General features: G+C 34.4%; 6 protein-coding genes and 1 non-coding gene across 13 annotated transcripts; 4 read left to right on the top strand and 3 right to left on the bottom strand.

Annotated features, from left to right (window-relative positions):
* Positions 1 to 7,138: 7,138 nt before the first annotated feature.
* Positions 7,139 to 11,137, top strand: LOC133312496 (uncharacterized). 3 transcript variants are annotated; one of them, XM_061513713.1, is made up of 5 exons: positions 7,139 to 7,274; positions 7,959 to 8,401; positions 8,471 to 9,479; positions 9,560 to 10,442; positions 10,788 to 11,137. In XM_061513713.1, the coding sequence occupies exons 2-5, from the start codon at positions 7,959 to 7,961 to the stop codon at positions 11,042 to 11,044; spliced, it is 2,592 nt and encodes an 863-aa protein (XP_061369697.1). In that variant the 5' UTR covers positions 7,139 to 7,274; the 3' UTR covers positions 11,045 to 11,137. The 3 variants fall into 3 exon arrangements, with proteins under 3 accessions (XP_061369697.1, XP_061369705.1, XP_061369688.1); XM_061513721.1 differs by having other exon boundaries at positions 7,959 to 9,479; positions 10,788 to 10,870; positions 10,980 to 11,122; XM_061513704.1 differs by having other exon boundaries at positions 7,959 to 9,479.
* A 1,521-nt stretch (positions 11,138 to 12,658) lies between these two features.
* Positions 12,659 to 15,430, bottom strand: LOC133312515 (protein DEHYDRATION-INDUCED 19 homolog 3-like). Of its 2 annotated transcripts, XM_061513730.1 has the most exons (5): positions 15,257 to 15,430; positions 14,404 to 14,546; positions 14,057 to 14,134; positions 13,572 to 13,828; positions 12,659 to 12,990 (listed from the first exon to the last, which is right to left on the bottom strand). In XM_061513730.1, exons 1-5 carry the CDS (start codon positions 15,333 to 15,335, stop codon positions 12,882 to 12,884), a joined length of 666 nt encoding a protein of 221 aa, XP_061369714.1. In that variant the 5' UTR covers positions 15,336 to 15,430; the 3' UTR covers positions 12,659 to 12,881. The 2 variants fall into 2 exon arrangements, with proteins under 2 accessions (XP_061369714.1, XP_061369720.1); XM_061513736.1 differs by lacking the exon at positions 14,057 to 14,134 and having other exon boundaries at positions 13,572 to 13,822.
* A 2,446-nt stretch (positions 15,431 to 17,876) lies between these two features.
* Positions 17,877 to 23,429, top strand: LOC133312561 (syntaxin-43-like). Of its 3 annotated transcripts, none has more exons than XM_061513785.1 (8): positions 17,877 to 18,073; positions 18,456 to 18,738; positions 20,144 to 20,233; positions 20,707 to 20,784; positions 21,002 to 21,079; positions 21,179 to 21,244; positions 22,522 to 22,602; positions 22,714 to 23,429. In XM_061513785.1, exons 1-8 carry the CDS (start codon positions 17,877 to 17,879, stop codon positions 22,819 to 22,821), a joined length of 981 nt encoding a protein of 326 aa, XP_061369769.1. In that variant the 3' UTR covers positions 22,822 to 23,429. The 3 variants fall into 3 exon arrangements, with proteins under 3 accessions (XP_061369769.1, XP_061369776.1, XP_061369782.1); XM_061513792.1 differs by having other exon boundaries at positions 17,877 to 18,077; positions 18,460 to 18,738; XM_061513798.1 differs by having other exon boundaries at positions 18,009 to 18,063.
* A 1,889-nt stretch (positions 23,430 to 25,318) lies between these two features.
* Positions 25,319 to 25,392, top strand: TRNAT-AGU (transfer RNA threonine (anticodon AGU)). Its single transcript has one exon. It is a non-coding gene; the product is annotated as a tRNA-Thr (tRNA).
* A 130-nt stretch (positions 25,393 to 25,522) lies between these two features.
* Positions 25,523 to 29,050, bottom strand: LOC133312412 (exonuclease DPD1, chloroplastic/mitochondrial-like). The gene is made up of 4 exons (XM_061513594.1): positions 28,930 to 29,050; positions 27,098 to 27,754; positions 25,814 to 26,019; positions 25,523 to 25,722 (listed from the first exon to the last, which is right to left on the bottom strand). The coding sequence occupies exons 2-4, from the start codon at positions 27,682 to 27,684 to the stop codon at positions 25,523 to 25,525; spliced, it is 993 nt and encodes a 330-aa protein (XP_061369578.1). The 5' UTR covers positions 27,685 to 27,754; positions 28,930 to 29,050.
* Positions 29,051 to 30,580: 1,530 nt separating this feature from the next.
* Positions 30,581 to 35,420, bottom strand: LOC133312420 (importin subunit alpha-2-like). Its single transcript, XM_061513607.1, has 11 exons — positions 35,025 to 35,420; positions 34,700 to 34,796; positions 34,523 to 34,614; positions 34,314 to 34,445; positions 33,900 to 34,085; positions 33,094 to 33,257; positions 32,919 to 32,997; positions 32,069 to 32,197; positions 31,842 to 31,969; positions 31,366 to 31,742; positions 30,581 to 31,206 (listed from the first exon to the last, which is right to left on the bottom strand). Exons 1-10 carry the CDS (start codon positions 35,238 to 35,240, stop codon positions 31,367 to 31,369), a joined length of 1,599 nt encoding a protein of 532 aa, XP_061369591.1. The 5' UTR covers positions 35,241 to 35,420; the 3' UTR covers positions 30,581 to 31,206; position 31,366.
* Positions 35,421 to 45,121: 9,701 nt separating this feature from the next.
* Positions 45,122 to 51,177, top strand: LOC133312614 (uncharacterized). 2 transcript variants are annotated; one of them, XM_061513852.1, is made up of 11 exons: positions 45,122 to 45,173; positions 45,394 to 45,543; positions 46,345 to 47,026; positions 47,178 to 47,262; positions 48,824 to 48,911; positions 49,232 to 49,416; positions 49,598 to 49,730; positions 49,979 to 50,115; positions 50,252 to 50,326; positions 50,707 to 50,802; positions 51,044 to 51,177. In XM_061513852.1, the coding sequence occupies exons 2-11, from the start codon at positions 45,396 to 45,398 to the stop codon at positions 51,125 to 51,127; spliced, it is 1,713 nt and encodes a 570-aa protein (XP_061369836.1). In that variant the 5' UTR covers positions 45,122 to 45,173; positions 45,394 to 45,395; the 3' UTR covers positions 51,128 to 51,177. The 2 variants fall into 2 exon arrangements, with proteins under 2 accessions (XP_061369836.1, XP_061369829.1); XM_061513845.1 differs by lacking the exon at positions 45,122 to 45,173 and adding an exon at positions 45,273 to 45,320.
* Positions 51,178 to 55,661: the final 4,484 nt, after the last annotated feature.

The following is a 55,661-nucleotide window of genomic DNA, read 5'->3' as shown; positions in this document are numbered from 1 at the left end:
ATGACCCAAAAAGGCAACCTTCTGCCCATCCAAAACTCACATTTTGAGAGTTTTGCATACCATTTATTCTCTCTTAGAATATCCAATACAATCCTCAGATGTTGCTCATGATCTTCCATCGTCATGGAATACACCAAAATATAATATAATAAGACCACCACGAATTGATCTAAGTATTGCTTGAAGGTTCTATTCATCTGATCCAGTCCTCAAATCTATCTTTGAGAACATACCTGCTCCTTTCAATTGATCAAACAAGTCTTCAATCCTTGGCAATGGGTATTTGTTCTTTATGGTCACCATGTTCAGATCCCTATAATCAATACACAACCTCATACTCCCATCTTTCTTTCGCACAAACAAAACTGGAGCTCCCCACGGCGAAACACTCGGCCTTATGTACCCCTTGTTTAACAGTTCTTCAAGTTGGGTTTTTAACTCCTTCAATTCTGCCGGAGCCATCCTATATGGCGCTTTTGATATCGGAGCAGTACCGGGCATAAGATCGACAGCAAACTCTACTTCTCTAATAGGTGGCATACCAGGAATCTCTTCGGGAAAAACATCTGCATACTCCTTGACCACGGGTATTTGTTCAATCTTCTCCTCGAGAGTTAAGTCGCGTACGTTGCACAAATAAACTGGGTGTCCCTTTATAAGTAAACTCTTAATAGTCATAGCAGAGACTATTTGAATGGAAGGTTTGGGTACAACACCTTTATAAGAGAGGTACTTCCCCTTTGGTCCCTTAAAAGATATCTTTTGCTCCCTACAATCTAGCTTAGCCCTATACTTGCTAAGCCAATCCATTCCCAAAATAACATCGAAATCCGCCAAGTCAAACTGGACTAGATCAGCTGGTAGCTCAGAACCAGCTATACTAATCGGAATATTTTCATAAACACTGGAGCAAGAGACAACAGCTCCAGAGGGTAAAGTAATATTGGTTGAGAAGGTAGAAGATGGTACCATTCTCGTTTTCTCCACAAAAGAGGATGAAATAAAGGAGAGCGATGCACCAGTGTCAAACAATATATAAGCAGGTACAGACTGCAGTAAGAAAGTACCTGTAATAACATCTGGGTTTGCCGCAGCCTCAGTGTGATTCATGACATAGATCCTTCCTTGACTCCCTGTGGTTTGATTAATAGCAGCATTCTGACCTGTTGCTCGATCTGCTCCAGCTCCATTGTTGGGATTTCCAATAGTGGCATGTTGCCGATTTCCTCCATTTCCATTTTGAAAGTTCTGCTAGTAGCGGGGCTGATTGTCATTGTTCCTACCCCCTTGGTTGTTGTTCCCATTTCGTCCTCCATCTGGTTTTGGTTGTCCTCCTTGAGAGCCTGATTGCTGATTGAATCCCCTGGCAGTACACTGGTGAGCCTTGTGCCCCTTGCCACCACACTGAAAACAAGTTATAAGTTCTCCATTGCACCTCTTCCCAGGGTGTGCCTGCTTGCCGCATCCTTTACAAGAGTATGGTTTTGTTCCTTGAACTTGGATCTTGAGTTGATTCTCGCCATAATTACCTCTGTCAGCATACCTCTGTCCCTGTGGTTGTTTGTCACTCCAATTATTGCCCTTGTTATCATAACGAAGCTTCTTATCACCACTAACTTGCTGAGGACCACTGCCAAATTGCTTTCTCTTGTTCCTCTCCATGACTTCCTCTTCAGTTTGTAAGATATCAAAAATGTTCAAAGCTCGTTCATAAGCTTCCTGTAAGGTCTGTGATGGTATACCTCCCAAGGACTTCTGAATTTTGAATGTCAGCCCTTTTTCATACTTACGTGCCCTGTCCCTCTCCGTAGGAATAAGATTTGAAGCAAAACGCGAGAGCTCAATGAACTTGTCAGTGTACTCCTGCACTGTCATCTTTCCTGCCATCCTGAACCTTGCAAACTCTTCATGTTTCTTCCACTTAACTGCGTCGGGGTAGAATCTATTGCGGACTCGTTCCTTGAAAATCTCCCAGTTAAATCCTTCTTCAGCTATGTAGCCCGTCTTCACCGTGGACCATCAACTATCCGCCTCCTCTTTCAGATAAAATGAGCCAATGCTAATCTTCATGTTCTCGGGACAATTTGTCACTTCATACAGCTTTTCCATGTCGCGAATCCAATTTTCAAGAGCAACTGGATCGATAGTCCCTTTGTAAGTGGGTGGATGATGAGATGCCACTCTCTTAAAAATGGTATTCTCGGCATTAGCCTGATGGGCGTTTTGTTGTCCAAGTGCTAATGCAAGATCTTCAATAGCCCTCAGACGTCGGTCCATTTCTTCAGCAACAGCGTTGTTTGCAGCCATTCTAGTGTTACGACGGGTATAATACCTGATCGTATGTTTTTTTTTTTTTTTTTTAAATTCTAAGTGTTTGAATTTGTTCTCATAGTCAACTCTAACTATCACTTTCCTCATCTCATATATTTGTATTATGTATCAGATAATGCAATTTAAATTCAAACAATAAACCAATTTATTTAAATAAATAAATAATAAGAATTTCATTATTCATCATTACTCAAAGAAAGAAAAAAAAAATTACATCTAGAAGAAACCCTTTTAGCCTATAGAAAATTCTATTCATTTGCTAAAATAAAATTTACTAGTCAATAAATCACATAACAAGTCACAAAATAATTTCAAACATGCAATTATTAGAATTTCAAATAAATCTTATTTAAAGGACAAGAAAATAACCCTTCACTACCCATCTCTCACGTTTAATTTTTTTATTTTATTTCAATTTATTTTATTATTTATGTTCTTTTTTATTTATTTAACTGTGGGATCTTTGATCCCTTGAGTTAGTATCAAATGTGAACCCAAGTTAAACTCAGGGCTCTGATACCATTTTGTAACACCCCAAATTCTAACAATTGATAATAGCATAAATAATTTCAATAATTTTTGTAAATAACAGCGGAAGTTCAAAATAATCAAATTTGGAAAGTGTTACCGCCGCACTTGTACTATGGACAGGTGCAAGGCTAAATTTATTACATTAAAAATAAAACCAAAGACTAAAGTTTAAATAAAGGAAATATGTCTTATACATTTATTTAAATCTCATAAAATTTCTAAACTTAGAAACTAGCTAGAAATATCATATCCGAGTCGTGATCCTCGCTGCCCACAGCTAGCCCCATCCTTTGCAACATGCTTCACTGAAAATCTGCTCCCCCGTGAAGGATCATTGCAGTTAAACAAACACAAAAGTTAGCAAAGCTGGTAATCCAAATCCGATATACAAATAAATAAATAAATAAATAAATAAATAAACAAAAAGAATGTAACTCATGATAATCCAATAAAATAATATAACTCAAAAAATTCGAATCAAATGTCAACTTGTTATTAATTATATTAATATTTATTTAATCCATTTAGTCTATTTAGTGGGAAGAGAACCATGGTAGACCCGGGGAACCCTGCCAGTCTACCCTGTGACCCGGGAAACCCTGCCAGTCACAAACAAATCACTTTGGCCATAATCAATTCACATCTTCCTAGTGTGCACACCTCTTCCCAAAGTTGCTACTAGTATCCCGGGGAACCCTGCCAGACACCACTTTGGGAAGAACGGATATAATCATTTTCACATCAGTTTCACATCGGAGGCATAAAGCCCAAAAGTTGTGTTCATCACTTTGGGAGGTACCATCCCAAAGCTATCCTCCCACTATTAATTTTTTTTTATACAAACATAACAAAATTCCTCAATTTATTTCAAATATATGTAATATCTATTTTCTGCAACTAACAATTAATTTCTAATTTATCAAAACATATATATATTTTAGTGCCTCAATTTATAAAATAAAGCACGGGATTCAAAAGAAACAATTGTAACTAACAACATATACTGAAAGCATGTATTTGAAATAGGTTGATCACGTAAACCGAGAAAAATATCATTGCAAATATATGCATATAAGCAAAAGTGAAGGACATATTAATTTGCAAATTGAAAGAAACCAATCAGGCATCTAATTTAATGGAAAGTGACGCACAAAAATCGAGAAGGAGAGTTTTGTTTTGTGAACAATGTTTACATATATAAAAGCAACGACAATTTGAATTCAATTTAAAGAATTGCACAGAAACTGAAGGAAATTTGCAGCGAGGTGTATACATGCAGTTCCGAGTTCGACAGAAGCAAATTGAGAAAACATCTAGCAGATAGTAATTATTAACAAAATCGAATTTATAAGGAACGTAATTATATATACAGGTCAACACAATTATCTGGGATTAGGATTACATGCAATATATTTCATATAAGATAGCCCTATGATATATTTAGGATCATAATTATCCTATCAAAATTCATATAAAATTAACATAACACTTCTAAGGATTAGGATTACACATACCAAATTTGACATAAAATATAATCTAAAAATACCTAGGGATTAGGATTACCTGGTCTCCGTTTTCGCTAACTTTTAGAAGAAAAGAGTAATTTGGGGCAGAGAACCGGTTGATAAAAAAATATAAAGATTGGAAATAATTAAAATAAACTTTTTGGAGTGAGAAGAGAAAGAGAGTAGTAGAGGAGAGTGAATTTGTTTGGTTAGGCTAGGTCTCTATTTATAGTTGAAGTTTAGGGCTTATACATTACTGACTCAATGCTGACTCATCATATCTAAACAATTTATGTTTGTTGAGTCATCATATCTAAACAATTTATGTTTGTTAAGTCATCATATCTAAACAATTTATATTTGTTGACTCATCCTAATCCAATCAAACATTACCAATCAAATAATCAAACATTAAAGCATAATGATCAATCAAATAATAACAATTTATCACCCATTATTATTATTACTAATTTATAATTTATTACTATTATTAATTTATTGTATTATAAATTACTATTATTTTTCTGAGATATTACACCTTTCGACTCAAAATAATAGAGCTTTGTGAGCTGATTCGCAGTTTCATCTGTGCATGAGTTCAGAATAAGAAATAACATTTTTTAAAGGGGTTTTTTTTTTTTTCGGTCATTGTAAATAAGTTATCTATACTTAGCTAAAAATGACATCATTTTGGTGCGAAAATTCAAGATATTTTTAGAATTATAATTTATTTTAAGGTTATAATAAACTCTCTCATTATAATTTTTTAACCTTTCGACTCAAAATGATATTATTTTTGGAGTAAATATAGATAACATACGTTATGTATATTAACTGTGGAAACATTAAAAAAAATTAAAAAAGAAATGAAAAAGAAAAGCCTGAGATTCACATTGTAGCGGTGAAAATAACAGTGGTAAAATACAATATCTATTTTGTACGTAAGGACGTGATGCCTAAACGCAAGGTTAGCTTGTAGGTGGTTTCATAGAGTGGAAGCTAGTGCAATCGCTAACGCTGGAGCTCTTTGTTTCCGCAAAATAGTGGGTGGTGTAATAAAGCTATTATTGTTGTTAACGAAACAGCCATTTGATTCTTTACTCTTTCCCTTATCTACCCTACACGTGTTCTTCATCTTCAAACCCAACGCGTTTCTCCCTCTTTCAACCGAAACGCTGCCGTCCCCTAGTATTTGCCTCTCACTCTGTATCTCTGATTCGACGAAAAACGTTGACACGTGTACGGTGATAAGATATGCACAGAGTCTTCAATTGTTTTCCAAGTCAGATGCAGTTGAACTGCTCTCTACCAGGGTATTATCGTCAATAGGAAAAAGCTTTTACTCTTTTTTTTGGTAGGCGGAAAAATGCTTTTAATTAAGGATTCATTTAATTTTATGTCGCATAAGAGATCTTATTTCATGTTGTAGACAGTATATGTGATGGGATCTGCCATTTAAAGAAAAAAAAAATGTCATGATTTTCGATGAATTTGTAGGAGATAAACTACTCTTATGTTGCATAAGAATAATTTTTTCCTTTAAGGGTTATATTTATCTCATTCAACATGAGATAAACCAAATTCCTACACACACATAACAAAGGTGGGTCCCACCTCTATTTTTTTTTCCCTTCAATTATTTGTGAGTCTCTCTTATAATTTTGTTTCACTAACATTAGATATCTATCTCCAACGACATAAGAAAAACATTTCCCTTATTATAAACTCAAACTTAATTATAATTTGAATTATTCTATATGAGTGATTTAATAATAAACTTTAAATTTTGTTTTTATTGCAGAAAATATTTATCTGCCACACTCAAATTAATTAAGTGACCCTCATTAATTTTTTTCTCTTTAATTTTTGGAATGGAACTCACTTACTTTTATGTGAGCATCGCAAAAAAATGCTTTCCGCTTTCTAATTTATTTATCAGAAAAATATTTATGCATTTACTGCATATAAATTATTTGTATTATTTTTAAAACCGTTATTTTGGAATTGAAATATTAAAAAATTATAATTATAAAGACTATAATAACCTTAAAATAAATTAAAATTACAAAAATACCATAATTTTTGCCCCAAAACGACGTCGTATTAGACTTACGGTAGATAATTTATCTGCAAAAACAAACCCTTTATTTATTATACAAGTTTTTCTTTATCCTAATAATTTAAATTATTTTTTCAGTAGTCATTTTAAAAATATTATTAGTGTTTTATTCAAATTAACATTTCTTTATATCTGTTGAAATTATATTCCTATAAATTGTTCACTGGGAATAAGAGGATCAGAAGAAAATTATTAAATTCCTCTTTTGTTTTCTCTCCTAGGGTCTCTTCCAATCTTGTTGCTTAATTTTCTTCTCCCTTCTAAGTACTATTGCAACATCATGCAGGTATCGTGAGGTTAATTTTATCTCCTTTTTCTTTTATTCGTTACATTGTCTGATTAATTGATACTATCAGGTTATTAAGTTTTGAGTAACTTAAATTTCCTCTGCAACTTAGCAAAGTGATTAAAAGAAAAAAAGACATATTCTATACATGAAAAGGTAGAAAGAAAGAAAGTATTAATGATGACGTAAAATGAAGTTACAGTTTTAACGTCCATAGAGAGTTTGTGATGGTATTTTGGTAATTCTAAGCGTAACCTTCAGCAGGTCGCAGAGATGCGGACGCCATTTGAACGTTCTTACAAATGAAAAAATACTGTGTTTCAATTCAATGCACAAATAAATAAATAAAAAGAGAGAGAGAAAGAAAGTATATAAACAATTAAAAAAGAAAAAAAAAAAGAAAAAAGCAAAGAAACAAAAACCTCAGTTGCCGAAAGAAGCATAATCTGAAATTTGGAAAGCGAATTAATCGTTTGAGGTTGCTTGGTTCCTCCTCTCGCAGGTAACTCAATCCTTATCTTCTCCGTTCCTTTATCTCTCTCTCTCTCTCTATTGGTCCCTGGTTTTCTCTCTTTAGAAGATTCCCACTTCAACTATGTATTATCTCGTGTTTTAATTTCAATAAATATATAATTCTAAACTGGGTCTTTTTTTTTTTCCTTTTTTATTGTTGTCTGGTTTTGATTCATGTGATTTTCTTTTCCTTTTATCTCTTTTTTTTTTTTTTCCTTTTTTGTGTGGAAGGTCCTTTCTCAGCTGAAATTCGTGGTAAATGATTCCTAATTATTGATTATTTTTCCATGCTCGGATTGATCGGTATTGTTTTGCTTAGCTGGCACAATCCCACTTAATTTATGGTGAAACAAATTATGGGATCTCTGTAGTTAATTTCTTTGATATTATGTTTATGCTAATTGGTAATTGGTAAATCAGATCCGTGATAACGGTAATTTGTGAATGCTGCTACTACTTTATTAGATAGCAATAAATTTAATACCCCATTTGAGTTGAGCTTAAAAAGGGAAAATCGGGTTCAAGAATCCTGAGATTTATGATCATATATATGATTTGATTTGATATGTTTTTTTGTTGTTTGCGAAGGTTTTAATGTTTTAGCTCTTGACTTGAATGGGGTTCTGATATATTAGCGTGTTTTTTTTTTGGCTCTGTTTGTGTGTGAGAACAGATGGTAAGGGGAGGAAAGGTTAGTGGCAAACGCACTTTTAGAAAAAAGGTTCGGTCAAAGGAGGGCGGTTCTGATGATTCGGATGAGGACTATGTGGTTTCAGATGAAGATAGAGATGTATCTGACTATTATTGCTCCTCGTTAGATGGATGTGCATCAGAGGAGAGTTTTGAAAATTTTATGGAGGAGGAGGAGGATGAAGAGGAGGAGGAGGAGGAGGAATTTCAAGGAGTGAGTAATTTCAATAGATCCAAGGTGAAAAATGACATTTGTGGTCGGCGGAGAAATGCAAGTAAAAACTCAAGAAAGGGGGGAAGGATTACGTATGCAGAACAAGAAGAAGGGGAGGAGAAAAAGGAAGACAAAGAAGCCAGGGGGGAGGAGGAGGAGGAGGAAGAGGAGGAGGAGGAGGAAGAAATTCATGGAGTGAGAAATTTCAATAGGTCAAAGGCCAAAAATGGTGTTTGGGGTAAGCAAAAAAATGCAAGTAAAACCACACGAAAGAGGGGAAGGATAACACATGCAGAACAACTAGAAGAAGAGGAGGAGGAGGAGGAGGAGGAGGAGATGGAAGAGGAGGAGGAGGTGAAGGAGCAGGAAGAGAAGGTGGAGAGAGATGGAGAATGGGAAGGGGAGGAAGAGCAGGGAGATGGAGATGAAGAGGATGAGGATGAGGATTTTGACTTTGACGACGAGGATGATGAATTTACGCCAGAGGAAGAAGATTATTCAGATGAGGAAGAAGAATTGAGGGGGAGAAAGAAGAAAAATAATGGCATGAAAATGGGCAAGAAGGTTTTACAGAAAAGGGCCTCTGTGGCTTCTACCAGAGGTCGAAAAAGGCGGAGTTCTAGAGCATCAAAGAAACCCTTGAAAAACAAAAAAAGAAAGAATGGAGGGTTAAGGAGGAAAGTAAGATATGACAATGAAGATGGTTTTATAGATAGTTGCCCAGCCATCAAGACAACGAGTAGGAAAAAAGATGCCCCGAAGAGGAGAAGGCTGCTTCTCGCGGATTCAGATTCAGAATTTGTGTCTTCTGGATCATCAGATTTTGAGTATACCATATCTGAAGAAGAGAGAGAACAGATGAGAGAAGCCAAGAAATTGTGTGGAAGCTTGCGAAATAACTTGAGGAGTTCATCCTTCCTAACAAAAAATGAAGAGGTTGGAGTCCATGAAGATCTACATCAGCAGAGGAAGCCTCCAGGTCGGAAGGGTAAGGAAAAGATAGAAGAACCACAAGGTAGAAAGGGTAAAGAAAAGGTGGAGGGTTTAAAAAGTGAGGTGGGAAAGCAGGTTTGCGGGGTTTGTCTGTCTGAGGAAGATAAAAGAAGAGTAAGGGGGGTACTAAATTGTTGCACTCACTATTTCTGTTTTGCTTGCATTATGGAGTGGGCGAAGGTGGAATCTCGCTGCCCTTTGTGTAAGCAGAGATTCAAAACAATCAGTAAGCCTGCACGATCATCGACAGGGATTGATTTAAGAGAAGTGGTGATACAAGTTCCTGAACGTGACCAGGTATTTGAAATTTTCCTCATAGCTTTTGCACTTTCTTCAATTTAATGTTCCTAGTGAAAACGTTTTGATTTCAAATGTAGGTTTATCAGCCCTCTGAAGAAGAACTCAGGAGCTACATTGATCCATATGAGTATGTTATTTGTTCAGAGTGTCATCAAGGTGGAGATGATGGCCTCATGTTGCTCTGTGATATCTGCGATTCCCCAGCACACACATATTGCGTTGGTTTGGGGCGGGAAGTTCCTGAAGGTAATTGGTATTGTGATGGTTGTAGACCAGTTGCTTTGGGATCTTCAAATTCCCAAGATCAAGAACGTGTTGCTGATCCAAGGATAACAACCCAGAGCATGCCTGTTAGACCACCCCCTCTTCAACATGTACGAGAAAGTATAGACCTCAACTTGACTTCTTCACCCCGCGCAGCTTTTAATCAAGGATTTGGGCATCTTTCATCTTCTAGGTTTACTGGCAGAAGTGTCGAAGGAGCTTCTCCAATACCTGGAGGGGCACCAACTTTATCAGAGAGACGTTGGATACACCGTCAAATTCATCAGCTACTTTCAATAGATAGGATGACCTCTGCAACTGGCAGAACTAATGGTATTTCAGCTACCAGTTCAACTAGTAACTTACATAGCTCTCAAATTGATCAAAGTAGGGAAACAGCCACTCAGTATGCAAGGACACAGGATGTGGGAACATCATACCATACATTTTTTGAGGAGAGATTGTGCAACAATAGCTCTCCATTAATGCAGAATGGGGCATTATGGCCTGGACTTATGGGAACACCCCCAGTACCAGATTGTGAACAAGTCCATCAGTTCAGCAGATCAAACGTTGTCACTGATGGTAGCTTGTTCCCTGCTGTCAGAGAAGAGAGTAACTTTCACATTGCAATGGAACAGTTGCAGTCGATGGTTAAAGACCACCTGAAGAATTTGTCTCAAAATATTGATTTAGGTAAGTATTGCTTTTCTTCTATCAGTTACCAATATTTTATTTTTACCATTTTTTCCCGTTCATCATATGGGGAGGGAGGGCTTTTTGCCACAATCGGGACCTTCCCCCACCTTTAGAGACATGGTACATGACCATCAAACCACAAGGCCAGATCAAGACAGGCTTTCCTGTCATGTGAAGAGAACCTTCATTGAGGTACCTGTGCATAATCCTTTTTCAATCAAGCATTGGAATAATATTCCATCATGATTTCTAATAACAGGGAAAATGCATCATGATTCCATTGAAGTGCTTTTTGCTCATCTCACTGAGTTTTTCAAAATGCCTTTTATTTTATTGATTCAGGCCACAGTACTTCCAAGGACATTACAAGGAGTTCTATGCACACCATACTAGCAGCTTGTGGTCTTGAGCACAAGAAGAGTGAGGTTTGCACTGTGCCTCCCCCATCCGTGTGTCCGCACATTGAACTAATGGCTGGTTGGCAAACGAGTCTGATTAAAGGTTGCTGCTCATCTTGCTTTGATTCTTTTGTAGGAGATGTGGTGAAGAGGATTTTGGACACAAGAATCTCGTCACAGTGGTTACGATTAGGTCTTTAGGCATTATTGCAATTGTTAGGAGTTCAGAAAGACAAGAATATTCATTCACTTTTTTATACATATGAAATATGATTCACTACCTTTGACAACAAGGCTGCCTATGTGTTTTTTTAGAGTTTATTTATTTTTTATTTTATTTTTTTTGGTAAACATTTATAGAGTTTATTTTGTTTATGCGCTCATGCACAAGCTGATCAAGAATAAGCTTCACAGTTTGCTTGGTTGAATTAAAAAAAAAAACATGGAAATGGGAATCATTTGAAATGAAAATCATTTGGCATGTTTGGTTTAATAAATTGAGAGAAAGATATTTGTGTAATATTAGTTTTCTTTTAAAATTATATTAGTTTTTATTATTTTTATTTTTATTTTTCGCACAACCCTCAAAACCACATCCTTTTGGAATAACAAGAGATAACTTAACTTATGTGACAGATGAAATATTAAATCCTTGATAAAAATATCATAAAGTAGAAAATAAAATAAAACTTTTTATACGTTGTGTGTCTTAGCTCAGATATCTGGACAAGCCAAATGCGTGTCGGACACGTGCGTGTCCGACATGGACACGTCCGACATGCTGTCAATATTTTAGGATACGTGGTCAATTCTCCGACACATTTTTTCGACACACAGTCAATTTTTTTCTACACGTGGTCAACGCTCTGACATGCTCTAACACGTTTTTTTTTTATTCTTAGTTTTATTTTATTAAAAATAAAAAAAATTATTTATAAATCAATTTTTTTCTGTTATGAAATTTGACATGAAAAATTAAAAGGTACGATTTTTTTATTTTTTTTTTTATATTTATGTTATGAAATTTGAATATTTGATTGGTTATATGACTTATTATGAACTATTATATGTATTAGATTATATATATTAAAAATATTATTTAATATCAAAACGTGTCCCAACGTGTTGAAATCTGCCATTTTTTAGAATTAACGTGTCGAGTTTCGTGTGAATAGTGTCCGTGCATTGTCTTAGTTCTGGTTAAAAATTATCTGTAACTTCTATTTTTCACATTCCTACTACATGTTTAACTAAGCAACCCTTTAAATAAGAATGGTGACTATCGTATTTGAAGGCTTTGGAGGAAACCACATCCTATAGTTATGCGGAGTTCCGACGGTAGGCTCTTCCCCTTTATTGGTCTCGAAGTGGAATATTTTGCCCCAGAATTTACAGCTTATGGCATGTCATGATTTCCTCTCAAACTGATCCTCCAAAACTGTTCCTTTTATGTCACCAGCACTGGGAAAATACCCAGCAAGCAAGGATCAATCACAAGCCTATACATTAGTTGTTTTGTCTCTAAAATTTTCCCTCATTATACCAGCAGCGGACACCGATTTTGATAATTTTCAAAATGAAATTCTCATCTTTTGAGATTTCTTGTTTTTGGTTTTTTGTTTTGTTTTTTAAGAAAGAAAACACATTGTGTGCTGGCACATTTGCAGGTATATGCGATGTTGAGGTACCCTGTTATTTCCTGTGACTTCGAGAAATCACAAAAAAAATAAACTGAAATATAGGAGGAAGAAGCTGATTGAACACTGGGTCAAAGTTCTAAACATATGCAAAAATCAGTTGCAGTAGGAGAGGAACTTTATCTATTTCATTTAAGCTTTACGATCTGAAATTAAAGGATATGAAACTCTTGAGCTAAAAACATCAGTTCACATACAACATACATACATTACATTCATTTTCCACTCCTTATTCCACTCTGATCAAATACATAGACAATTTCACTAGACAAACCATAGGTTGCAGGTATCGCATCTGTGAATTAGCCCGCCACTGAAGCAGCCATCCTGATGAATTTCCTTCATGAATTGTCATCAAGCATGGTGGACAGCAACAGCCCTTGAACAAACTCGCATCTTTTTCCCTTCTCCTCCTTATCCTTGACTGAAAGGGTTGATGACTCCACATTTCTGTACAGAAATATTAGTCATGTCATGTTTGAAGCTAAGAGATACTAGAAGACAACCGAACATGTGCCACTTGATGTATTATTTTTAGAATGAATGTTTTGCAACAAGGCACTAAATTGATTGGTTGGGAAGGCGAAAGGTTACAGAAACATTAATGTCAAAATAAACTGAAAAGAAAGAAAAAAGATTTAGAGAAAGGAAATAGAATGTTCAATTCAACAGGCTGGAAGCTATAAATAAATTCAAACAAATTAAACATGCCGACATCTCATGGTTGGTACTAGTGGGAGAAAATAGGTCCCTTAGCTTTTCAGGCATGTGTAGTGTGTGTAAGAGAGGATAAGGAGGAAAAAAACATCTTAGTAAATACAATCTTATCCTAGAATTTTGCAATACGAGAATGATACTAAAAATTTCTTATCCTAAAATTTTCTCTATTGCAGTGTTGCATGAAAAACAGTAGATAGGAACAGTATGGCATGATAAACTCATACAGGAATACTAGCATAATATTGAGCAGAATTCCATGAAAAGGAAGTTGCAATTTTTTTTCAAAAAATTCAAAATTGAAATAGAAATACCTTCTTGATACAGTCTCATCTGAGCATTTCTTGGATGATCTTGTCTCAGGTTGCGAGTGAGGCTGAGAAATGTTAAGTTCATTAGCTAAAGGCGATATAAATGATGACAACAGTGGATCAGGTGCTGCATTCGATGATGACACTAAACACGAAGACCCGCCAAAAAGGGATTGCAAATTTCCTTCTCGCAGCTCCTTCCTCAATAAAGATAGTGTTGAATAAGATCCACCTTTACGTGGTTTCCTTTTGCGCTGCATGTATTCACTAGTTAAGGAATTCAACCAAGTAATTGGGTTGGGTCTAAACATATTTGTTTTTTGTTTCAATTAACCATAAAAGGGTATACTTTTTGGAAACATATCTCATAATGTAATAAAAGTTGACTTACTAAATGCTCAAAAAACCGGCAATTAGGTGAAAAGTTTTGTACTAATAACCATTTAAGAATTGGCAAAACCAAATTTAACTCAAAAACAAAAGGATATCTTAAATATACTTCCATGTTGTAGGGTTATGTGTGCTACCATATCAACCCCTACTCTCAATGCACAAACTGGACATACCTGCATACAGAAATGCTGTTATCAGCAAAACTATTGATTTCCCACTACTTACTAAAAAAATGCATAACCTTTTTCCAATTTAAACACCTTATTATTATTCTCAATTTGAAAGTTGACTTTATCTATACAAAACAGGAGGAGAAAGATACGTGGAAATGAACAAAAACTTTAAAGCTATGCACTAATTGAGCATCTATTAGACAGCAAATACAGGAAACCCCCGGAAGTAGCTTAGAAAAACGGTAGAAGGCAAATGAAAGTAGTCATACCCCATTTTTTGCTTCCATGGGATGCTCTTCATCAATGTGGCAGCATAATCCAACAATATCAAAATACTCCGAACAAAACGGGCATAGAAACTCCTCCCTTATATCATCGTCCACATCATTTTCATCAAAACCCATGAGCATATCTACATATATGCAAAATCTCACATCAATAAGTGCAAGAGGAGAAACCAATATTAAATACTTTAACATAAACAATAACAAACACCAGAACGTGAAAATTCAGAGGAGAAAGGGGGCAGAGGGTTGGGGAGAAGAGAATCTTAAGATTCAGAAAATTCTTCTCTCCAGTAAAGCCATACAATTTAAAATTGCATTGATAATTATCCCGTGCAACAGAAAATGAGACACCGTGCAACAGAAAATGAGACACCAAATGACAATTTGGATTGTGCTTTTAAGGGAAACTATGCTTCTAATATTTCATAAAATTCGCATTTCTCTGCCAGTAGCAATAATCAAAACACATCAAATAACATTAAAAAAAATAAAATAACTATCAGCTGAACAACTTTTAAACATAACTGTGGTGTTAAGTTCAGCGAATTACCGAGTGAGGACAAGGGGGAAAAAATCAATTTTTAAGTTGTGTCTTTATTTTTTCTTCTTCTACATACATCAAAACATGTAAAAACCTAATCCCCACCCCATTTGTAAATTCTAACAGTGCAGAGTCTCTGAAGTTAAGCATTTTTTTTGTTTTTTTTTTTGTCATAGACATCTCGTCCTCCCCACGAATAAAGTAAGCAACACGAGAAGGAAAACAACAAAAGGGAAAAATTGAAAATAATAGGCAAGAAATTGTGGAAGCGTAAAAAGAGTAGAGAAGATGAACCTGATCGAGATTGAAGAGCGGATTGATAGCGCCAAGAGGCAGAAGATAGACGAGCACTCCAAGATGAATCACCCTCCATAGCTTCTCTTCTCTGATCTCACAGATTAGGGTTTTTGATTTTGTGGTGGGTTTGTTGAGGAAGGAACAACAGAACGATGAAGATGTCGAGGAATTTCACCCCAAAGAAATCCAACTACGTTTTCCTCTGTTCATTTATATCCTTTTTTTCTTTTTCTTTTTCGCATTTAGTTTTGTTTTCCATTTATTTTTAGAGTTTGGTGTTTGTATTTTTAAAGGGTTGGTCGCTTCTCCTTTCGTTGCTGATGAGAAAAATTGCAGCAAATTATTAACACTAGGATACGGGGTCGTATCCTGGCCTAAAAAAATCATCAGGGTCCGAACGCGTATCCTGATGAAAATAAGTGTTGTTGCACTTTTTCTCATCTACAGTGACAGAAGAAGTATATAACTCATTTTTAAAATAGATAATTGTGTCATTTTTTCTTCTAAATATATCCTTTAATGTGAAAAAAAAACATGATATGATCATGTAAAAAGATCATAATTTTATAAAGATAAATCAACTGTTATAATTTTATAATTATCTATTTTAATATATATTTTTTTCTTTATTACCATTAATCCACCTTTGTATAATTATGATTCTCCACCTTATCATATCATGTTTATTTAAAACATGAGAGGATCCATATCCTTTTTTCTTTTAGTACAACATACGTGAGAGAATATATGATGGAATTTATGGAAGTAAAAAGTAGGCGCTTTTTTTAATTTAAATTTTAAAGAATAAGATATTGTTACTACTAAATAATGTTACTATCATATTTTAATGGGTTCACTTTTTCTACAGTCAATATAAATAACTTATCTACAGAGAGCCTAAAATGACGTTGTTTTGAGGCAAAAATCAAGGTATTTTTGTATTATAATTTATTTCAGGGTTATACTAGTCTTTTTCATTATAATTTTTTAATTTTTCAACCCAAAACGACGTTGTTTTGGGAACGAATGTAGATAACTTATCTACATTCACTTTAGAAACATTAAAGCCTATTTTAATTGTTGATTTTCGTCAATCAATGATTATTATTTATTGTGAATTAATAATTGATTAACGGAAATCAACGGATAAAATATGATAATAACAGTCATTGGATAACTTTAATGTTCTACGTAGCCCCTCAAACGAACCAAATGACAGTCGTATGGTGTGTAGAATTAAAGGGTGGGTTAGAAGAGATTGGGAGGTCAAGTTTAACTATACCAACAGATAGAACAATGCTTGCGTATATTAGCTCGCAAAGGCTGCACTCAGAGGAGCTCATGGTCTCCAAGTACTCATGCACCATCCTAAGGAACTGGTGCAACTATTTGAGGCTGATTGGAGTAATTTAGTTTCGTCTACTTCTGATATTTCTATGTAGTTTTTCTTCTCGGGGCTTCTAGTCCCTTATGCTTACCAAAAAAATATATGGTAATACCATTGGTAGTTATATTATTTGGTAGTAACATTATTTGTTAGTAACAATATGTTATCCCAAATTGAAGACAAATGTTTTCCCCTTATTTTTATGGAATTTTTTTTTTATCTTCTTAAAGGTTATAGAATTATGTCATTTTAAGTGAGAAAAAAAATAAACTAATATTTTTTATTAAAAAAAATCACTCACTTTATATTACTTGTTTTTCTCTTTTACTTAAAATGACAAAACTTTATGTGTTTTAAAAGGCTTATTAAAACACATAGAGTTATGCCATTTTAAATAAGAGAAAGACACAGATAGGGGTGATAAATGAACCAAGGGTCTTTGGCTCGGCTCGAGAAGGCCTGAGCTTATATGTCTAAAATTAATTGTTGGAACTATGCTTGAACTTGTATAAAAGCTCAATTAATAAAAAGACCTCAGGCTCCAATTTAAAAGCTCGGCCTTAAAGCCTCTTAGGCTGACCTAGTATATTAATTTTTTTTTTTTTTTATATTTTTATATTACTTGTAATAGCCTCCTCTCTTTCTCCTTAATCCATTTCACTCCATTTTATTGGTTAAACAGATTTTTTTAAGAATTTTGTTCTATATTATGTTGTTTGGATATACATTAGATTTATGAATATTTATAGAATTACTAGTGTTGTTTGGAGAAATTTTTGTTGTCTTGTTTTTTTTTAACAGGCTAAACCAAACTTTTATTTTTTATAAATAAGTCAGGCCACAGGCCGATAATTATATTCTATTCATAACAGGTAACAGGCTTGGTCAGGCTGATACATTTAAACACAGGCTTAGCCTTTTAAGATCAAAACTCGGTTAGACACGGACATTAGAAAGCATGAGGAATAAAGTGGATGATTTTTTTAATTTAAATTTTAAATAAAAAAATATTAATTTATATATTTCTCTCATTTTTTAAATGACACAATTCTACAATATTTCTCAATTTTTATTTAGTAATAATAAACATTGGTGCAAGGCACGTGACTGTTCGTTTCGTGGTGAAGTTGGATCACGTGACGGGCGATCTAACTCATCTTTCTGGTTTGACTGTTACGAAAGGAGGGAGGTTGGGTGTGCGTGTGTTGTTTGAGATCATTGGGATCTGAAATGGCGTCGAGGAATCGCACTTTGCTGTTCAGAAAGCATAGAGATGCATTGAAGAGTGTTCGGGTTCCGTCCACCTCTTCGCCGTCGTCAACCACCACTTCCCGCGGTGGCCCCGTCATCGAATTGGTCAGCACCTCCCTTCTCAATCCAAGTCGCTCTTACGCTCCGCTTAGTACCGACGATCCCGGTAATTCAAGGTCCGCTTCTCAGATCTTACAATGTTTTGTTTTTATGCATGTCATTATGGATCAAATGTCCAAAATGCCTAGATCCATAGCTTATTTCATTGGTTTCTTTTATATTTATATTAATATGTAGGAGTTCTCACATTTACTGTTGAAGTTTGTAACTTCAAACATGAAGCCATAATTGCAAGGAGTTTTAGCTCAGAATATTAGTGTATGGTACACTTTAAGATTATCAGTAAAGATTTGGGAATTAGAATTACCATGAAAAATTGGACACTTGATTATAAAAATATTATGCAGGGTTCAATTCTCTGTCTTTTGTTTTTCACATGTTTCAAGTTATATAAGATTTGGTAATGGTGGTTATTTTTTATTTTTTTTATGGATGCAGTAAGGGTCTAAATCCAATTACTGTGGGGCTACCTCCAGCGTGGGTGGATGTGTCTGAAGAAATATCAGCAAATGTGCAACGTGCACGCACAAAGATGGCAGAGTTGGCCAAGACTCATGCAAAGGCTTTAATGCCATCATTTGGAGATGGTAAGGAAGACCAACATGCTATTGAGTCGCTAACTCACGAGATAACTGACTTAATAAAGAGATCAGAGAGGAGATTGCGGAGACTATCTGCTACTGGGCCATCTGAGGATTCCAATGTCATGAAAAATGTGCAGGTATCAGTGCCGAACTATCAGATAATACTGATAATAGAAGATGGATTTTTTGTTTTTGGCCCATAAGAATAAATGTGTTTTATTCAACTCGAAATCTATATGGGCTCTTCATGAACTAAACATGAGACTCTTCCATGGTATCACTGCTATCGTTACTGTTTTTATATTTTTAAGGGATTGAAAAAGAAAGTTTATCAGAGAAAAGATAGAGAAATTAAAATGAGTCGGGGAGGTGGGAAGATATCCTCCAATACATAAAATGTAAAAGGAAACAAAGATCCACAGCGACTTAGAAATCAATAATGATATCCAGTCTGTACATGTCACAAATGAAAACTCCATCCAAATAACTGTGACATCAATAAAGACCATAAATGAATGGGCTTATAGGCATCCTTAAGGATGTGCAGAGAGAAGCCTCAAAGACAATCCCATCCCATAACATATCCAAGGGCATGTAGACACCCTTAAAGATGCACACATTTTGCTTCAACCAAATAATTGCATAAACTGCAGTCACAAAATTTGGCCTCCTTATTTTTATTAAACCCTTGAAAATATTCTCCAATAACACCAAACAACTTATTCCAAAGGACTGCACATAAAACACATATCAGCAGAAATAGTTGTATGGTACCCTATTGCTTAGTGCTGCTCAGTGAACTATATCAAGTTCCCATAAACAACCCCTGCCAAAATAAAAAATATTCATGTGTCAACTATGAGCTAACAGATAGTCATTTCAAGTTTTATTATCCTGGCAGTCAAGTGTGCTACATCTTAGAATCAGAAGGTCTATTTAGAGCACTTGGCAGCAAGGAGGGGATCAGTGAAAGGCATATGATAACTATTTACTACTACGCTCTCCCTCTCCATGTCTTCTCCACCCATATCCTTCTTGTGGCTTAATTCGTACCCTTCTCTTGAAGTCACCCTTGAGTTTTTGTGCTTTGTTAAATAATCCGGACTCTCTTGCTTTGAGTTGCATGGTCAGGGCAAGCATACACATGATCCTTTTTTAATTGCTCCGAATTAGAAGATTCTCCGAGTTAATAGAAAAATGATTCCAACTTATGAGCATCTATCTTCCTTTTACCCCTTCTTTTCTAGAATTGATGGAGAAATATTCTACAAAATGCATTGATTTCTGTACCCATATTAGGTTGGAAAAGACCAGTGTTCATTCACTTCGTTGCTAAATATTGTATTCATTTCCTGTCTTTCTTAGAAAGAAAGCTGGCTGGGTCATTTATCCATGATATTCTGTCTATGATGGTCCCTTGACTTTCAACTGTTTAATATTTATGTTTGAACATGTGTTTCATGTCATTCTGTCTTATTCGATAACCTTGCAATCAGTTGTAGCTTGTTCAACATTTTCTTATTTTGTGTGTATCGCATGCAGCGTTCTCTTGCTACTGACCTTCAGAATCTCTCTGTAGAGCTCCGCAAGAAACAATCAACTTATTTGAAGCGCCTCAGGCAGCAAAAAGAGGTGAGGGAAAAGCTTTTTGGTTTACTTTTTTTCCTTGATTAATAGAAGAAAAAGGTTGGCAATTTTTTTCCCGGGTGTTTACTTTTTTACTTGTACAGTATGTTTATAGCAACAATTTAAAAAAATATAAAAAGTAACATAATCCTGCAATTCAATTTGGCTCATTAAATTCTACCCTCAATTCTAATTTAGTTTACTGTATAAAACTGCATCTCTCATGTCTTGCCACTTTTTTGGTCGGGTTGAGGGCAAGTGATTTCTTTTTAATAAGCTAACAGTGAACAAGTGATGGAGGACACTTGGTCTTCTGTTTTGAAGGAATAAACTAAAGGAAATTGCTCTGCTTACCTCACTCACTTCTTTGCTCTGTGTCTCATTTCAGGAGATTATCTCAATCCTCATACTATACATATCACTAAATAACGTATGGATTTTGTTTTAAAGCTTTCGATTATCATTTTGTGATGATGCAGGGTCAAGATGGGGTTGATCTAGAGATGAACATAAATGGACGTAAATCCAGATTTGAAGATGATGACTTGGATAGTATGGTATTTCCTTTTCCTTTTCTTTTTTGGTTCACTTCTGTCCTTCTTGAGAAGGAGGGAGGTGGGCTAATATTTTTATCCTCGATCTGTTTATGATCCATTCATTCACTGGAACATTAATTGACAAATTCTATTATCCATATGGTCATACCCAGTATTGGCTGTGGTTGAATATATATTAACAGTTGATCGCTGATACTATCAAATTATATATATGTAGGTATTTAATGAGCATCAGATGGCTAAGCTGAAAAAAAGTGAAGCATTCACAGTAGAAAGAGAAAAGGAGATCCAACAGGTAAGAAAAAGTTGCATATGCACTGTAATTAATGACTTATGTTGACTTTATGTAGTGTTCTTGATTAACTTACAAATTTCTTATTCTTTGCTTTTATAGGTTGTGGAATCTGTGAACGAGCTTGCTCAGATTATGAAGGATTTATCAGTACTAGTCATAGACCAGGTCAGCAGATACCCTCCTCCTGTGGGGAGTTGAAAACTTGGAACACCGACTAAAATGCCACGGTTCACCAAGTTTTTTACCTAAATGCCACGCGAACAGTGTTATTCCCAATCTGCCACGGGTAGGGATGGCAAAAATGAGCCAACCCGTCGGGTTGGCTCGTAACCCGCACAAAACGAGCCGGGTTGGGTTGGCAAAAATGAGCTGCCAGCTCGATTTAGCCCGACCCGAGCCAACCCGAGCTCAAACGAGCCAGCTCGCGGGTTACTCTTTTTTTTTTTTAATAAAATACAATGGACTTTACTGATGGATTCTCCACTGATGGACTTTACTATATTGGTCGCTTTTGCAGGTCCTTTTTTTTCATGATTGACTTTTGATTTTAGATGCTTATCGTTGAAATATATAATGGATTTCTTTTATTTTTTATTTTTTGGCTTTATATACGTTTTATGGTTATCGTGAGTTAGAGTAATTCAGAAAATCATGATAAATGACTCCTGTGATTAGTGGAGTGGTTTGTGTTTCATTTAATGTTTTTGGATTTTGTAAACTACTCTACTTGTAGTTGGACTGCAAAATACAATAATTTTATACAGGAGAACAAACCACAAAAATTAAAGTTTTTGAGCCAACCCGCGAGACAACCAGCGAGCCAATATTTTGAGCTAACCAACCCGCGAGCCAACCCACTAGCATCATTTCGAGCTAACTCGCGAGCTTTTTTTGAGCCAACTCGTGAGCTTTTTTACGAGCCAACCCGCGAGCTGATTATCGAGCCAACCCGCGAGCCAACCCGCGAGCCAACCCTAACCCGGCTCGGGTCGAGCCGGGTTGGGTTTTCTGGCTCATTTTTTTTTTCGAGCCAACCCGACCCGACTCATTTTTTTCGGGCTGAATGCGGGTCGGGCCGGGTCGAGCCGGGTTGGCCCGTTTTGCCAACCCTAGCCACGGGGGCAAGTTCGCTACCCGGTATAGCGAACTCGGTCTGCTGAAGTGTCACATTTCTAGTGGATAACAAGTACCCAGTTTAAAAAAAAAAAGGATGGAGTTCGTTACCTCATGTAGTGAACTTGGTGTCCACTAGAAACGTGACACGTCAGCAAATCGAGTTCGCTACATCGGGTAGCGAACTTGCCCCCGTGACAGATTGGGAAATAACACTGTTCGCGTGGCATTTAGGTAAAAAACTTGATGAACAGTGACATTTTGGTCACTGTTCCTGAAAACTTTCTAAATTCCGCACCCTTTTAAAAATTGACTTTCTTTATATATAGGGAACCATTGTTGACAGAATAGACTACAACATTCAGAATGTCGCTACCACAGTTGAGGATGGCCTTAAACAGCTGCAGAAGGTCCCACCTCTCTTCCTTGTCTACTATTTTATTTAGACTGTTTCTAGCTTCCCTCTTGTCCTCTTTATTTCTTTTCTCCCATGGTAATTATTTGATTTCCGGGACATGCAGGCAGAGAGAACTCAGAAAAAGGGGGGCATTGTAACGTGTGCTACGGTGCTTCTTATCATGTGCTTCGTTATGTTGGTTCTCTTAATCATTAAGGAAATTATTTTGTGAACCATGGTGATATTCGATTTTTTTATAATATTTTGGTCACATCTCGTTAATGTGACCTTTCCATTGACACACTGTCTCCTGCCTGCTCGGACATATTAATGCAGCCTTAGAGAAGACCAAGGAGTTTTGGAGCAGCCAAACCATATGTTCTGGATGGAGACACCATATTGATTCTCTTGCAATTTTTTATTTTTTTGCCACTGGGGAGGTAGGGCGGAGTAGGTGTATTAGAGGCATAAGAGATTAAGAGCTTTAGTGGTTGGTGTGGTATAGTAGAAAAGTATACATAAGGCCACAAAATGTATAGAGCGGTTGTATGAACCTCTACTTAAACATTATCTGTCTGCGGAATAGGTGCTGAGCTCTTTGATGCTTTTTTTTTGGGGGGTTTATATATCTCTCGGAGAGAATTGTGTCTTCTGCTGACACAAAACATAGGTGAGTCTTATCTCTGTTTTTTTTCTCTTTTCTCCTGTTTATGGGTCCCATTTGAGTTTTGTGTTTGCTATATGAGACAATTCTTTTTGTGTAGTAGGAGAAATATTTAAACCTTTTTTTTTTTTTTGTTGGACATTTTATCTCTTCCCCCCTCATGCTTCCTGCATTTATAGGGGATGGGAATTTTTTTGTGTGCAAAATTTCATGCAATAAAATTAAGGGGGTTTCTGTGAATTTCTTGTATTTAGAAATGCGGATGATGGGGGTACATTATCATCATCATTTACATATTCTCTCGTGTCGAAGTTAAGCCAGACTTTCAAAGTAAACTTCATAGAGAAGGTGCTGTTCAAATATAACTTGGGATTGTGAGGTCAATCTATCAATAAGTTATTTCCGTTCATTAGAGCATAAGATGTATAAACAGTTAGAAAATTATTATATGAGTTCAGCCATATATTAGGCAACTAATAAAATAAATAAATAAAATTATCCTTACAAAAGCCTAACAGAACAGCCTTAGTAATAGCTAAATGGATGCTCAGAAAAGAAAAAAAATGTTAATTGGTTCACTTTAATACTTCCTTTAAAAAAATTGAAATTAATAAAGTAAGTTAGTGATTGAGTAATAAAAAGTTTTATTGAATTTTTTATTATTTAATATATAATATTTGATGCAAAATTTATAATTTAAAAAAAAAACAATTTAATACTAAGGGGGTGCTAAAAAGACCTATAAAACTGTGTGTTAACCATTTGTTAAATCGATTTAACAATTTAACCACATATTGTTAGCCATAGGTAAATCTTAAATTCAACCTAATTTGTATGACAAAATAATATAGATGGCAAAGATAATATCAATATAATGCAGTAACTTCTGCATACACACGTTTCTTCTGCGGAATTGCCACGTGTTGTCTCGATACATATTTGAAAAAATAAAATAATGATGATTTAAATCGTGACTAATTTTATAACATTGTCATGTGAAAAGTGTACGGGATTAATCTTATGAAATTAGTCACGACTTAAATTATAACTATTTTTTCTCAAATTAAATTTCTAAATTTTTTATTTATTTTTTTTGGTACAATTTCTAATATTTTTCGTTTGCGACATGTGACAATCTAATCCCACATAAATAGGAAGTGAAATATATTATTTTAATAATTAAAAATTATATCAATAGGATCATTCACCCTCGTTATGCCACATCACTAAAGCAGTTGGGGTAGGAATACCTACTAGAGAAAGCCTAGAATCTCTGGTATTTGACAGAATGTCAAATATTTATCAGCTTATTAGTGTGTATTTGCTAGCAAGTGTATATTGGGATGAGTTTTTTTTTTTCTAAAAATAAAAATAAAAATATTTTTATTTTAAATTGGTTTAGATGTCTGCTTAAAAAAAAATAGAAGTGACAAAAAAGTCAAAAGTTTACTTGTTTTGGAAACTAAAAATTTTAGCTTTTGAAAAAAGTAAAAACCTAATATTTTTTCAAAAATTTATTATTTTATAAAAACATAAATAATTTTAACTTTTATAAAAAATTCTTCTAAAATAAAAAAATAAAAATTATTTTTTCTAAAAGCCCTATAAAAATCTAAAACAAAAGCCTTTTCTTACGTCACACCACTTGGGATTTGTGTAAGATTACCTACTAGGTTGCTACTGAAGGGAATTTTATTCCATGGTCTTTTTTTTTTTTTTCCTCACTCTCTCTCTCCTCTTTCTCTTTCTACTTTTTTGTGTCTTGGGGGACCAATGGGCCGGAAGCTCTATATTTTATCTCCTACTGAAGATAGCATAGAATCCCCTTGTATTTGATAGAATATCAAATATTTTTCACCTAAACTTCACCTATCCTAACAATTTTTTGCTTTTAAAAGTGTCCTATATGGCTTCATTCAATTTGAGTTAAATATTTATCAATTAATTAATTACATATTCATTTTTCACTTTATAGTTTGCTTTTAAGTAAGATTCTTTATAAAAAGAAATAAGAATTAGTGACTATAAATAAATTAATAAAATAAACATAATTTTTAACGTCAACGCTTTCGTAGCTCAGTTGGTTAGAGCACCCGTTTAGTAAGCGGGAGGTCTTGAGTTCAACTCTCAACGAAAGCATTATTTTTTTTTAGTAACGAAAAAGCTTCAAATTTTGGTAAACAATAATAGTAGATAACAAACAAATAAGGTTTGGTTAATATAAATAGCACCACCACAAAACCCTGACATAAAAATAGTCTGAATTCTTCTACTTAGCGTTCATAAAATCTGATATGCTGAATGAATTTTTGATGAGGCTAGATAAAGTCAACTTCCTATCAGAGGTCAACATGGGAAGTATCTCGGACAATGTGTTCACATCTACCATGGCCCTGTGAGCTGATCCATTTACTTTAATATTGTAGTGTTCACGAAGGGCAGCAAGGGATGCTGAAGATAGGTTTGTTCCTATACACAAACAACAGTGTGAAGTTAAGGTTTTCGTACGTAAGCACAAGTGTCTGTGTATGTGTGTTAAGAGAAACACAGAGAAAGATACTACCAGACTTCATCAGTTGACGTGCCAAAGGAAGGGTGTCCAAAAACAGCCAATTACGAGGAACCTCAGCAGAACAACGAATGAACTCATGAATGAGGAAAGGTGCATCAAAACGGCGAGCATTATGAGCAACCCACAAGACATAACCCCCATGTTTCTGACGGGTTTGAATGTACTGCAGTAAGATGGGAATCAGGTCCTCCATCCTACAAGAAATTTAGAAGAGCACAAGATTAATTTAGTCAATCAATTCAAAAACAAATGTCAAACATAAATAACGTGCTCACAGGCTAACATCTAGACTAGTTCGTTTCTTCCACTCTTTCATCAGAGCAACATTGTTACCGAAATTTCATCATGCAAACATGCGCATCAGTCCAATTGAGCAATTATGGAAGGATAAGAAAATTCAAGCACTATATTAATATTTGTTGAAATTGCTGAAAATTAATACCCCTTATCAGTTTGTTTATTTATAACGAGAGTCTTCTTTTCTAATTTTAACATAGCAAATATATTTTTAGTTGCGGATGGATAGTTATAGTAATGCCATAAACATTAGTTGTTGGCTGGAATATATAGGTCACGAGTGGCATAAATTGAAGCAAATCTGAACTAGACATAACGTGGTATCTAGACAAAAAGAGTTGGGTCATAGATTCTATCTCCACCAACAATCTTCATTGATCATATATTTCGTATTTCTACCAATCCATCTACATATCTTTGAAAATTTGTGACTTTGTGCTCAACCAACAAACTTGCTAGTCCCTATAAAATTACAACAATGGCAACCAAACCTAAACCCATCAGGTGGGCCAATCCGGGCGGGTACATCATGATATATTTCTCCTTACCTATTCATGTTCTTTAGACATAAACCTCCTCAACAAGGAAAAATATTGAGATGCCACTTACCACAATATATAAAAATTGACAGTCATTAGGTACCAATTACTTCTGGAATAATTCTACACCCATTTTGCAGTGGAAACGAAGAATGGGAAGCCTTCAGCAATTTGCAATGATTCGAAAACCACTCAAACAGCCTCCAAGGAAGGCTCTCCCTATAAGATAACTATGTCTATGAGAATATGCTGCTAAAGTAGTCTACAAGCATAGTTTCTAAATTTTAGGCTGTTCTATTATTTTCCCTGGTCACTTTGTCGACATAAATTCACTAATAATTTGTTTTGAAAAGACAAAGAGGAAGATGTTGTTTTGCAGAGCTAAGCATAATTCAAGGAACACATAATATGCAAAAGTCATAGAGATTTATATTACCTTGGAACATCAGGTCTGCAGACCATATTGGTAGCTATTCCATGAATACGTGAATTACGAACATAACGTTGAGGATTTACAAGAGTTTGGAAAGTGCTGTTCTCACCACCCTGGAGATCTCGAAGTGCAATCTCGATGATTCGTTCATTTACTTTGTTATACCCAGTAGTCTCAAGATCAAAAACAATAACAGTGACCAAATCAGACAAGTTTTTATACTGAGCAATCTCTTGTATTTCAGGGCACTGAATTTTCTGGAATTGATCTTGCTGTGTTTCATTTACCTTAACTGTAGCACTTGTTAACATTTTCTTTCTCAAAATTTCATGCTTGGTGCTTTTTGTTTTGGTGTTCCCAGTGGTTTGTTTACATCCTTCTGCTTTTGTAGCTACATGTCGTCTTTGATACCACTTCTTACAGAGTTGTCCCTCAAGCCGATCAATTCTAGAACCAAGTAACTTGATGCTAGAATTGTTTTTATAGCTCTTACTAAAACCGTGTAATTCTTCATTCCAATAATTAAGTAAGCTGTGTATTCTGCATCTGGGTACTAGTGGTAAGGGAAAAAACAAGGATCCTGTCCTCATCTGAATTCAGTAATTACAACTGAGCAATATCAAGCGATCAAGCACTCCTCATCACATGAGCCATTACAACCTGAAACGAAGATAAAACTGAAAAAATGTAATAGCCAAACAACAACAAAAAAAGTATGCAAGCATAGATAAATTATATTATGCGAAGTCACCCAAATAAACATATATCACATCGGAATAATAAACTATTATTTGTTAAATCCAGCATGACATGGACAACTATACAGAAACATCATACAGTTATAAATTCATGAAGAATGAAGAAAGAGATATGGATCACTTGGATTGATCTGATATATTTCAATATCCTCAAAAAAATTTGTTACACCCAGGAGTACATACATATATACATTCAGAAGTTCAACTTGCATCTAATGGCTAACCAATTTAATAAAATAATAGGCAAAACTTGTACCCAAATCAAAATGCTAGATGCGTCAAATAAATCACAGTGGCTGCAAGAATTGTTAACTCCAACAAAAAATGAATGAAATTTGTGTGTTTTTTCAATTGAAATCATAATATTCAAACAAATCAATATCATTACGTCAAATGATAGGCTAATAGAATAATGAATAAGACAATACAAATGCCAACTATTTAAAAGGGGGTAATTCTTTTTGAGATATTAAAAAATCGAAACTTGAACATAATAATTGGAATAAGTTTTTTTTTTTTTTAAAAAAAAAAACAGTGCAAGGTGAATGATTCAATGCTCATTTGCTGCATTACAATGCCTAAGATGACAGAAGATTCAGCAAATTGAAAATTTCCCGCGCAAGCAAGCACTGCAACAATGAAAGAAGAGGATTCGAGATAAAGAATATAAAGGGCATGATTCTTTCATATAAGAAAGAAAAAGCATTTCCAGAAATGGCCAAGTACATTAAGTAATAATTAGGAGCAGAACAAAGGAACTGAACTGAACAACGCAAGTTGCGAATGTGTATTCTTAGATTTTTTATTTTAAGTTTAAAAAATTAATAAAATATTTATTGAAGTAATTTTTATTTCAAATATCTTTCTTAAAAAAAATTAAATTATATATTAAGAAATCTTAAATTGCATACGATAATAAGAGGTAAAACAAAGACAGAATGTATTATAAAATAAGTCATAATTTTATTGCATGCGTATAATTTTACCAAATAAGGTATTAAAACTAAAAAAGATATAATTTTATTGCAGCCACCAGCTTCACTGTATGCATCAGCTTAAAGGTTAAGACCCACTCACCATTGTTACTTCTATTTCCAGCAACTATGCGTTTTAGTGTCTTCTGATTGGTCTCTCCCTTCTTAAACGTCGTTGGCTTCACTTCCAAGCGATTCTTCTGGTTCCACGGAAAATAGAGCGTAAGGTACCTCACATGTTCCTCTACGTCTGCATTCTGATTACACCTCAATGTTCGGTTTCTTATTGTAAATGGAAGAATTAAAAGGGTTAGGATCATTTTACACCAGTATTACACTTTTAATCTTGTCCGCTGATCCCACTTATATCTAATGGTTCAAATTTTTTAGTAATGTGAGTCATTGGATACAGGTGGATCAATGGTCAAGATTGAGTGTAAGACTTCTAACTCTTACACCGGTGAAAGAATATCCTGCCCCGAATTAAAAACATGGTCTAACTTTCGCATTGGTATCTCTTAAATGCCAATAACCATTACCTAGTCTAGGGCCCAAAACGGCCCACTCCATTTCTTAATAAAAACCATAAATGCATTCTGCTCTAGTTACTAACAAGGGATTCTTACTTCCATATATCACAATCAGGCACTCTTGCCATCCTTTACGTCCGAGTCCCTTGAAGATTTATCAACCCCATAAAAATATATGATTCCCTGTGCCCAATTTGCACTAGTCAGAAAATCATTACCGACCATCTGTTCAACCCGGTCTGAAATCCAGACTATATAGTATCTAAACCATTTAATAATTTGTTTAAATTATATTAATCCAAGTGTATAAAATCAACCGCCAAATTTGGCAAATGATTGATTTCTGTCAGTGTGGCTCAGATAAAAAACATACAAAACACATTAAAAGAAGTGCTAAAAACTGAAAAGAATGTTTGGATTAGGTGCTAAGCTCTCTCGTTTCTCGGTGAAAACAATAGCAATTACAAATTAATAATTTCTGAAGGGATGAATCCTGCGATGTAAAATTAGAGAGAAATATTCTTACTACCAAAAAAATTGACTATCAATCTAAACACTATTAAGAGAAAAAATACTGAAATGTTCATGAAGAGAGAAAAAACATTGTAAATAGGTAATGGGTTGGTAATAAAAAAATTTGACATTCCCTCCTCTTAAAATTATTAAAGAGAATCTCCACCTTATATTTTAGATTTGAACAATCGAAATCAACCAGACAATTTATTGTTGAACAACTGAAATCCTTTCCCATGATAGCATGTCATGAAAAAAATGGATAAATCCACTCCTTAATAGGGCACTTATTGGCAGTTGTCTTCCCCACCATTAATCCTAAGGACATAAAGAATTTAACCTTTGAAATCCGGGTCGAGCTCTTCTTGGCAACATCAGGGATAAAAGCATTCAACACCGGCTAAGCGTACGATTGAAAACATTTACAAATTTAATTCAAAAATTTTGATTTTGTCAAATTATTTGTAATTAAAAGTAAAATAAATCAATAGAAATATTTCATATATCCCAACACAATTTTTACTCAAACATGCTTTAAGAATCAAACCTGATTTTAATTGAAAATAACCAAACATGATTTTTTTCCTAGTAAAATCAAGTTTAGCATGCTTAAACGTGGGTTTGGGTGCCTAACTCACAACCAACCATAGACTAAATGCTCAATGCAAACGCAAATAAAGGATTTATGAGATAATTTCAGAAGAGCACACAACAGAGCTAGAATAGCATTGAAGTAAGCGCCCAAAATGCAAGTGTGCAACTATATATAATGTTTGAGAATACATAATAATTGCAGCACACTATTTTCTGCTGAAGACACACTCCCAAACCAAACTTAATAGTACTACAAAATGTACCAGGACCTACATAACAATGAATTTAGCTTCAGGGTAAACGTCATCGACAAAAAAACCTTGCAGGGGAAGGGGTAAATGAAAATGTCTTTCATTCCTTGGTAACTATAACGAAGGGCGGACAGTAGCATTTGGCATTTGCCAAAAAAACCCGCAATCGTAAACTGGAACTTACGGACTCCGATTTATATAACATATAGCAAAGGAAAAATCACGAGACTGAACACTAGTTCTATGCAATGATCACTTGGCAGAAAGAGAACTCTAGTATTCTCTACAGTGGCAAAAAAATCGAGCAACAACGCATCTGTCACCATGAGATATGAAAAACCAGGCATTGGCAAAAGCCCAAGCCAGCCCAGCAACCCTCTATTTACCAATGCTGGATATTGAAGGACCCAAGGACAATACAAGACATTGACTTGATACCCAACTGTTGTCCCATCATACTGGAGGACTTTACTGAAAGACCAGCCAAAACTCCTGCAGATAAAAAAATTTCTAAACAATGTTTGAACAATCGAAGAGAACACAAACAACATGCAAATTGCCAAAACATAATTCACTAGTTCCGTTAAAAAATATGCAGATAAACCAGGCCTAAGCCATATATAAGATGTTACCCCAGTAGAGCATGAATACCTTAATTAAAGTTGAATCCACCGGAAGGCAAAGCAGGAACCTCAGTGCCACCAAAGTTGAACCCCGATTGAGAACCATCTCCTGGAGGCATAGTCTCATCTTCTTCCTCCAACCAGTATGTCTCAAGAATCTTCACCGCCTTTTCATAAATTTCTGTGTTGTCGTGACTCTGGAGGTTCTCAATTTTCTCCAACCCCTCAGCATCATCAATCATTTGGGCATATAGATTCACGTCACCAGTATTGCCCATATTTTTATCAGCTTCTCCTACCTTCAAGATGTTTTCAAGGCCTTCCAAACAAACTGTCACTATCCTAGGATCAGGACAGATAAGAAGATCACACAAGGGCTTAATACACCCTTGACTTACTAGGTACCTGTCAACCAGGGAAAATAGTTCATATCTTGCACACACAAAAAAATTACAACGCCATAATAACCTCCTGGAGAATATGAAAATCACAAGCGTCGCATACTTGATTTGTTCATGAGATCCACCAGATGTAGCATTTGAGATAGCCCAAGCAGCCTCTTTCTTGATATCAAACTCAGCATTTTGAAGCAGATTGACCAAAGGACCAATTATATTAGCCTCAATCACAGCCTGTTGATCAATAGGGATTGAAGAAAATGTTCTTGCAATCAGAAATCAAAGAAAACAATATCAAATTTTAATTATCAGAAAAGGCAAAAGTAAATATACCTGAATCTGCTGTTTATTCCCAGCTGTAATGTTTGATATAGTCCAACAAGCTTCCTTCTTGATGCTTTTTTTATAATTATTACTCAACAGATTTAGAAGGCAAGGAAGAGCCTGGTGGTTGATGATAACCTATGGGGTAAAGCACCAGGTTAAAACAAACAGAAAACAAAAATTAAAGGATGGAAATCATGTTTCAATACTGAAAAAGTTCATTTCCAAAATATAGACATGATAAGGTGATCTCAGCATAAACCTAATGAGGTTGAGTCTTAAAAGAAGAAACAAGTCACAGAGTTGATTATCTCACACACCAGTAAAAATCCATTATCCATATGGCTCCAATCCAGTCCGAAGAAAGGTTTGGCATATAAATTCAACAATAACATTTCACTTTGATGTGTGAGAGAAAGTGAGATATGGAGTCAACGAATGACAAACTAACAAAGACTTAATAATCTTAAAAGGAGACAACAAAAACTATTTAACAAAAAAAAAAAAACCACTCCCCGTTAAACCCGACTAACGAGTGTGGGGTGGAGGAAATCCTTGTACGCAGCCTTACCCTTGCATAATTGCAAAGAATTTAACATTTCAAATAATAAATATCAACAAAAGGTCACAAATTTATAAGTGCTTGACATCAATGAGCATATGACTCCAGCAGTGAAAAGAAAAAATGGAGACATTATATGACAGGATTGTTCATGTGTGAAGCAAAAGGAAAATAAAAAAGGATATTGCAAATAATAGCCATGCTATCACTATCTTCTTTTTTCCTTAATGTAAAAAGGCTAAGTAACATACCGTACATAACAAAAAAAACCACAAGAGAATTTCCTGAACTTAATACCTGAGTTTGCATATCATCTCCAGTAACGATATTTCCAACTGTACGAAGAGCAGGAATTAGCACTGAAGGGGATGAATGCCTGAATAAGAGAATGGAACATTTAGAATTTGACAGCAAAATGACATTGAGGTGCATGCATTCTTGCCCAGCCATATTAGAAAAGTGGAGTACTCACAGTAGAAGCTCAACAAGTCTGGGACAAACATCAGCTTCAATCACTGCTTGAATTTTATCATTTGTACCATCGGAAAGATATGAAAGTGCCCAACAGGCATCAGTCAAAACCTCTTCATCATTTGAATGAATAAGACGGGCAAGAGCAGGAAGTGCAGGTTTAACCTGTGAAAAAAAGAAAGTAAAAAGTATGATCTGTGAAATAGAACATAATAGCAGCTATTAATCAATCAGTACAAGCATGATGCAAACAGGAAAACAAATACAGTTAAAAACCAATGATTGAGGGCCACTGGATAGCCATCCACGTTATTTTTTTATTGGTGCCATGAATTTCTAGTGTGGCTATTACTTGCTCAATACTGTTGTGGCTTTCACATACAAGTATAACAGGTAAGATTTGATTGTAATGGCTACTCAAGAAGTACATAAGTGCATACCTTGCAACTTCATAATAGAAATGCATGAAAGATTCCACTTAAAGAAAATGAAGAAAAAGCTGAAGGATGATGTTCATCAGATCACAATACCAACACTAATAAAGTATTTCATATAATGCAAGACCATAACGTTCTAATCTATAGGGTATCGACAATAAAATTCAAAAGAATAGAATTGAGTAATATATCCCCCCCCCCCCTTCTATTTCATTTGGATGTGACAGCAAGCAAATTTCAACCATGATTACCATTTATGTAGCATTTCACCTTTACAGAGGAGTGCAATCCGATAGCAAACAGAAAAGTAAGGATTAATAAATTGTCGAGACAATTATTCGGAGAGATTAGGCAATGCATATTTTTATACCTGATCAAAAGGAGGTTGTGGCTTGCCCCTGCAGAAGTTTGAAAGTGTCCAGGTAGCATTTCTAAGCATAGAAAGCTTGGCATGTTCATTCAATTGTGCCAACAGAGGAAGCAAAGCCCCATGACTGAGAACAAGATCACGGCATTTGGGAGAATCCCCAGCAACATTTCCTAATGCCCATACTGCCTGTGAGAACCCAAAACATCAAGGGTGAACGCCCAAATCCAAAAATCAACATGAACAAACAAGTTTCGTAGTCAAGAGCTATGCGTGTAATTTCATTTACACACCAAAATAAAAAAATATCTGGATCCAAATATTTAAAAAAATCAAATAAAAATGAATCTTCTCAGTTTCCCAGAGTTTCTGTATTTTATAGGTAGAAGAAGGTATGTTAAGAAATGTAAAATATACCTGTTCACGGACATCATCACTAAGAGAAGCAAGAAGCTTTACGAAAATTGGTACAGCACCGTGATCAATCACCACCTTGGTGTTTTCAGATGTTCCAGAAGCTATATTTGTCAAAGCCCAAGCTGCCTCAAACTGCAACATGCAATAGATGATGTCAACACTACACAAGCAGAAATAATATACTAAACAAAACAACGCAGATAACAAACCTGCAACTGCGGAAAGTCTTCCCTCATCAGAAATTCAACAAAGCGAGAAACTACACCAGCCTGTATAACCTCCTCAATCGGTGGACAACGTTCTGGTACACACACAAAAAAAATATTAATCAAAGGACCATTAAAATCCACCAGACAATAAACGAGGTACAGAGACCAATCTCTAACCAATCGAAAGCAACTTCCGAAACTGAGTTGTTGCCTCGAGCTGCAGGTTATTATCATCACTCCAAACACCTGCAACCATGGATGGTAGGTGTTCCAACTGCAGCAAGGTAGAAATGCAACTATAATTCAGAAAACTTCCCCAACATGTTCATTCAAATCGAAGAAAAATTAAGCAAATCACTAAGTGATATCGAGATTATAACGAACTTAGCAAATCAATTCAACAATCAGAGTAATAAACAAGTAATTTCTGATACTAATTTGTGAAACATACATATTAAATAAATAAAAAAATTAATTTATTGTAGAGAAAATGAAAATTAACCTTCTTCTCTACCACAGTAGAGTGAAGAGATGCAGGCATCTGCTGAGGTTGGAGGCCCTCGCGCCTCTTCTTCTGCAAACTCTCTTCTCTACGGTTCTTGCGGATCTCCACCATGGTGTCCTCCCGCCGTCTCCGACCTTCTTCCGCATCCACCGCCACCTTGTATCGGTTCCGACGGACCTCGGTCCTCGCGTTGCCGGTTGGGCGATACGACATCGTTTAAGAAGCAATCAACGGAAAGCGTGAGAAGAAGAAAGGGACGAAGCAAGCACAGCACTGGTCTATTGGTTGTTGACTGGTGAATCTAACCGTAGGGTTTCAGATAGATTGAGATAAAAATATATAGATAAAGAGAGAGAGAGAGAGAGTGGGAGAGAGAGGAAGAGATTTTGGGTTTTCTTTGGAAGCTTGAAAAAGGAGAATTGAAAGGGAAAGCTTTATATGTAAAGTTGGAAGGAGAGGCTGGGACAAAACTAGACCTGGATCGGCTCACATTTGCGGAAATGCCACTGGTTTGAATTCGAAGAAGGTGAGGGAAAAAGTCACTATCGTTAGAGATTGGAGATTTCAGTTGTAGTTGGAAACTGGAAAGGTAAGTAGGGCTTTACTTGATTGCCCAAATAACTTATTATAGGGCCCTCAAACTTGGCCCAAATATTTCAAACTTGGGCTTAGTTTAAACCTTTGATAATTTTTAAGAACCAAAAAATGCGCAAACATTCAATAAGAAAAACTGGTTTTGGATGAGGAAACTAAAGAATTATTCAGGCGCAGGTTGGTATGTATGAGAATTAGTTATAGATAGAAAACCAGTTCTAAATCCGTTCTGACTCTTCCAAAATTGGTTATGGATAAATAAATTTAGTTTAAAACTGGTTTTGAACTAATTGTAAATCGATTATGAAATGGTTTTAAACCTGTTTGAATATAGTTTTGAATTGGTTAAAAATGGATTTAGCAAAATGAAGCATAGAAGGGCCGAGTGCAGGTTATTTTTGTTTACTAGGCTTAGTAATTAACAAGAATCTTTGTTGATGTGTTGTATCTACAATTCAAAATAAATCTTGGATATGGATATATCATGAAAGAATACAACGGAATCAAAATTGAAGAGCATAGGGATATTATTCACACCACTGTCTCAGCATCTATAGAATAAAACAACTCGTGTGACAGGATTTGACTACTTATGTTGAACAACCAACCGCCTTGCACATCTGGCAAATGCGATCCATTAAGGAGCCAACTATTCCCTTCAATGCGCATTGCAGAGAGAGCCCTTTATTGAACTATTTAGTGCCATTCCTCTTAGGTCTGGCAGTGGATCAGCATAGACTTGGTAATTATGTTCTCCTTCATCAAAATATGAAGTTGAGGTGAATGGTTTGACCATAACCTGAACATGTCTCTCAATGACAAGCACAAAACAGGCAAAAGCTCATACGAAAATTATTCAATTGGAAAAGCAGGTATTGTGAAAAATAGACAAGAGCTATAACTAGGAGCTACATGCATAAGAAACCATAAGTTTTGAATTTTGAAGGCAGAGACAATTAACCATATAAAGATTTGTGAAGTTCATCATTGTAAGGAGACATTGCGGCAGAAATTAACGATAGCATGATGTCCCAGAATTGCCCCTGGTGTTTTGTTCGTTATATTATAATTTTGGGAATAAAGTTTACAAAGTTACTTTAGAAAAATTTATTTAATGTTCACCATAACGACATAGTTTTAGGTTGAAAGATTAAAAAATTAGAATGTTAAAGACTATTATAACCATGGAATAAATTAAAATTACAAATTGATCACACCAAATACAATGTGAGCTGGCCAAAGTGTAATGGTCAAATTACACATGGTTGAAGTGAGAAGGCTTTAGGGTAATCACAAATTGATCACGCACATCAGGTAGGATTTTGGTTCTCCTTTGGCGCGGTGAGCCTGACTGGGGGTACCTGCAATGACACTCCGACACTCAAGTCAGTATCAATGTCAGGTTTGTGTGTATTCTTACTGAATTAGAAGATAATACCTGGGCATGTACCCTCTGTTTTTATAGTGGTTCTGATGCTGCCTTAAGAAGGCGGTATGGCCTCTGATTGGCTGTTCAAGGGCTGCAGGTTCTGATAGTGCTTTAATAGTCTTATCTCTTGATGTCAGGCTACCTTGATAGAGTGGTGGCAAGGTGGAGCTGTCTTCTGTTTACTTGTTCAAAGGCGCGGTGGACCTTTATTAGTTCATGAGCTTGCTTCCTTATCTCTGAAGTTATGGAAATATTATATTTATTTCTATCTTTGTATGGTTATGATTTCCCATATTTAATGCTGTCATACTATAAAATGACATAGTTTTATATGACTGCACCAACCCTTAGGTGCAGTCACTGTACATCCGCTAAACCTTACATATATATATATATATAGGGAAAAATATTTCTCAGGCAGCTTGAGATAAGTTTATCTCCGGCTATCCCAAAACTAAGTCGTTTTATTTATTTATTTTCTTATATTAATTGATTCACCTTTGAATGATTATGATTCTCTTTTTCTCTCTCTTCCTTTATCACCATTTATCTATCTTTGTACGGTCATGATTTAGTAGCCAGAGATAAAATTATCTCAAGCAGCTTGAGAAACGATAAGCCCATATATATATATATATGGGATAGGATCATTTGACACCAGTGTCAAATTTAAAAATTTGACACTAAGTCCTAACTGTTGATTTTCGCCAATCAACGATTATCATTTATTGGAAATCAAACTTATTGATTAATTATTAATTTCCAATAAATGATAATCGTTGATCGACGAAAATCAACAGTTAGGATTTAGTGCCAAATTTCAAAATTTGACTCTGGTGTCAAAGGATCCTGCCCCTATATATATATATATATGAATGTTGATGTGATGTTTCATGAATTTAATTGGTTTAACTATAATGACTGTAAATGTAGGTATATAACTATAATGACTGTATATGTTTGTTTTATGGATGGCGCAACAACTGTTAAATACTATGTTATAAGTATACCAATTTATCGAAAGATAAGTCGTCGATGATGTGAAATGAAAATGAAATGTTTATGGTTTGCAACTATATAGGATGGATCTGTTAGTCATCAAAGTCATCAAATTTTAATAAATTGTTTTAATTTCAAACATTATAATTGTGTTTCAATTATCAATTACCTTGATGCTATAAAAGTTATGTTTGTATTGAGAGTGAATTAAAGTTCATTATTAGAAGGCACTTAAGAATCAACTAAAAGGTTGGTTATTTGTCTTTATGATAAATGAACGTGAATGTTGTTATTGATGATAGATTATTAATTTTATTTAGATATTCAAAGATGATAAATATTCCAAGTTAGGGTATGTATCACCTATGTTGCACTGACACGGGACACGACACGACACGTTAATTCCAAAAAATATCATATTTCGACATATTAGGATACGTTTTGATATTAGATAATATTTTTAATATATATAATATAGTTTATATTTAATATTATAATAAGTCATATAACTAATCAAATATTCAAATTTCATAACATAAATCTGAAAAGACAAATTTTGATTCCTTAAAAAAGGGGGGGAAACTGATGGAACTTTGGGTGGGGCAATTAAAATTGTTTTGCACCGAATTGCAATTTGGCATCACCGCACAAAAAAGTACATATGACTATGGTCACGTGCAAATATATTATCCAATTTGCAAGAAAGACCCACACACACATGTTGTCATCATTACCTTGTCATCCAAAGGTTTCAGATTGTTCCAGAACCCCAAAATCCATTTCATCTCTTCAATCTCTTTGCTAGGTAAACCCTATTTTTTCTTCCGCTAGATTTATGTTCCATTTGCTTCATCTAATGGTAGATCTGTGGGTTCGCGATGTTATATTCATGTAACTTTATCTAGAATTCTTCTATTTGTGGTTGGTTGTGCTTGTTCGTTGTTTTCACATTTTTAGTGTTTTTCTCGCATTATATAATTGGTTCGTGTGTTTCATTCAGCTTATTGTGTTGAATACATATACTCTCTAATGCTTCATTTCTACTTCCTCTGCACAGCTTATGCTCTTGTCTCCTCCATTGCTTAGTTCTTTTTTTTTAATTTTATATATTTTTTAAAATTATTTTAAGTTTATAAAAAATTTGGAAATTTTACATTTATACCCTTTGACCGTGTCGGGCACGATCAAAATCGCGTGTTGAGATAGTCAACGTGTCCCAAAATATTGACTGTGTGCCCGTGCTCCATAGTGTATCATTGCCAAAATATGTGATATCTTTATTAGCAATAATGATGGGATGTTGTGTATTAATAGGTCATAAAGGTGAACATTAATATGTTCTGTATGAAATATGTCTGAATCTGTGAAGCATGCTGGTATGTGAAATGTATGACTAAAAACATTAATGTTTCTAATTTATTATTCCTTGGAGTACCTATTGCTACACATTCAATGTTCTCAATTATTGTAGTTTTTAATGGACTAAACTTTTTCGAATGGAGTGAGTAAATCCAATTTTACCTTGGGGTAATGAATATGAATTTGGCTCTTAAAGAAGAAAAACCCAATGCTATTATTGTTGCAAACACTGAGGAGGAAATGGTCCATTTTAAAAACTATGAAAGATCTTCAGGTCTAATATGATATTCATGTGAATGAGCATTGTTGACAACATTAAGTCAACTCTTCCATAAATTGAAAGTGCGAGAGAAATTATGAAACTTGTGGAAGAGCGCTCCCAAACTATTTACAAGTCTCTTGTTAAGACACTTATGAGTACGTTGACCACAATGAAATTTGATGGTTCATGTACTACACATAGGCATGCTATTGAAATGACAAACATTGCAACAAGACTTAAAATATTAGGAATGGATGTGCAAGAGAATTTTCTGGTGCAGTTCATCCTGAACTCATTACCGGCTGAGTATGGTCCATTCCAAATGAACTATAACACCATGATATATAAATTCAATGTGTATAAACTGCACAATATGCTAGTTCAGGGGGAAACCAAACTAAAGAACCAGGGAACTAATTCCATCAATTATGTCAAACATTAAGGAGCTGAAGAGAAAAGTAGTAACAAATATGAGAAGAAGGAAATATGACCCCTAAAGTTCAATGTGGCCTCCTCCTCTAAAATTCGCAAGAAGGGACATTATGGAAACAAATGTAATTTATGTATGAAGGAAGGACACTTCTAAAGGGATTGCTTGAAGTGTAAGGCTTGGCTTGAAAAGAAAGGTAAGTCTAGTGCTTATGTATGTTATGAATCAAACCTAGCTGAAGTTCCTTATATTACTTGGTGGATTGATTATAGATGTATAACTAATCTTTCTAATATGATGTAAATATTCATTTCAACCTAAACCATAACACCAAATGAAAAATTTGCCTTTATGGGCAATAGAGTGAAGGTTTCGGTGGAAGCTGTTGGGACTTACCGTTTAATTATTGGCCATGGACATCATTTGAACTTATCTGAAACTCTTTATTGACCTAGTATATCTAGGAATTCAATTTTAATTTCCAAACTTGATAAAGCTAGATACTCTTTTAAATTTGGTAGTGGTTGTTTTAGTTAGTACGAGCACAATCATTTGATTAGTAATGATACTTTATATGATGGATTATATAAATTGTGTCTTGATAATCTATACGTTGAAACACTTATGACCCTGCATCATAATGTTGGCAGTAAACATGCTTTAATGAATGAATGTTATGATTACTTGTGGTATAAACGTTTGGAAAATATTTTTCAAAGAAAGAATAGAAAGATTGGTAAATAATGAATTCCTTCCCAAATTAGATTTTACTGATATGAATGTTTGTATAGATTGTATCAAAGGTAAACAAACAAAACACACAAAGAAAAGAGTCACAAGAAGCACTCAACTTCTTGAAATAATAAACAATGATGTTTGTGGTCCTTTGGATGTTAATACTTTCAATAAAGAAAGATACTTTATTACTTTCATTGATGATTTTTCACGATAATTTGCTGCATGATAAATCTCAAGTTGTAAATGTTTAGAGATTTGCATTGATGAAGTTGAAATGTAATTAGATATAAAAATAAAAATTGTCAAGTCTGATAGGGGCAATGAGTATTACGGAAGGTATGATGAAAATAAACAACATCCATGAACATTTGTTAATCCTTGAAAAACGTGATATTTGTGCTTATTACACAATGCCAAGTACACCACAACAAAATGATGTATTGGAAAGGAATAACATGACCTTGTTAGATTTGATTATGAGTGTGTTAAGTAATTCCTTTTTACCCATTTTGTTGTGGACTTTTGCTCTAAAGACTGTCATGTATTTGTTGAATATGATTCCTAAGGTTCATAGTAACTCTCGAAAACTTTATTAATATATGTTTTATGAGACAAGCCGAACAATCCTTGTGATTTATCACATAATATTTCTATCACAATCACATAAGTTGTCTCACCCATATCTTTTGTTTAAAAGTTACTAGAGAGAAATTTTCTGGTCTTATTTAAAAGACCAAGATCATTAGTTACAAGTAAGATATCATCATCATACAAAATCAATAATATAAACTTGCTCTCACTGACCTTCAAATCAAACTGCCTTATTAGAAACCCTATTCTATAAATACAAGATAGTCTTTATAGCATAAGTCCACAACAAAATGGGTAAAGAATAATTACACAACATTATTCTAACCCTATATAAAAATGTCCTATTACGCCTCTGTGACACACCATTCTATTGTGGAGTACCTGACTTTGTGTATTGAACACAAATGCGCTTTGCAAGGAATTTTAGCAAATTACCCTAGATGTTGTCCACTTTCATCATACCTTCCATAATACTCAACACCCTTATCAGACTTGTAATTTTCACATTTATGTCTAATTGACTTTCAACTTCATCAATGTAAATCTCCAAATCATTTACAATTTGAGATTTATCATGTGGCAAATACCGTGAAAAATCATTAAAAGACCATAAACATGAGTGCGTATAATTTCAAGAAGCTGAGTGCTTCTCATGGCTCTTTTCTTGGGTGTTTTGTTTGCTTTTAATACAATCTACGTAAACATTTAGATCAAACAAATCTAAATCTGGAATGATTTCATTTTTTACCAATTTTTTCATTCTTTCTTTGGAAATATGTCCTGCATGTTTATGCCACAAGTAAGCAGAACATTCATTCATCAAAACAAGTTTATATCCAACATTATGATGCAGGGTGTTAAGTATTTTAACATTAAATTATCAAGACATAATTTATATAATCGATCACATTAGATACCATTACCAATCATATGATTGTGCTTGTACAAACTAAAACAACCACTACCAAATTTAAAAGAGTATTTAGCTTTATCGAGTTTGGAAATTGAAACTAAATTCCTCAATATACTAGGTGCATAAAGAGTTTCACATAAGTTCAAATGATGTCCAATATCAAGAACTAAATGGAACATCCCATCAGCTTCCACTAGAACCTTCACTCTATTGTCCATAAAAGTAATACTTTCTTTTGGCCTTATGGTTTTGGTTGAAAGAATCCCTGCATCGTATTAGAAGCATAAGTTGTACATCCAGAATCAATCTACCAAGTATTATAAGGAACTTCAGCTAGGTTTGATTCATAACATAAATAAGCATTTGACTTACCTTTCTTTTCGAACCAAGCCTTATGTTTGAGACAATCCCTTTGGAAGTATCCTTCCTTCATACAGAAATTGCATTTGTTTCCATAATGTCCCCTCTTGTGGATTTTAGAAGAAGAGGCTTCATTCAACTTTAGGGGTCATCTTCCCTTATTCTCATGTTTCTTATAATTTTTTCATCTCAGCTCCTTGAGGCTGGAAATAATTGATGGAATGAGTTCCCTAGTTCTTGAGTATTGTTTTCTCTTGAACTAGCATATTGTGCATTTTATGCATGTTTCAATTATCTTTCATGGTGTTATAATTCATTTGGAAAGAACCATATTCAGTCGGTAATAAGTCCAGTATGAAATGCACCAGAAAAATCTCATGCATATCCATTCCTTACGTCTTACTGCAATGTTTGTTATTTCAACAACATGTTTATACATAGTATGTGAACTATCAAATTTCATGGTGGTTAGAGTACCAGTAAGTGTCGTAGCAAGAGACACATTAGCAGTTTGGGAACGTTCTTCCTAAAGTTTCATCACTTGGTTAGCACTTTCAGTTTGTGGAAGAGCTGACTCAATGTTACCAATAATGCTCATTCGCATGTACGTTAGACTCAACCTAATGAATCTTTCCCAATTTTAAAATGGACCATTTCCTCCTTAGTGCTTGCAGCAGTAATTGCACTGAGTTTTTCTTCTCTAAGAGCCAAATCCATATCCGAGATATTTATTAATAGGTATTGGGAATTAATGACAGACATTTCTACTAGTAATAGTTCGGCATTCCCTATTCGACATTTCTACTAGTAATTAGTCATACTTAAATTCATGGGGGTTGAGTTTCTCCGGTTGTAGGAGAACTCACCCCCTTCCAACAGACACATTATAATATCATGTTATGTTTTATATTTTTATACTTTACATAAAGTGGATTCCACATCAAAAATTTAACTGCAGCAGGAGATGTGAGCTTTTCTATCACAGGAAAACTATAATATCTTGTTATCAAAAAAAAAAAAAAACTATAATATCATAAATTTATTTATAAAAAAAATTGAAAAGTTAATACAATAATATTAAGGAAGAGGTTATAATTACTATCACTTTTTCTTACTACTTGTTTGCTACCAAATCTTAACCGTTAATTTCCGTCAATCTAACGGTTATAATTTATTAGAATTAATAATTAATTAATAAATATGACTCAATAAATTATAACCGTTAGATTGATGAAAATCAACGATTAAAATTTAGTAATAACAAGTAGTAAGAAAAAAAGTAATAATTATAACGTTTTTCTACTATTAAATATTATTATATTTTGAATCGGTGCACTGGTGATGTCTCCATCAGGTCACTATACATGACATTGTCAATTTGACGAAGTCCAATGTAGACGCAGGCCTCTGGTCAGAGTGAGGATGGTAATTTCCGTTGAACCGTCTATCACTTCGTTAACTTGGGTTCCGCGGATCAAGCTGCAATCCAATCCTTCACATTTGCTCTTATCTACTCACGTTATTGATTAATAAACGGGGGCAAAAACGACCTTGTCTGTATGCGTTGTGTGGATGGATCGATCAATGAGAGTGGTATTTTAGATCCAACGGTGTGCACTTCTTTGACTTAGAGCGGGACGCATCATATAATAACCATATATACAAGGCTATATGACTTTGCATCGCCACCACGTGTCAAGGCCCACGTATTTTTTCGCAAATGGAAGATGGATGCAGAAGGAAACCGGTTTTTTTTTTTTTTTTTTTTCTTTTAATTTACTGATTGCCATTTACGGTACGGAAAAAATCTGGTGGGCCAGCTGGTGTAGTAGTACCCATGGCTTTTTTACTTTTAAATTTAAAATAATAACTAACCTTCTCTCTCTCTATCTATAGTTTTTTTTCTTTCTTTCTTTTTTTCCTTTTTTTTTTGTGGAAATATTCTTTCTTTTTTTCCTTTTGATAATAATTTTCATCTTCAAACAACAATGACATAAATATTATATAATGACATATGTAAACATATGAATGTGTTGGCGAAGAGTTACAAGCAATTGAATTAAGTCTATAACCCTTCAATCTGCAAATTTTTCTATCAAATTTGGTTCCAACTGCAGTAGGTAAGTTTCTCCCTTTTTTTCTTTTTCCATTCTTATGTTTTTTCCCCTTTCTTTCTTTTTCTCAAAGTTAATTTTCTTTTTTGTGCTGCATGGACTGTTTTGCTTGTCATATTCAACAAAAGGAAAAAAAGTGAAAAGTAGCCGAATAAACGTACTTTTTTAAATGTTTTTTTTTTTTTTTTTTTTTTTTATGGTTCTTTTCCGATTGAAACCTAGTGTTTCTTACTCACAATCATTGAGATATGTTAGTTTATTCAACCGCATATCAAACACTGCAAGTAGGTTGTACTTAAAAAGGTTATAGTGCTATTCTGCATAGTTATCAGAACCTTCGAAATTTGAGTCATAAATGTGAGCAGAATGAGAATATGTACTCCTTAATTTTGTATTTCTACTTGAATTTTCAAGGGGGTAAAGTTTTACCTATTTCACTTAAAAGTAAGCTTTAGAGTTGAGTTGATCTTATGAATTTATGGAATTAAGAAACTTAATGTACAGGTCTGCAACTTGCTATCCTCAAATAGATTTCCATTTTCCAACACATTGCTGTTCTGATTATTGTTTCTAACAGGGATGGGTTTGGATGAGAATGAAGCAGAGGTGTGCAACGGAAAGGACGATGCTTGTCAAATGTGGACCTTATGCACTCATGCTTATTATGATTTAGCACATGTCTCTCCGGTGGTATTTCTATTCCTTTTGAAAGAATGTTATTTTTATGGTATGATTTCTTCTCCTTGCAATGCTAATATTTGTTGTTTACAATGAGATATGACGATGAATGCTAACTGTTTGCTGAAATGGTTTAGCTAGCTTTTTCTGATAATGTATTTTTCTTTAAGTTATTGTCATTCACTCAAACGGACAGACATCAGTGTTTGTTTTCTGGAAACTTATAGCTCACGTTTCTCTGTTTTCATTGTGAACATGTTGAACCTCTGACACCTAATACTGGTTCTGGAGGCATCCAAATGGTTGTTTGATTGTGGCTATCTACAACCCCCCCCCCCCCCCCCCCCCCCCCCCCGCCCTTTCCGGAAGTCTTTCTTTTGGTTGAACATTTCAATGTTCAGATATGTGATACCCTATTCTTTTGGGTTACATATGTGGTATCCTCTTTAAAATGTTATTGCTCATCTGTCACAATTTCTTTGGAGAGAAAGTTATTTTAGAATCAATCATCACTTTTCATGGTCTAAAAACTTGCTGAAAGTGATATTAACCTGTGCACTAGAACTGGAAGATGATTATTTGAAAAGTCTGTGACTGACAATTCTTTAGAATTTAACTTTTAATCACCTCTGGCCTCTGATAAAGGAGTCCTTGGTAAAATTAGTAAGCTGTTTTTTTCCAAATAAGTCAGCAAACTTCTTTATATGCAATCAATAATAAGTTAGCAGTCTTCTTTGCTGCAATAGAAATTGAAGATTATTCATTAGACTTCCTCTGGTTCTGTCTCATCAATGCACATCTTCTTTCTTACTCTTTTTATTGTTGTTTCTCTTCAAATGACATTGCACAGGCACGTGTAAGGCGACAGCCAAATTCCGAGCCCTTCAACATCAAGTATTTCTTGTGCTCCATAATGATCCAAAACCTGGACCAGCAATTTTTGTTGTTCAGTGCCTGTACTTGTCTCCTTTATTTGAAAATCATAGTCAAGGTTTCACTCATTTGATGATATCTGCTCTTCGCCGCTTCCTAAAAAGATCAACCACTTCAGAAGACTCCTTGGAAGTGAAAGACTCAGCTGCCCATTTACTCATTGATATTATTAGGGGCAAGATCTGTCATGATGAAAAGATAGTCATGAAAGTACTGGAGATTGTTGATGTAAAGCTAACAAATATTGAGAACGCAATGTGCCAAATTAAGAAAAAGCACGATTTAAGTTGTGGCACAGCAATAGAATTTGTGGAGCAGTATATTTTTCAATTGGTAGAATCCCAGTTGTACATGCAAGCTGTCACTTTAATAGAGCATTTTTCTATCCGACATTATGGCCAGTCTCTTCTCCTTGATATGATACAGAAAAATCAATTCAATGCTGCAGAGAAGTGGGCAACATTTATGGGTAGGCCAATGTTGTTCATTCTTGTTGAGGAGTTCATTGAGAGGAACATGCTAAAGAATGCCTATGAGACTATACAGAAAAATAATCTAAAGCAGGATTTTCCAGAAGTATACAAGCGGTGTAAAGAAAGGTAATTGACTTGTACTTGTTAACATGGGGCGGATTTTCTTTCATTTTCTCCTGGCGCTGTTTGATTTTCTCAAAGCATCTTAAATCCATCTCCACCTCCCCTTTACCTTTTAATAAATTCTTATTTACAAGATTACCTTATTGATTTGCAGCTCACTAAAGTACTTAGCAGAAAAAGGATGTTGGGATGTTGCTGAGGCAAGGACAAACAATGATAGACAGCTCATGGAATATTTGGTCAGTGGTTATTTTCATCTTTTGCATATTAATTGCCGTTCAGTATGTGCATACTCTGCTCATGGGTGTATACCACTGGAGACTCAAAAATAGCAAAGCTTTGCTTTTTGTACTATTTCCTCTGCAATCTCCTTGTACTGAATAGTATTACCATCTTTTTAACGCTCATGTGATCTTGAATTTTGATTTTTTGCTATGTTGATTTTTCTGTTTACAAATGACACTTGGACAACCTTTTTCTTATTCCCCTTTAGTTGCATGGTGTTTTCAGCAGTCCTTGTTGGACAACCGTCATGTGTATCTTCATTAGCCAAAATTTCATTTGTATGAATTTTGTAGCTTTTGATTTGTCTATTTATTCTATATCAAAACCAGAACAAACATTTTGTCCTTGTGTCACTACTTACTATTTTCTTCATAATCAGTGGGTAATTTGGGCCGTGTCAGTTTCCAGTGATGCAAAGTATGTATTAAGATTAAGTATGTTTCCTAAAATAAATATTGGATGCTCTATGCATTCTTTAAAATTGTTTTTTCAATGATAAGATTACTTCTCAGTAAATTTTGAGAGTTGCTAAACCACTGCTAGCCTGTTAATAATTGAACCCTTTGCTTAAAATCAAGCGATATCAGGTGGTACATATTTATTTGGTTGTTATAAACTAATGGGGGGTTTAGGTTACAAGGTTCCGGGTAGTCTACCAGGATATATGGTTGATTTTTTACCGGCTCTCTAACTTTACATGTATTTCAGTTTCATAGGCCCCGTAAGGCATAATTTTAGCTTGGTTATTAGGTACCATCTGACACGGCTGCTATTAGAATTGCTTAGAGTGGATATACTTACTAAAGGAAAGCTGTGAAAATCTTCAAATTGAAGACACATTGGTGTGTTACATACCCGAACACAAGTCACAGTAAAAGGAACTGAATTATGAGAAAATTGTATTTAACTCTGAGAATGGAATAATTCATAGGCATGTTTATGAAGCAATTACAAAATTTGCTGAAACAGAAAGTAAACACAGCAGGCTTTCGAGAGGCATGTCTCTCCTCTATCTACTATTTCTCTTACTACATTCCTATCTACTAAAGCCTCTACTTCCTGCTTTTGTACTCATTCCCCTTCCAATTTGTTGTAACCCTATTTCCCTCCAAATAGGGTTCACATGCCCCCTGCTCATGTGGGTTTGGATCCCATACATCCCCTGCTAGAGTAAACTCTAGATATGGGTTTTAGGGTGTCTAACATGGTGCTCTCTCTTCTTGAGCCCATTCTGCCAGTTTGAGTGGAATTGAACAGTGTGAAGTGTCTAGGAAGTATTATTAATGTATCAGATGCTCAATCCGATATTTTGACGGTTTCACTTTAAAATGGCTACGGAGCATAGGTTTTTGGAGATGTAACAAGGGTTATCATTCTTTTATTTTTTATTTTTTTTTAAAAAAAGGCTCGTGTTGATTTTCTAAAGTAATTAATGTTGACAGTTTCTTAGCCCTTATAGCCCCAGTAAAATCTTAAAATTTGTGTGCTATAATCTTTTAATTTTATATTTTCAAGGTTTATTTGGCAATGGAAGCTGGTTACGCGGAGAAAGTTAATGAACTTTGTGATCGGTACTCCATTGACAGGTTTCCGGATGTCAAAGGTAAGCCAGTTTGTTGTGATAAATTAAAATTAAAAAAAAAAAGATTGTATTCTAATTAACATTAAGATTTTATACTCACTAGGATTGTTGGGTTCTTATTCTTCTTTTGCCTCTAATAGTTCTGTTGTTTCCATGTCATTTTCCATTTTGTTCCTGTATTTTGAAGGGATTACTCCTTTTTATTCCTGCATTTGTTATCAGCTTGCCTGCATTGATGTTATTACCATTTTGTTTTATCTACTTAATTTTTATGTAGAGTGTATATTATCTGCAATTTTATTCTCGGATGATAAACATAATAATGCTTTTATGTCCTGTAGTACCTGAAACAAGTATTCAGCAAGGGCGTTATTTAAATCTGAATGAACTATTGGTTGAAGACATCATTTGGGTTGATGAAGTTGAAGGTTTGCTTGATGCAACAAGTCATATTGAGGATTTTAAAGTTGTAGGTGTTGATTGTGAATGGAAACCTAATTATGAAAAAGGCAGCAAGCCAAACAAGGTAAATTAAAACGATCATCCTGATATATTAATATTTTCCCATACATTTTTCTCTGTTTATTTGAATTTTATGAAATTAATTTTGTCTGGGTTATCCTTCCGAGCTATGAGATATTTCTAATCAGAAGCTGAATTCTTGATTCTCGTGTTTTTCCTTTTCTCCTTGAATTTCCATGTTTCAGGTATCTATCATGCAAATTGCTTCTGAAAAGATGGCTTTTATCTTTGACCTGATAAAATTACACAGGGAGGCGCCTGACGTTTTAGATAACTGTCTAACTCGCATTTTGCTGTCGCCTAGAATTCTAAAACTCGGTATGAAAATTTTAAGTTCGTTAGTCTCGTGAATTTATGGGCTAAAATACTTCTGTGATCAAGACTGATCCCTATCTTTTGTGCTATGATTTTTTTAACTTGAATGAGAATGCTACGATTGACGGGACTTGATAAGTAGTATCTTTATACTCATCATTATAAGCGAACATGTAGACAGATGAAGCATTTGGTGTTGTTTAGTAAGTCCGAACTAGTAACCTTTCCTGCTTAATGCCTTGTACTTTCAGGGTACAATTTCCAATGTGATATGAAGCAACTTGCTCGCTCTTACGAAGAATTGAAATGTTTCAAGAACTATGAAATGTTGCTGGACATCCAGAATATTTTTAAAGAAGCTCGGGGTGGTTTGGCTGGGCTTGCAGAGGTACCGTATATATGAATGTCCTTTTAGTGTCTCATGTCTCTTTTTTAGTACATCTGATATTTTTGGAGAAATAATGATCAAAGGCCATGGTTGAAAGCTGATCTTGACAAAACTCGTGTGTTTATTGGAAAATCAGAAAGTACTGGGAGCCAGTTTAAACAAGACAAGACGAAACAGCAACTGGGAACAACGACCTTTAACTCCAAACCAAGTAATTTCTCCTCTTTCTTCTTTGTTATTCATTAATTCCCTCCATCTTCATTAAACTTATCTGATAATGCAATTTGAACAATTGCTTCAGGACCTTCAGGTTTTTTTTTTCTGTATTATTCCTAGTTTGCTACGTCTTGGAATCAATACTCTTTGTTTAATTTATTTATTTATTTCTGGAGGGGGGACGGGGGAGAGTAAATACAATCAAAGAGAGAGTTTTACTTTTCGGATAGTGGATTGAATGGTTCCAAATTTTGCTGTTATATGATTTCTAAAGAAACTTGTGTGGAATATAAGACACGAACGATAATGTTGAATGCAATATAATCCATTTGAAACTAAGCCATTCAACAATCTAAAGCGGTTCTATTTGTGCAGCTAGAATATGCTGCGCTGGATGCTGTTGTACTTGTTCACATATTCCACCATCTTCCTGTTCAAGGACATGATAAGTTTGAGTGGAAGTCTTGCATCGTAAGTGACAAGAATCTTTTTCTGCTTGGCATATAGCCTATAGGCAGCCAGCAAACCACCTTACCTTTATTGCAAATTCTCTTTTTCTATTATTCTGGTATTTACGTCCTGTTTTAAATAGTTTCATTATTTTGGCCTGGTCATAACATCAAAACCTAAGTAAACATTTACCGTGCACAAGAATATCCTCCTTGCATGCTTATATACTTAATGTTTTTCACTGTTTTTAACTGCCATCCAGGTGTCCCACCCGGAAAAAACCAAGAAATCCAAGAAATATGTTCCAAAAGTTGAAGAGACTGAGATTGGGACCAACAAGCATTGATCCTGAACTGAGATCTAATTTGTTTTAATTGATTAAAGTGCAAAATGGAAAATTTTAATTTGTAAAGTTGACAATTTTATGAAATGTAAGTATTTACGTGTCCATTAATTTCATCGAATATTGTTTTTTTTTAAAATAAAAAATAAAAAACAAAAAACTGACAGTTTAAAATGTATCAATTTGGACAGGCTATATTTACTTGCTGCTATTACGGTTAGATAGGTTGAAATCCAAAATTAACATAATAAAACATACTTGAGGATGAAAAGCTTGGCATTCACCTCTGACCTCTCCTTCCTTCTTTACCATAAATAAAATTTGGGATAAAACACAATTCCTAGCATTTGAAGACACTTAAATAATTTCAACCCTCTCCTACTTTCCCTCTGCCTAACCAAAATAAAGATTCATAAATGTAAAATGCAGATAGAGGGGTAGAAAGAGAGGTAATTAAAAACATAAGAGTTTTGGGGTTTGAGATTTGATAAGGTGATCATCATCATATCAAATCAAAGAGATGGAAGAGGTCCAACACCGTCAGCCTCAATCATTCTACGGAACGGTAGGAGTGAAAAACCTACATGATGTGAATGTGAGAACCATAAATGACAACTAAAGGAGGACCTCTCCTTTTTGTTCTTATTATGAGGCATCTCCAAGGAGAGAGCGTAAAGGTTGTGTGAGCAAGTCACCTCCCCGCACGTCATGGTGGAACGACCGTGAGTTGAAGAGAAAGCAGAGAGTGACCAAATACAAGCTTTACGCAGCCGAAGGTAAGGTCAAGTCTTCTCTGAAGAAAGGATTTCGTAGTTTCAAGATCACATGCAAGAAGATCGTTAACAATCTTTAGCTAATTAATGCATGGGATGGTGTCGTCTTTATCTAACATGTATATAGTTTAGAGATATGATGCAGCCATCCTCTGGTTTCAATCCCATACAAACTATTATTTTGCTCTCGTTGAAATCAGATTCTTGGATTAGTTCCTTTTTGTAACTCCTCTTTTTTTTTTCCCCTATCAATGATGACGTCTTACCTCATATGAACTTCTTGTTTTGATAGCGAAATGGTTTCTAATATCAACCGGAATCGTTTCTTGCTGTCATCGGTGGTCTAGAACATTGAGATTCAAGACATAATTAAGAAGTAAACAAACTGATATTCCTTGGCACGAAATCCTAATGTAACATGTTTTATAAGCCAAGATAAAAAAAAAAAAAAAAAACAGAATAGCATTCTAATGTAACATGTTTGTATTGTACTGGATGTCTCGAGCTAGAGCAGCATGACATAATGATGAAAGCGAGGGATTCCTCTCTCTAATCAGATTCGGACAAGAGTGTGCAATTCCTCACTCCCATGCGATCATTCTAACCCATTTAAGTAGGGTTGTGCGGGTCAGGTTTTTGTCCGACTCGATCCAACTTGATTTTTATAGATCAGGTATTTTGACCCGACCCGCTTTAATTTGATCCAAGTCAGGTTTGACTTGGATTGGATTTTGTTGAACTAGTTCAGAACCAGTTTGGATCTGACCTGACTTGGTTTCTAAAGTGGGTCTGACTTGGTTTCTGAACTGGGTCAAATCTGACCTGACCCGTTTTTTACTTGGTTTTCTCACAAAATTTTGTCGAAATTTTTACGTTGCAAAAGACGAAAATTTCGTCACAAAATTATTTTTTCGTCGACATTTTTACAAAAAAAAAAAATTTCTATTGAAATTTAGTTTCCGTTAACAGTTTTGACGAAAATGATTTCTTCCATCAAATGTTTTAAATGAAAAAAGAATTTTGTCAAAAAATTTGACGGAATGTTTTTCGTTCAAAATTTCGATGGGAATGTGTTCTGACAAAAATTTTGACGGAAATTATTTCGAGGGAAATATTTCATTTGAAACTTTCGACGAAATTTAGATTCTCTAAGGAATTTTGACAGAATATTTTTTTCGTCAAAATATTTTTTTTGTCAAAAAAATTTACGGAATTTTTTTATAGAAATGTGTTTCGTTGAAAATTTTGATGGATATTTTTTATCAAAAAACTTGACGAAATATTTAGTTGAAATTTTTTGATGGAAATGTGTTTCGCTAAAAATTTTGACGAAAATTTTTTTTGGTCAAAAAATTTAACGAAAATTTTTTCGTCGAAAACTTTCGCCGAAATTTGAAATCTGTAAAGATCTTTGATGAATTTTTTTGTTGACGAAAATGTTTCCGTCGAAAACTTTTGCCAAAATTTGAAATCTGTAAAGAATTTTGATGAAATTTTTTGCCGTCAAAATTTTTTGATGACGAAAATATTTTCGTCGAATTTTTATTGCCAAAATTTGAAATCTGTAAAGAATTTTGATGAAATTTTTTGTTGTCGATATTTTTTGTCGTCAAAGTTTTTTGATGACGAAAATATTTCCGTCGAAAACTTTCGCCAAAATTTGAAATCTGTAAAGAATTTTGATGAAATTTTTTGCCGTCAAAATTTTTTGATGACGAAAATATTTCCGTCGAAAACTTTCGCCGAAATTTGAAATCTATAAAGAATTTTAATGACATTTTTTGCCATCGAAATTTTTTGATGGGAATGTGTTTCGTCGAAATTTTCAATGGAAATTGTTTTGAGGAAAATGTTTCATTTGAAACTTTCGACGAAATTTAGATTCTCTAAAGAATTTAGATTCTCTAAAGAATTTAGACAAAATATTTTTTCTGTCAAAATTTCTTATCGAAATATTTTTGTCAAAAAATTTTACGAATTTTTTTTTACAGAAATGTGTTCCGTTGAAAATTTTGATGGATATATTCTTTATCAAAAAACTTGACGAAAATATTTAGTCGAAATTCTTTGATAGAAATGTGTTTCGCTAAAAATTTCGACGAAATTTTTTTTTGTCAAAAAGTTTAACGAAAATGTTTTCGTCGAAAACTTTCGTCGAAATTTGAAATCTGTAAAGAATTTTGATGAAATTTTTTTTCGTCAAAGAATTTCGATGAAAATGTGTTTCGTCGAAAGTTTTTATGAATATATTATTTTGTGAAATATTTTGACGAAATTTAGATTCCGTAAAAAAATTTGACAAAAAAAATATTCCGTCAAATTTTTTTATCGATATGTTTTTAGTCACAAATTTTGATGAAAATATTTTTCATCAAAAATATTTGCGAATTTTTTTTTGAAAATATTTTCGATAAAAAATTTTGACGTAATTGTTTTACGTTAAAACTTTTCTTTTAATGTAATTGTGATTTTTTTTTCACATAATGGGTATGGGTCAAGTTTTGGGTCAGTGGGCCAATATTAAAACGAGTCAGGTCTAAAACTGACCCAAATAAAAGTGGGTCAGTATTTAAACCAGTGCAAAAAATATGGGAATTTATGGGTCGGATCAAGGGCAGGGCAAGTGAACCAGTTTTTTTGCACACCCTTACAATTAAGCACCCGGCCCAACCTAAAATCCCCTATGTGGTCGTGTTACTTAATTTAATCCCATGTAATTTGCACCCCCAACAACAAATATCACGTCTGACCAGACTACTTTGTCTTAAATTTGATTAACATCCCACATTTTCAATTTTCAACTTTTAATTGAATGATTTTGAATAGATTTCAAGAAGATTTTGTTTAAAGCTCGAGCTTCCCTGTTCTTAAGTTCTTCTATATTTTTTTCTTTTTCTTTTTGTGTATGTCAAATTAGTTCTTTTCTCTTATATTTTCTTATTTAACTCATTCTTTCCCATAACTTTATTATTCACACTTAAACTTTCAAGTTTCAACAATTTTTTACTTAAGTGAGTCTTGGTTACAATTGTCAAATACCTTGCGAGACCCAAATACAATTTACCGTATTCAAATACCTAGCCCAACCAATTACGGGACAATAACCAAAATATCACACTATTCACAAAAAATTACCTGAATGTCATGGATCAGAATTTTTTTTTTTCAAAATGTCACATCATCTAACTCGCTACAACACCTGACAAATTAGGTGTGGACACGTAGCAGTAGGTTTATAGCCACGTAAGCCGTTGCACATTGCAAGAAGATTACATGACAAATATCGTGTCAAACTCGCTATGCTGCATAACATGTTACGTGTCAGTCTTTCTGACACATGGCCATACATGTTGTACCGCATAACATATTATGTGTAAGTAGCTCAGCAGTCCAGTGTTTTTAGTCTAATAAATTCACCACTTCCCTTCCCATTTCTTGCATCATTGTGGTCTAATAAATTATAGGATAATTTTAATTTTAAATAACATATGTTCAAATAATTTAATTTAGGACTGTTAATTAATTTAATTTAATGTAGGAGTGTTAATTAATTTAATTTAATTTAGTTTATGTTAAGTTAAATTATTTTTAACTGTTAAGTAGTTTAATTTAATTCAGGAGTGTTAATGAATTAAATTTATGTTTATTAATTAATTTAGTTTAATTTTGTCTATATTAATTTAAATTATTTTAGAACTGTTAATTAATTATTTTTAGAGTGTTAATTTATTTTATTTTATGTTAAGTTAATTTTTTTGAACTAT

The sequence above is a fragment of the Gastrolobium bilobum genome, unplaced genomic scaffold (assembly GCF_033153095.1).
Source record: "Gastrolobium bilobum isolate Gb01-03AN ecotype WA unplaced genomic scaffold, APGP_CSIRO_Gbil_v1 utg2897, whole genome shotgun sequence".
In the NCBI taxonomy this organism is placed as follows: domain Eukaryota; kingdom Viridiplantae; phylum Streptophyta; class Magnoliopsida; order Fabales; family Fabaceae; genus Gastrolobium; species Gastrolobium bilobum.
This window is presented reverse-complemented; position numbering and strand designations above follow the sequence as displayed.

Bases quoted from the DNA above. Each gene is read 5' to 3' on its own strand.
- LOC133312496 (XM_061513704.1), top strand. From the start codon at position 7,959: ATGGTAAGGGGAGGAAAGGTTAGTGGCAAACGCACTTTTAGAAAAAAG. The intron at 9,480-9,559 runs GTATTTGAAATT...TTTCAAATGTAG, and splicing joins AAGTTCCTGAACGTGACCAG to GTTTATCAGCCCTCTGAAGA. The intron at 10,443-10,787 runs GTAAGTATTGCT...TTATTGATTCAG, and splicing joins GTCTCAAAATATTGATTTAG to GCCACAGTACTTCCAAGGAC.
- LOC133312515 (XM_061513730.1), bottom strand. From the start codon at position 15,335: ATGGAGGGTGATTCATCTTGGAGTGCTCGTCTATCTTCTGCCTCTTGG. The intron at 14,135-14,403 runs GTATGACTACTT...TTCTGTATGCAG, and splicing joins CCATGGAAGCAAAAAATGGG to GTATGTCCAGTTTGTGCATT. The intron at 13,829-14,056 runs ATATCCTTTTGT...ACTAGTGAATAC, and splicing joins AACATGGAAGTATATTTAAG to ATGCAGCGCAAAAGGAAACC.
- LOC133312412 (XM_061513594.1), bottom strand. From the start codon at position 27,684: ATGAGGACAGGATCCTTGTTTTTTCCCTTACCACTAGTACCCAGATGC. The intron at 26,020-27,097 runs GTAATATAAATC...AATTTCTTGTAG, and splicing joins TGCAGACCTGATGTTCCAAG to GATGGAGGACCTGATTCCCA. The intron at 25,723-25,813 runs GTATCTTTCTCT...GTTTGTGTATAG, and splicing joins TCAACTGATGAAGTCTGGTA to GAACAAACCTATCTTCAGCA.
- LOC133312420 (XM_061513607.1), bottom strand. From the start codon at position 35,240: ATGTCGTATCGCCCAACCGGCAACGCGAGGACCGAGGTCCGTCGGAAC. The intron at 34,086-34,313 runs GTATATTTTACA...GGGTTCTCACAG, and splicing joins GTGATGATGTCCGTGAACAG to GCAGTATGGGCATTAGGAAA. The intron at 31,743-31,841 runs GTATGCGACGCT...CCTGGTTGACAG, and splicing joins GGATCTCATGAACAAATCAA to GTACCTAGTAAGTCAAGGGT.
- LOC133312614 (XM_061513852.1), top strand. From the start codon at position 45,396: ATGGGTTTGGATGAGAATGAAGCAGAGGTGTGCAACGGAAAGGACGAT. The intron at 49,417-49,597 runs GTAAATTAAAAC...TCCATGTTTCAG, and splicing joins AAGGCAGCAAGCCAAACAAG to GTATCTATCATGCAAATTGC. The intron at 50,116-50,251 runs GTACCGTATATA...TTGGAAAATCAG, and splicing joins GTTTGGCTGGGCTTGCAGAG to AAAGTACTGGGAGCCAGTTT.
- LOC133312561 (XM_061513785.1), top strand. From the start codon at position 17,877: ATGGCGTCGAGGAATCGCACTTTGCTGTTCAGAAAGCATAGAGATGCA. The intron at 18,074-18,455 runs GTCCGCTTCTCA...TTATGGATGCAG, and splicing joins GACGATCCCGGTAATTCAAG to TAAGGGTCTAAATCCAATTA. The intron at 21,245-22,521 runs GTCAGCAGATAC...CTTTATATATAG, and splicing joins CAGTACTAGTCATAGACCAG to GGAACCATTGTTGACAGAAT.